Source organism: Myodes glareolus, chromosome 1, assembly GCF_982192425.1.
Source record: "Myodes glareolus chromosome 1, mMyoGla1.1, whole genome shotgun sequence".
Classification (NCBI taxonomy): Eukaryota; Metazoa; Chordata; class Mammalia; order Rodentia; family Cricetidae; genus Myodes; species Myodes glareolus.
In genome coordinates, this window is record NC_142026.1 from 111,255,347 (window position 1) to 111,327,435 (window position 72,089).

The following is a 72,089-nucleotide window of genomic DNA, read 5'->3' on the forward strand; positions in this document are numbered from 1 at the left end:
CTATTTAATCCTTGTCATGGAAATCAATCTAATACATTCTCTCTCTCTCTCTCTCTCTCTCTCTCTCTCTCTCTCTCTCTCTCCCTTATTACCCCCCCTCTCCATATATATATATATTCCTGTAAATCAATAAAAGTCATAGAAAGTTATTTCAAAAGACTTGTCTTTTAAAAATGCTTTCTAAAGAATTAGGGATGAAGAGACAGATTTGAACAGAGGTGTATCTCAAAGACCATCCGTGTCTTTGTTTTCATTATAGGTAAATGTGTCATGTGGCAGCCATTTAATCATTTTCTGTGGAATCTCTAAGATGGTTACTATCTTGTGCTCCTAAAAGGGAACACTGAAGTCTATAAAGTAAAATTCACTTTAGGGACGACTGTGACAGGTCTATCAGATAAAGAGACTGTACTCTTCCCTCACTTCATGGTCCTCCACAGCAGCCAAGAGTGATGGAAACCATGCTGACTACACCTTGGGAACAAAGGAACACCAGACTCTAAATCCTGGGGCCTTGCTGTGTGCCCACAGTAGAAGTTCTGGTATAGGCTGACTATGGGGAGCTCATCTTGATGACAATTCAAATTACAGAGATGACTTTCAAGTCTACTTTGTGACTAACATATATAGCCCTGATCATCAAGGTTATAATTTTAAGAAATAAAAACAGTATGAGAAGAAAGGTTGAGCCCAAGCTTGTCAGAGCAAGGGACACTGGTGACATGCTCCAAGAAGACAAGGAATTCACTAGATGGAAGCAACCTGAGATAGCAGAGTACCTGACAGTGACAGGTGGATTTGACCACTCTCACCACATAGTTGAATAACATTTTGCTCCACTGATGGCTGACCCTTGAAATTCAGTTCAATCATTGTTGGATGGAGGCTGCTAGTTATTCCCGGCCACTTAGCCCCAAAATAATCACACAGAAACTGTATTCATTAAATCACTGCTTGGCCCATTAGCTCTAGCTTCTAACTGGCTAACTCTTACATCTTAATTTAACCCATTTCCATTCATCTATGTATTGCCGTGTGGCTGTGGCTTACCTGGTAAAGTACCAGTATCCTTCTCCAGCAAGGCTACATGGTGTCTCTCTGACTCTGCCATTCTTTCTGCCAGTATTCTGCTTAGGTTTCCCTGTCTAGCTGTTTTCTGATGGCTCTGCTATAGGCCCAAAACAGTTCCTTTACTTATCAATCGTAATCACAGCACATAGACAGAAATCCCACATCAAACCATTGTTTTTGTCTGCCCTTTTATGTTCAAATTAGAAACTAGCAAGTGAGCGCTTCCCACGTCTTCCCACTACTGTTTTCTGTGGGTCCACAGGAGCTTGCATCTGCAGCTGTGCCACCAACTGCCTGGACCTCTGCCACCATCTTTACTAAGACCTGCCACATTCTCCTTTGCTTTCCATGTTCAAACTGCATTGTTTCATTCTGTGCAGACTCCAGCCAGACAGGGCAGCTCACTTATCCAAACTTGGACCATTTGCCCTTGAACTTTTATCTTTGAGTACTAAATGTAGCAAGGTCTTTGTAAGCTTCTATGTGGAATTGATAGTAAAGGCTAGAACTCTATACAGCCCCACTACCTGCTATACTGGACATTTCTAGATACTCCTGCGTCTAGTCTTTCCAAGCAGCCCAAACCTACTATGCATCGATGCTCTCTGGTGAGTACTTGGTCTTCTTGGAGCAAATTATGTGAGTGTTTCTTTTTTTGATAATGCCTAGGGTCATCTTTTCTCTTTTTGTTTGCTTATGTTATGTGAGTGCGGCGGGACTGTGGTAGTCCTGTTTCAAATATATATAATTGTTCCTTCTTGCGTCTTCTATCTCTGAGGCCTTGGCAGAAGAAGCAGCTTTCGTTGGGACCATCTGTTCTGATGGAGGAAGAGAGAAGTGTATCTCAACCATGTATTATTCTTTAAGTTCCTGTTTGAGGATGGCAAATGCAATGACCCATAAGGCTTTGATCATGGTAAATCAGACAGCCAAACCCAACATGAATGAATCTGAGGCATTTGCACAGAGAGCGCATGAAAGACCTGTGAGAAAGGAGAGTACAATAGAGGTCAAGAGTGTAGAAGAGATCACTCTAGAGTCTGTTCCGCCTATGAGATATACTGGGGTAAAAACGGCCTAGAGATTGAGGGAGTAACCAGCCAAGGACTGGTCTAGTCTAAGACCCATGCCACAAGAGTGAGCCCTCCCCTAATACTATCTGGAGCATCAGGACCAGACCTAGGATATAACCAAATGATATTCTGCCAAACTCATAGATCGGTGCCTAGCCCAATTGTCATCAGAGGGGCTTCTTCTAGCAACTGATGGAAGCAGAGACAGAGACTCTCAGCCAGAAATTAGTCTGAACTTGGGGAATCCTGTTGAAGAGGTATACCTTCAGGGTTTAGGAAGCAGAGGAGTCAAGGACATCACACACACACACACACACACACACACACACACACACACACAAACCCACAGAATCAGCTAACCTGGACTCACAAGGCCTCACAGAGACTGAACCGACAATCAGGGAGACTGCATGGGTCTGACCTAGGCCCTCTGCATATATGTGACAGTTGTGTAGTTTGATCTTCTTGTGGGCCTCTTAATAGTAAGAGCAGTGGCTATTTCTGAATCTTTTACTTTTGGAACCCTATTCCTCATACTGGGACACTTTGCCTGTTGACAACCAACCTCAACAAAAAACACTTCTTACCAGAGTAAAGGCATAGGAAAATAAAGACACAAGCTACAAGACAGTATCAGGATGGAGTTTTAGGGATTATTCAGATCCTGAAATCACCCACGTTTATTTTCCACAGCCTTTGTAGGAAACATAAATTGGGGGAGAAGGTAACAAAGGCTTCATTAATATGACAGTGCAAGACTTCCCATTATCAGCATTTTGTTGCCCGGGCAACAGGATGACTCAAGTCAGGCATACAAGTCACATAGGCAGAAAACACCTCCTCCCCAGGTGACCTCATAGCTACAATCAAACGAGCAAAAGTACATTGGTGTTTCCTGACCACCTGCCAGGATGGTTAGTTATCCGAGTTTTCTTAACTGCAATAAGGGACCAGACCGCCACCTTCTGAGCAAAAAGCTGTGATTAAACCTTGTTATTCCCCAAACTCTCTGACTGCCAGACAATGGTGAGAGAAATGGGCCTGCGTTTCTCAGCTCCCACACTTGCTCAGCCTAAGCACATGGTGCGTGCTTAGTTTTACTGCAACTTGCTATGCCACATTTGGGTGCTATCCATGGGAGGCCTATCCTTTTATGAACAAAAATGGTGGAGGAGTGAATGGTTGGGGCAGAGGGGAAGGATTGGGAGGAAATGAGGGAGGGGAAGCTGCAGTCAGCATGTAAAATAAGTTAATTAATTACTTTAAAAAGTGTGTAGAACAGGAGTCACTGAGGAGCAACATGTGGCATTGGGTTTGATTCAACTGAATAAAACAATATAAATAAATTGAAATGTGTATTGAGAATGAACTACTGGTTAGGGTCATATAAAACAATATTCACCTTATAATTTTATTACTATTTTTATCTAAATGTCATATGTATATGTGTATGTGTTTCTGTGTGTGTATTCCACATGTGTGCAGGTGCCCACGGAGGCCATAAAAAAACTTTGGATCCCGTGGAGCTGGAGTTACAGACCCTGATGTGGGTGTTGGGAATTGAACCTGGGTCTTCTGCAAAAGTAACAAGTGCTCTTAACCACTGGACCGTCTCTCCAGTCCCTAGACTATAGTGATATTTGGGGGGAACACACACACAAAAAAAAAAATATAGACAAGCATGTACACACACCACCACTATCACCACCACCATTATCAGACTTTTGACCTCTTTTCTAGTGGGATGCTCTTGCTGAAGAAAAGCAGCAGCGGAGATATTTCCCTGCTCTTGCCTTTTGCTTATATTTGAACCTAAAGCTATTGTGTTGGAAAGGGTGCCTGGAGTCCGTGTTTAAAGGGGATCATGTATGTCGAAGAAGTGCATCTTTCTATCGATGAATTATATCATATCTAAAGTTTTATCTGTCCCAGTTTTGATCTGGGCAGAGCCTGCAGTGATCATAGCAATTGCTCTCATAATTATCACAAATGGAAATTAATATTCTCATACCTCAGTATATCTATTGCTGATATTGTGTAAATTTATTAACTCATCACTACTCTGAATTTTAATTTCATTATACCTGTTGGTGGAGTTTGTTAGATGTTTTCACATATTGTTATATTACAGATGTGGCTATTTTCAAGATGTTTTAAAGATGTGTTCAACAGTATTTTCCTTTGGATTTCTGGAGGTGGGGTCCATGGTCTTTCCTATCTACTCAGAAGTTCATAGACCACAGAGGTCAGGGCTCTTGCCTGTGTGCGTGTGGCTGATTCCCTCCTAACAGTAGCACAGAGGGGATAGAGTGCTAACTCAGCAAAGTCTCACACCATACTGAGATCTCAGGAGAATTTTCTACTGCCCAAAAGGTCCAAAGATATTTGCCACTTAGAACTTGTAGTCATAGCATAAACACATATGGTTTTAAATCTGGGTCCCACATATAAGAGAAACTAAAAATATGTGATATATATTTACTTCCTTAAAGGCTGATATCTGAAAGCAAATGCTTATTTCGCTTATAACTGCTTAGTGGTTAATCTTTGTATTACCATGCAAGTTGTTTCAGAATCACATGCATTCATTCGTGGTCTGTTTATTGAGATTAGCAAAACGATAAACATTTATCCACATTTGTCAATATAAATGGACTAGAGAAACTTCAAATTAATTTACAAAGACATTTTACAAAGAAGCAATTATTCATTCACAGACAGAGCCAGTGCGAACCATAGAAGCAGGGTGAATAGAGACCTCTAGGAATTTTTTCAAAAGGAGACAGAAGCAGGACATACTCTTATTAGTAACAACTGCTAGTGGAAATTCATTCCAATTCCCTCTCCGCATGGGCCTTGGGTACTGGCTTTACCTCTGAAAATCACGTGCTGGGACTTGTGAGAGCATAGTGAGTTTAGTTTGTGTGATGCAAGCATACAAGACGACTATTCATTACAGGCCCAGGGGTGGCTAATTAACCCAGACCACATCGCACATTTCAGGTTTCTCTTATTTTTTCAAAAGAGGGAAATATTCCTTTAACAAGATGAAATGATTCGACACTGAAAGGGACAGAAATGTCTTCCAAAGTTCTAAATAGATGCAAGGATTCTAAAACGAGCATTTCAAGAAAGACACATTCCAAGTCTTGTACTCCAAGTGTTGACTATGGCATGAAATTATGACTCAGGCAGAGTTTCCCAAAGTTAGATTAGACCCTCATTTTCAGGTCACTTTAGAGTAAACTTTAATTTTTTGGTGAAAAAAAGCAATGGCAGAGGGAAGAGTCAAGGCTGTGGTTTTTCCCACTTGTCCAGTGCACATAGCAGACGCAGGAAGGAAACTGGGAAGGAAACCCCAGGTCTCTGCAACTTCAACTTCTGCTTCTTAGTGTCTAGGAATCAATGACTTAGAGGTGGGATATTTCCCAGAATTCTTCTTACCCACTGTGTATTCAGATGACTTCACTCAGCCCTTTTCCGACTTTCTTCTGTGAGAATGCTGGGTAAGAGTGGTGTTTTACTTCTTTGCTGACTAAGCAACACGCTTTTCTTCCCCCACTTAAGCCCAGGAAGGTGCCTAGAAACTAGGGAGACACCACAGCCTATGGCAATACTACCGTCCTCCTGCCTGCTTGAATCAGTCGTGGTACAAATCAATAGTGGGCGACCGCGGTGAGAGGATCTCCCTGCTCAGGAGGAGTTTCAGCGCCTTCCTAAACCACCGGTAGGAGAACACGTAAATGATGGGGTTGCAGGCTGAATTGAAATAAGCAAACCAGATAAAGATGTCAAAGACCAGGGGCGGGGTGATAAAGTTAAGGAGGCTGTCAACGAGTGTATCAACGGTGAAGGGAAGCCAGCACACAAGGTAGATGCCCACGGCAATGCCCAGCGTCTTGGCGGCTTTTCTTTCCCGCTTGACCGCCCCAGCCACGCTTTGGCTCAGGGCGCTGATCTGTTGAGCCTGCCTAGTAGCAACCACAAAGATCTTCACGTACAAACTGATCATGACGAGGCAGGGAACAAAGAACGCGGGGAAGTTTAACCAGCCCCAGAACTTATTAAACAGCAGCTGACAGCTGCCCACACAGGGCATCTCTTCCAGCCACTGGCTGAGCCCTCTCTCTACCACATCTGTGTAGAGAAAGAAGGCGGTGTAGGCTGCTGGTATCCCCCATCCTGCCACGATGTACCGCAGGGCTACCCTGACTGTGACCTTGGAGGGATAGAGCAGGGGATCACAGATGGCACAATGACGGTCAATGGAAATAAAACAGAGATGGAAGATGGAGGTGAGGCAGAACAGCGTGTCCAGGTAGGTATGCAGACGGCAGAGGAAGTCCCCAAAGAACCAGCAACTCTCCACAGAGCGTACTGTGCTGAGGGGAAGCACCAGCAGACCCAGCAACATGTCAGCCAGGGCCAGGGAGAGCAGCAGAAAGTTGGTGGGAGTGTGGAGTACCTTAAAGTAGGACACAGCAAAGACCACAAACAAATTCCCCAGGACGGTGATCAGCACACCTATTGTGCAGGCCAGGTAGATGGCTACCTGGATGGCCAGAGGGTGGACCGTCCTAGGACAAGACCCATTCACCTGGTAGCAGAACGCTGCAGGCTGCTCTCCAGCACCTGGGAGCAGGGCAGCTCTCATTGACAGGTTCTGTTCTTCGTTTTGCTCTGGGATCTGGTCACCTTTTCTACTAAAATAATAAAAATTATTTCACTTATTATTTTTTAAACATGCGCAGCATGAGATCAAGGAGAGAAAATCTAAAGGGTGATTGAATTGATTGATCCTGAGTACGGGATCAAAGACACCCTGAAAATCAAGTGTGGCCTGGACCTGGAGGTACGGGATTATGCTAGCCGGTCCATCAGACAAGGCTCTTCTGAAACGACTGTAGATGATATCCTTAAAAGAAAAAAAAAAAAGGATCTGGGCTAAACACTTTCTCAGAGGAAAGTGTATCATAGTGTTGTGTAAAAAAAAAAAAAAACCATAAAACATTCTCCTTTTCTGATAAGGCATTTGTCAAGTGAGATTTAAAGTTTTGAGTATGAACCAAGAGATAAATTAGCTATTGTGAACACATAGTTTCTTGGGAGAAAATGTCTGTCTTCCTCCTTCAGTAGCTAAGTAAGTTGACAGTAATTCAGTCAGTTCAGGTTTTTAATTATACCAACTCATCTCCAAATGAGAATTCAGGCAGACAAGTAATTAAAAGGACAAAAACATCCTAAATGCAGTTTTTTTGCATTGCACATTTTTTTAAAAATATAGCACATAGGGTGAAGCTATCTGAGATGAGCAAATATTTGATTGACCAAACACCAACCTGTAGAGTATGAAACATGTGCTAACACATTGAACTGAGGGCCTGGGGATGTAGCTCACTGTGCAGAGGGCTTTCTGAGTATCCACAGCGCTCTGGGTTTGCTCTCTCATTTAAGCCTAATGTAGTCACACACACTTATGGTCTCAGCACATGGAAGGCAGAGGCAGGAGAATCATGAGTCCAGGACCATCCTTAGTGCTACAGTAAGTTCAAAACTAGCATGGGATACATCAGACCTGTCTCAAAAAAAAAATACATGCAAAAAAATTTTAAAGTAAACTGAGAGTTTTCAAATTACTTACTCAGTCAGGAATTAGTCACCCCATAAAAGAAGTTCCCACGTGGGACAGACATGCACAGATCTCTTCTATCAGCAAAAGTGACAGGCAAGAGGTCAGGGGAGATTTTATATTCTCAGAAGAACCTGCTCCTCCGTGTGGGGTGATTCTAGCAAACAGTGAAAGGGTGCCAAGGGACCGGTTCTCACTGCTCACAGTCTCTATTGCTTCCTTTCCTTTGCAGTATGGCAATTAATTAGAGAGGCTTATAATATGACAATTAATTAGAGATACAATTTAAGCACATTGGGTTTTTAGAGTCTACTTTTCACCCCTATGTTTGGGGCTAGCCACAAAGTTATTCTTACTTAGCTTGGTTTGTTTCTAGCCAGCTCTTCTTAACTTAAATTATCCCATGTACCTTTTGACTCTGGGCTTTTACCTTTATTTCTGTATATCTTTTTCTCCCCTTCTTATTCTGTCTGTATGGCTATGTGGCTGGCCCTATCTTTTCTTGCTTCTAGATCTTTCTTTTTCTATATTTCTCCTCCTATTTATTCTCTTTGCCTTTTAGCCCTGCCTATCATTTCTCTTGTCTTGCTAATGGCCATTCAATTCTTTATTAGCTCAATCAGTTGTTTTAGACAGGCAAAGAAGCACAGCCTCACAGAGCAAAGCAAATGCAGCATAAAAGAGTGCAACACATCTTTGCATCATTAAACAAATGTTCCACAGCATAAACAAATGTAACACATCTTCAAATATTCCACAACAGATGGCAAAATATATTGTTGTAAGAATTACACTATAATTTATTTAATCCATCCTCTACTGAAGACACTCATGTTATTCCAAGCTTTTACTACTATTCATAGTTTCCCATAGAAATATCTTTAGTATACATGGTTCAAATTTGTGTGGTTATCTCTCTGGAATGTAGCCCTTGAATTGTTATGGCTAGTTCCAAGAATGCATTATCACTAACCACCACCACCCCTTATTCTAGAAAGGACTAAAGAAAGATTTTAATGAATCCATATAAGAATGAGACATGGTATATATTTTAAAAAGAAAACCAGGATGATGTAGGAGTTGATGCTGGCCATGGGAAGATGAAGGTCTGCCACCAAGAGTACTTCCATAGAGCACAGACAAGTGATGTTATAGTATAAATCCTAACCAAAGGCTGTGCTCTTCCCCTGTCTCACCATCATCTTCTCCATGCCTTTGAAACACCTTTTCAGAACCCACTGTGCCACCTCCAAGGACTGTAGATCCTTACAGGCAACATAGCCCTCACAGAGCAGCAGCAGGACTTCTAAGCTGGGTTGTGTATCCCGTCCTGACTCACTTGGTGCCTGTGTGGTAAGGTTAAGCACTAAACTGCAGAGTGTTATTTATTGTATCATTACTGTGCTAGCATGTCTGGGGCATATTCCATTATAGTGGATCCATGTTTCCTATGCAGCTGATGGGTGTCAGCTACTGGAAGAGACTTTAAGCTCAGCCCTTCCTCTCACGAAGATTGTATTAATGGGGTCCTGGAAAGAGACAGGAATCTAGAGTTAAGCATCTTACAGAATGCTATAAATGAAGTACAGAGAACTTTGCACAAGCATATAAGTAGGGCATGCAGTCTTTGGGAATCAAGGAATAACTATTTATTAAGGCATACAGTACAGAGGAGGTCAGGCAAAATGAAGAGGGGGCATCAGAAAGTGGGGACATTCGAAAGACATCAGAGAGTCCACATGCTGAAGACATTTGCCAGCATGCTACAATAAAACATAAATTCCTTAAGAACCACCTCAAAGGCAACATGAAGAAGAAACTTAAACAAGCACCTAATAGAGTATAAACTTCGAAAGCATGCAAAATAGCAAGAGAAATTAAGTTTGCTGATCACTTACTATGCTCCAGGCTAGTGGTATAATGTATTTCATTTAATTTTCTAACTATTTAATCCCAGCAGATGAGAAACACTTAGAAGAGTAGTAAAACACACCTGAGGGTATATCCAGAAGTGATTAGATCATAAAGACTCTGACTTTATAATAAATAAGTTGATCTCTTCATTGATTTGTACTTGATGGGCCCAATGGAAGGAAAGATGGGAGGCGATGAGGCTTGGTCAAAAAGAGCAGGTCATTGGGATGTGTCCTTGGCAGCTAAATCTTGCCCTGATCCCTTCTTTTATACCTCTTTGCCGGCTGTCTAGCGGCCATGATGTGAACAGTTCTTTTCTACCATGTACCTCATACACATACTCTACTGATGGTCTCCAGTTCATGGGCACACGAACTGATAGAACTCTTTTTGGACACGATCCCAAATTAAAGAGTTGCATACAAGATGCTCTCAAGACTCAAAAGGACAAAAGCAGCAGTGACCATCATTCTGCACCTCGCAGTACGTTGTTACTAAGCTGGAGAGAAGGAAGAGCCAATGGGTACTGTCTCTGGTCCGCATCCAGCTTGTCTTCCCGACAGCTGGCACTGCAAAGCACCTGGGTTTGCTGTAAAACTCATGAGCACAGACTGCAAAGCACCTGTTATCCAGAGGTGACTGCTCACCGCTGTCTTTACCAGCTCACTTGGCAGCCCTCGCTTCAGTGCTTGGAAGCTCCTGTACCAGCCTGCTTTCTCAAACAAGCGTCATGAGAGAGCTTAGTGGTTTTCCTATGATGGCCCGGCTACCTTCCTTGGCATTTATCTCTACTCTAGTGGAGGTGTTGCCCGACTTGCTTAACTTAATATGTCTCCTTGACTTAAAAGGCACACAGACTCCACTGTATCCACATGAAGCTAAGTTTTCTCCCTGTGTGCTCTCAAAGTGTCCCGTGTCTAAATTTTTCATAGCATCCATCACCCTTCGTCCTGGTATTCTTCCCCTACTGGTGCAGCGACCCCTTGATACATTCATCTCTGAACCACAGCACTCAGAGAAGCCACAGACACCTAATAGGGCTAAATAAGTGTTTATTAACCTTTATGTGCTTTGGTACAGAGCCATGTATCCATGGAAGTCACCAACTTCCTGAGATAATGGCCACTCTGTCCATCCCAGAGGGGTCTTCTAAAGTGAAGAATTGAAGGATATGTGGTATGATATTTCATGTCTGCTTAAACAGTCGTAGGAAGAGTATACCATAATGTTCTGGAAAACAGTTTAGTAATATTCATGGACACTTTTGTAAACTATAAAATTCCTTAACATAAGGAATGACTCTGACTCTGATAGAGGCTTCCACCAGCTCCTACATTTCCCCTTAGTTGGTCTTCTTATAGAAAATTCTGTTAGAAAGCCTCAGGCCCCCGCTCCTCATCTTACCACAGCTTGTGTGCTGTTTTCAGGATCAATAGAAAGAACGACCACATGATTAGTGAATGCCCTTCGCATTCAGTCACTAAGATTCAGCAATGCAAAGGACTTTGTTGAGTTACCAGACAGAAGGAGGCCCACCATAGAAGGGAGTCTCAAGCTGTCCCTGTAATTAATTATAAGAGGGCATCTTGTACCTTCAAGACCCGAATTGAGGTAAGGCCCAGAGTAACTCCCCTGTGCCTTTGGCTCTTTGAAAAGAAAGGATAATTCAGCCTCCGGTGCTGCCATCGGCTTTCAGGGTGAAGGATATCTAAAGGGTTAAATGACCCTAACCACAAGACAGTAAACTGCGGCCAAGCACTTAAAGCCTAATTTCACTTCAACTATTGTCCTGTGATAATAAGAGTAACTTGTTGAACCTTGTTGGTACCTTTGAAGGTGCTCTATTCAGATCAAATCCTGATCTCTGAAAGTTCAGATATTTAATAGTATGTGCAGGTCAAGAGATTCCCAGAGGATTCCAAGCTGGGAATAGAAATGTTCCTTTCGAGGTGTTTTTAACTGAGGAGTAGTTGGCCAGTGGAGATGCTGAGCCAAGTGTAGATCAAGGATGAAAACAGGCTCACAAAGGGGTCACTTAAGACTTACAGACATGAGCACCAGAACCTCCAATGTCATAGTGTCCTACAATTGACTGTGATGTCACTTGGCCAAGTGAGTAGATAAGGAGACTCTAGTTGACCAAGTGCTCTGATATTACTGCATGAATCACACAGAAGAAACTAAGATGGTGAGAGGCAGACGCTAGTGAAATACATGAGAGATAGGATGAAGGGAAAGATGAAGAGGACATGGAGAAATGACTTTCAGTAAGACAACAATGTCCCAAACATATGGGAAGAGGAAAATAGTTCAGTTTTGTAAACAATGTTCATACTTGGCTAACAGTCAGAGTATACACACACAACATACTATACACACATGCACACCACACCACACCAAACACACACATACTCTCAACCCATGATACTCCTGCCCCATACACACATATTCCTGTCCCCAAAACATGCTGCACATATGCATCCCCCCACACACAATCAGTACATATGCTCACAGAATATATACATATAATTAGACAGCAAAGATGTACATCAAATGAAAAAAGGCAAATTTTCCTAAGACTCTTTCTTCTTTTTCTCATTTCCTAAGACTTTGATGTTATCAGATATGATAAATCCCTCATCAATTCTTCCTGAAAAGAGGCTTAAACCTGAAAGTATTGATAGCTGCCTGCCTCGTTTTACCTGCTCTTGTGGCATTCTCCTTAATCTTGGCTTCTGCTATGTTCAAACTCTTTATCAATCCTCTCTACAAACAGCAAAGGTCTCAGTAAAGTGTGGGTCATTAGAGATGCACTGCATGGCTGTCAGGGATTGTTGAGGGTGTCTGTGTCTCGTTCCAAGTTTAAGTGAGGACACTGTCATTAAATCTAAGCCAAAGGAGTAAATCCTAAAGTTTCGCAATTCCGGAGTCACCAGCATCTGTTGGAAATTGGTCTTCTTGTTTGTTCAAATAAATGACTTATGTAGCAGCCCAAAAATGAACCACTCTGTGAGCTTTGGCACGGGTGCGCGTGCATGCGTGCACACACACTTACACACACACAGTAACAACAACAAAAAGCACACTAGATCTACTGATTTCTCAGGTGGCCATAATGTCTGCTGGAAATTTTTTCTCATCTAACCAGCCCACTCCTCCTTCCCTGGGAAGAAAGAGCATCCAAGAACATTTCTCTAAAAAGAAGTCTGGCTAAAGTCGGGCTAAGGATGTGCGGGATGCAGGTTTGAGGTAGAAGAGTCCGAGCGAAAGATCATTCCTGTGACTATCATCCTCAAGGCCTTGCGAAACCAAGGGTAGAACATGCCATAGATGATGGGATTGAAAGTGGAATTAAAATAACCTAGCCAGAGGAAAACATTATACAAATCTTCCGGGGTTGTAAAATCAATGAAAGGGTCTATGATTGTCAAGACAAAAAATGGCAGCCAGCACAACACAAACACTCCCATGACGATGCTTAAGGTCTTGGTGGCCTTGTTTTCCTTTTTGGAGGTGACCTTCACTTTGCTTTCTGAGATGGCCTGTTTTGTCCCAGGACCTGTGCCAATCTGCCTGGCATGCTTCCGGGCCACTGTGAAAATGTGTATGTAAATCCCCACCATGACCGTCCCAGGCAGGAAAAAGGCTATGAAGGAAGCTAGCACCCCCCAGAGCTTGTTAAATACCAACACACAGAGACCTGTACAGTCAGCAGCTGCAACAAAGTCCTCGACACCGATCAGATTTAATTCAGAGAATACCAAACCAAAGGCAAAAAGGATGGGAATTGACCAACTGACAAGTAGAAAGACCTCTATGACAGGGATGGTGATTTTGGTGACATAGTGCAGGGGGTCACACACGGCATAGTAGCGGTCAACTGAGATGAAGCAGAGGTGGAAAATGGAGGTGGTGCAGAACATGATGTCACAGCAGCTGTGAACTTTGCAAAAGAGGTCTCCAAAATACCAGCAGGACTGGATGGACCTGATCATGCTGAAAGGCATGACCACACAGCTCAACAGGAAGTCCGTGGTGGCCATAGAGAGAATAAGGAAGTTGGTTGGGGAGTGGAGCTGTTTGAAGTGGGCAACAGAAATGATCACGACCATGTTTCCAAGCATGGTTGTCACTATTGCTCCAATCATGACAAGGTACATGGCGCAGACAACGTATGTGGGCCTTGCCTTCATAGGGCAGGAATTGTTTGTCGCAGCAAAGCAAAACTGTGCTTCTGGGGGGCTCCAGAGGTCAGGCACACTCATTGCCTTTGTCTTGTGGGTAGTATGTGTCCTTTTCTTAAGAGCTGTGTTTCTTTCTGTGAAGAAAAAAAGAAAAAGAGCAATAAAACTCTTGGCAGGGCCATTGTCCATAGAATCTTAGCTAGCCTGCAAGTCTGAACCAACTTGGAAGTCACTAGGAACCAGGAATGTTTTCTTCAAACCTCATGTGTGTTATGAATCATTTTGGATCTTTCCAAAATGTGGACTATGATTCTGAAGTGGGAGGCCGCAAGTTTGCATTCTGACTAGCTCTCAGGAGATGACAACAATATTAGTTTGAGGCCACACCCGAGTAGGAAAGCAACTGAAAAATCTTGAATTGATACTGTTATCCAACACCCATACATCCCAGATAGAAGCATATGCCATCTTATTAATTTAATAGACCTAATTCCATACTCTGATCAAGAATTTTTCTTATGCAGTTCTATTAACCTATTTTCTATATTAAAGCCCACCTGAGAATGATCAAGCGTTGTAGAATTGTAAATCAGATTAAATGATGATTCTAACCCACAGTTGTGCTGTTTCTTTTGCACCTGCCACAAATGCTTCTGCCTCTGCCCATGAGAAGCATGTCTCTTTGTAATGTGAAAAATAGAGTCTGCAGAACTTAGAGGAAAAGTGTGGTCAACATTGCAAGATTGTACATCAGTAATAAGCAAAATGTAGAAAAATGACTAAAATAACAGACTCCATAAATCTCATGGGCTCTCGCTTCTTTTAGCATTTGCATTCAGGAAGTAGAGTTGTGGTTGAGGATCTGCAGGGAGACCAGTTCCAAGTTTCCAATTGTTAACAAATCTAACATATGGGTATATGTTGTTTAACCTGTCGTGTTATAACTTTAATAAGCTGAAAACAATGGGGCTGACTCACCCAGGCTTTAGCACGGGGTTGTTTTTCCATTGATCACACTGGACACGTCTTTTCAATAGCCAATAGCAAGCATTTGTGAGATCAAAAACCAAACTGAAGAAATGGACTTTGGCCTGAGAACAGACTAAAACTCACTGACCCCGTGGGAAAGTGAACACACAAATGCATCCTGAACCACGATTACATGAAGAAGGCGGTACTAAGAACACAGCAGGTTTGACATGGGGATTTTTATCATTGGCTGTGATGCTTCAGCAACCGTTTCCAGGGTCTGTGCATTGTTTGACATATTACTGCTATAGCACATTTTATTAGCTTTAGATATAGAAATTTTACTCTTAAGGTTAGCATTGATTTCTTTTTTAATTGTATCTACTAATATTGCAATTAAAGTGAAGTTGAGAAATTAAGCAGTAGCAAGTCAACTATAAGACAGGAAAACATTTATAAAGCTCCACACAACACAATCAGATCCACAGCACAGATTATTTGATTACATATCACTTTGGCTCCCAAACTGTGAGACTAAAAAAAATAATAAAATCTTAAACACCCAGTTACTTCATTGAATAAGTTAACTTTCCCAGGTGGTTGTGACAAACACGTTTAAACCCAACACTCAGGAGGCAGGGGCAGGTGGAGATCTGTGAGTTAAAGGCCAGCTTAGTCTACACAGTGAGTGTTCTAAGACAGCTTGGATTGTTACAGAGAGAAACCCTGTCTCAAAAGACCAAGCCAAAAAAAAAAAATTTTTTTTTTTTAAAGACTAACTTTAGAGATAACCAAGAATCACAAAACCCCTTGGGCATTTCCCACTCCTGCTTATTCACCAAAATTTCTTTTCCCAAATGTAATTGTACGATCTCCAACATGTCACTGTATGGTTATTAAAGTTTTAAGTTTCAGTTTTGTCAGGCTAATGCTGAATTCAGGGAGCAGGCAAAAGCACCTTGACCTGAGTACTGCTGTTTTGACTTCGGACTCCATTTTACCTGTAGGTGAAACAAAACTCAGGACCCAAAGCCCAAGGAGAGCTGGGAACCCGCCAATAACTGACCCACTTCCTCCTTAAGCCACAGAAATAGTAGTTACACATTTGGAAGGAGCCAGTGAATCTTACTGGTGGGAGGGAAAAGCTTGCATTGTATGTTGGTTGACAACAATGGAACGTTCAAGGAAGCCTCTAACCTCTAAATCCTGATTGATGCAAATTGTAACTGTAACTGGGCACCAAATGTTTATGATCTCTTTTAGGCTTAAATTCTCGATTCATCTGGCATTTGGAGTCGCAGTTCACCTGCTAAGTCTGTCCTGCAGCCCTGATCCATCAGCCCCCTGTGCTTTCCTCCCTCTTTTGTGCTGCCCTGCATTAAATCTTGTTTTGCAGTAACCTCTGGGTCTGCTTGGATTGATTTGGAGCCTTGGGCCATAACAAAACCACAGAAAACCGAACTTGCCCCGCGGTAGTAAAGTATATTTTTGAGAGGGGAGGGGTCCAAACCAAACCAAGATTGTAAGCATGTTTTGTGAGTACTCTAACAGTGAACTGCACCCCAGTTCCGGAGGGCGGGGGGCTCTTAAAAAGTGTAACGAAACACTTCTAGCAGCTACCAGTATCTGCTCTCATTGCTGTTGCGTAGTTAGCATGTACTAAGGAAATAGCTAAAGGTGCGACTGTGACAGAAGATAGACTAAAATATAATTGCATGTACTTGAGAGATAATTAAACAGATAAACATTAGCTGGAAATAGAAGAAAAAGTAAAACACACCCAGTATTTTAAAATGGTTACCTGAAAGAAGAGCTAAGATAATGTCACTAAATTCCTATCCTGAGCTCCTGGCCAGCAGCTGCAAACACCCATCTGACTGCTGGGTAGTGCTTTGTTATAGCCAAACTGTCAGGGAGGTGAGTAGAGATGAATTTTTGTGTGCAATTTTAAAGCTTGACATGCTAAAGATTCCCCTCCCTAAATTAGTTAAATTTTAACTCAATTTTCAAATTTAAAAAAAATACAAAAATTTTTTTTAAACAATAAAACCTGAAATCCTTCCTAGCCCCACTCTTTCACAATAGGAAGTTACTGCCTTGCTCTTCTTTTAACCCATAACATTTCCCCCTAACTTGAGCAGAAGAGGGGTAAATTATTTACTGTATTTTCTGTTGTCACTCAGGAAAGCATGGGAAATTGTTGGTCATTTTCAGAAGTGGGAAGAAAGATTGGCTAATAATTCTAGAGAGGAGAAAGAAATGTGACTTCTCCGTTCAACGTTGGCTCTGGAGCGAAAAGTCTGCAGACTAATGAAACAGACACAAAGACTGGAATACTGATTTTGAAAATTTAAGATGGACGTGTTGTGCACACTTTTATTCCAGCATTTTGGAGGCTGAGGCAGGAGGACTACAAACTGGAGGCCAGCCTAGAAGACATAGCAAGACTCCATCTCTAAAAACTAGAAAGAAAGCAACATATTGCCCCAAACTGGAAAAAAAAAAATGGGAAAAGACTTCATGTGATGATTTTCCCCAGATATTCAAAGCTTAAATTATATCAAAGTGTATGTATTTCCCACAGTTGAAAGATAGTACTCCACAACCCAATGATAAAAATACATGGGAAAAAAAAAAAAAAACTAGAAGACACATCACATCAGATTTACCAGATATCCTTTTTCTATTTTAACTGTTAGATATCTCAAACATCCTGCTTTGGGGACTATCTGCAAAAGGACTGATTTCTTCATCCCCAGTGCTTCTCACTCCTGCATAGTTTCTTATGTAAGGGAGCATGCAGGGTAACGAGAGATCGGCTCTCTCCATGGCTCTTTAGGGTTACAGTGAGATTTTTGGAATGTCCCAGATTTAGTTTTACAGATCAGTATTCGAAGTGTGGTTCCCCTCTATAGACCAATCATGCACACACACACACACACACACACACACACCACAACGCCACCCAAAACAATCTGAATTTTTTCCCTCTTCTCTCATAATGCAATCTCCATTACTTTACCAGTATTTAGTTCCCTAAGAGGTAATTCAGAGTGACAGCGATTGAACCAAGAGTAGCCAATGTGCCCGTGTCTTACCAAGCGAAGGAGCACCGTGCTCCCTCAGTCTGTCCCTCCTGGCTCATTTCCCACTCTGTAGCAAACACATAGGACACGGGCTCCCACTCCTGGGGCAGCTCCTGGCCGGCTGCTCTGGGCTCTGTATTTAAGCATGAGATGCGCCTCTCGAGGCTGCAACTCCTGTGTCCCCACGGTCTGCAGATGACCCTTTCACCTCCTTCACTCGGCTGCCGGTTGAGATCACAGGAAGCCACCAGAGAAAACACTAGATTTGTGACTGTGGCCTCAGGGGCAAGCCGATTCGATTCGTCTTGCACAAGGTCAAAGGTGGGGAAAGCGGGAAGCGGGAAAGAAGGAGCAGAGAAACATTGATGGAGACAGAGAAGGAGAAAATCATCCCAGAAATGTTCACCTTACCTCTTGTGCTAGATTGTTTGTTTTTAATCTAGATGCTAAATTATGGGTCTTTTTCAAACATGTGCTTTAATTATGTGTCTGGGGGGAGGGGTATGTGTGCAGGAGTGCAGTGCCCTGAGGTCAGAGACTTAACGTTTCCCTGGATCTGGAGTTGCAGGCAATAGTGAGCACACTGATGTTGGTTGCAGGGAAATACACTCGGCTCCTCTGCTTGAGCAGTGTGCACTCCTAATCTCTGGACCAGGCCATCTCTCCAGCCTCCATTGACTCTTTGAAACGAGGTGTAGCTGTGCAGTTCTGGCTGACCTGAAACTTGCTAGGTAGAGTGGGCAGGCCTCTAGCTTGTCAGCAACAGAAAATACATCGCCGTCAATTCTTCACAGAGGAATTTACTTTGTAAACATCATGTGGCTGGATGTTTTTAACACACCTATATTCCTAATATTACGGAAGCAAAACAGGAGGATTGCTACAAGCTGCCAGCCTGGGCAATATAAGGAAACACATGTCTTTTGAAAAATAAAAACAGAATGACAGAGGAAGAGGAGGGTCTAGTCACAGCTCAGTGGTAGAGGTCTGCCTTGCACACAGGAATCCTGACTCTGATGATCTCAGCATGCCCCGACAAGGACACATGAAATGGGACAAGTCCGTCACGATATGGATAACTTCATAATTGCTGGGGAACGTGACTCCATTAGAATTCTGTACATTGTTCCAAATCATTTCCATTATTCACTGAGACCTCAAAATTATTCAAACTCAGCTTAAACATTTCTTTTAAAAAATAGAATCAAATTTTTCATATCTAAACTAAATTGTTCAAAATTAACTTTATTGCTTTCTCTGAGAAATTCACTCATGAACACAAACATGAGAGATGATAGCATGGCTGGAAATGCTGAGATTTGATTGATGTGCTCAGCTGGGATGATTTATGTGCTCACTTGGGATGACAAGACTCATCTTACCACACTTTTCAAATGGAGAACACATAAATGTGTAATGTAGAGCTATTTTTTGAAATGTGCGTTAGTGTGTATTCGTGGGTGTGTGAAAGAGAGAGAGAAAGAGAGACGCGTGAGTGTGTATGTAAGTGTGTGGCGGTGCCAGGCTCGTGCCCCTGTATCCGGTGTGAAGGTCAGAGTGCAATCTCAGCTGTTGTCCTTCACCTTTCCGCTTGTTTAAGATGGGTCTCTCTGGGCTGGCTGACCCTTGAGCTCCTGTCTCTGTCTCCCACTTCCTGAAAGACCCCTGAGCTGTTCCATGTGGGTTTTGCTTGGGCCCTAGAGACCCAAGCTCAGATTGTCAGGCACTTACACTAAGCCATCTCCCAGGCCTGGTTTTACTAATTTTGATATTTTCAATAGTGTGCAGTCATAAAAACAGAAAGGAAAGTAATATTTTAAAAGCAGTTAAGCTCAGAACGAGTTTTAAGTTCTCTTAGAGAATCTAAACGGCAAAGACAGAGCAGAACAAAGGTTAGCAGTTGGAAACTTCTCCTGCCGGGGACTGTAAAACCAGCTGAGATGAGGCTGTTAGCTGGTTCCACAGGAGCTAGTTGGAGCCCCCTATAGAGGTGAATTCTTGCTATCCAATAGTTGCTCATATTGTTACTTTTGTATAAATTATTTTACCTAAATATTATTTTATCTAACAATATTATCTAATAATATTATTTTATCTAGCAATGATTTAAGTGTGCATGCCTCTACCCACCCCCCACACATATATATATATATATACCTACATAAATAAATAAATCAATTTTAAAAAGTTAAATGCAGGTTTATTGAAAAGATTCCCTAAAATTACCTTTAGGCTATCTGCATAATGTATATGAAAGACAAGTTTATTTTGTAGCTATATTTATTGCTCCTTTCAAGATGTCTTACTATGTACATATAAATATTCTAAAAACTAAAAAAAAAGGAACCTCTGACCTAAACATTTGTGATAAGGTATATTTAATATATATCTACACTGATATCTAAAAATGTATTGTCTTTTCTTTGCATTTCTGTACCAACTCTTCTCAGTTGTTGATCTTCTCTCTAAAATCAGAAACACAAAATGAATGGTAAAGCATAAAAATATTACTTAAAATAAAGAAACAATAAATAGAGAGATATGGAATAAAATTAAGTTAAGAGACAAAATCAAGATGAAAGTATAGTTTTGCGCTTTACTGAGTGAGGTAAGCCAGACCCAAAAAGAGGAATATGGTATGTATTCACTCATAAGTGGATTCTAGCCATAATTAAAGGTCTTTGAGCCTATTATTCGAGATCCTAGAGAAGCTAAATAAGAAGGTGAACCTGAAGAAAATCATGTACTTATCCTCCTGGAGAATGGAAATAGACAAGAGTCCCAGGTAACCTCGGGTGCATGGGGGGGTGGGAGGGTTGTTGGAAGGGGAGAGGGTTAGAGAGAAGGGAGTAGGGGAGGAATGGGGAAAACTCGGGGGACTGGGATGGGGGGAGGGAGGAAGGATGGATATGGGATCAGGGAAGAATATATCTCAACTAAGGGAGTCATTTTAGGGTTTACATGAGACTTGATTATAAATGGGATCCCAGGTCCAAGGAGAGATCCCTAGATTGTTCTCTGGACAGAGGAGAGGGTGCCTGAACCAGCCTTGGCCTATAACCATACTGATGAATATTTTGCTTATCACCATAGAACCTTCATCTGGCGATGGATGGAGATAGAGACAGAGACCCACATTGGAACACTGGACTTAACTCCCTAGGTCCAAATGAGAAGCAGAAGGAAAGAGAACGTGAGCAAAGAAGGCAAGACCAGAGGGAACCTTCATCCGACGATGGATGGCGATACAGACTGAGACTCACATTGGAGCACCGGACTGAGCCCCCCATGGTCCAAATGAGGAGCAGAAGGAGGAAGAACATGAAAAAGGAAATCAGGACCGCGAGGGATGCGATCACCCACTGATACAAGGGGACTGATCTAATGAGAGTTCACCAAGGCCAGTTGACTGGGACTGAGCGAGCACGTGATCCAGCCAGATTCTCTGAATGAGGCCGGATTCTCTGAATGTGGCTGGCCCGGAGTCTTTCTGAAAAGCCATTGACAATGACACTGGGACTTGTTTCCTCTGCATATACTGGCTTTTTGGGATCCAGTCTGTTTGGATACTCACCTTCCTGGACCTGGAGGGAGGGAGGAGGAACTTGAACTTCCCACAGGGCAGGAAGCCCTGACTGCTCTTAGGGATGGAGAGGGAGGAGGAGGGGGTGTGGGGGGAGTGGGAGGGTGTTAGGAGGAGGGGCAGAAATGGAAACTTTTATAATTTAATAAACTTTGAATTTAAAAAAAAAAGAAAGTATAGTTTTGGAAAGCAAACAAAAAGCTCAGATATCATCAGGAACCAGAAACTGAATGCTTCAACAATTTTAGTAAGATTTTTCTCTTACACTTAACAAGCAGCTATAAATTGCATACACATTTTAAAGGGATCAGGTCAATCTTATTATAAAGAAAGAGCAACCATGCAGTATCGTCAACGAATTGGAGTAAAATAAGTTTCAAAAATCAAATTACCAGCAGGGTGTGATGTCACATACCTTTAATCCCAGTACTCATGAGATCCAGACCAGCCTGGTCTATAGAGTGAGTTCCAGGACGTCCAGGGCTACACAGTTGGTGTGGGACAATTCTGTATTCTGTCAATTATGTTTCAAATAAGCACTGATTAGTCAGTAACCAGGAAGGAAGTATAAGTGGGACAACCAGATAGGAAGTAGAGGTGGGGCAATAAGAACAGGAGAATTCTGGGAAGCAGGAAGCTCCCTCTGCAGTCCTGCCCAGATCACAGAAGAAGCAGGATGTGACCTGCCTCACTGAAAAAGGTATTGAGCTATATGGCTAACATAGACAAGAATAATAGGTTAACATAAGTTGTAAGAGTTAATAAGAAGCCTGAGCTAATGGGTCAATCAGTTTATAGCTTATGTAGACCTCTGTGTGATTTTCTTTGGGACCTTACTGGCTGTGAAAACTGGGCAGGACAAAAACCCCAACAAGCAGGCCCTCTTGCTACACACAGTGAGACTCTGTCTGAAGAAACTAAAGCAAAACAAAACAAAAAATCAAAGTACAAAGCACTGACTGACAGATTCCTTAAGGATTCCTCATGTAAGAATTCTATATACAAGAATGTCTGCTGCAGAAAGAGATCAGAAGCAACAAGCAGTTAAATAGAATATGAGACATTCAAAAACAAAACATTACACAATCTTAAAAACACAGTTTGCTGGGTGGTGGTGACACAAGCCTTTAATCCCCACACTTGGGAGGCAAAGGCAAGAGGATCTCAGTGAGTTCAAAAATCAGTCTTGTCTACCAAGTGAGTTCCAGGACAGCCAGGAATGTTGCACAGGGAAACCCTGTCTCAAAAAAACAAAACACAAAAACAAAAACAAACTCCACACAGATTTCTGTTTACTTATATATAATAAATCTCTGAGATATAATACTGTATGAAGCAACCAAGATAAAGAACAAAATAAATGTTATTTAACCATTTTTAAAGTATAGGAACAATGTTTTCACTCATGATGGCTTATGATTATTCCTATGTTTATTACATATCTGTAAGGTGTGTCTGTCTCTAACTATTCCTGTATTTAATACATATCTGTAAGGTGTGAGTGCATCTGACTATTCTTGTGTTTATTACATATCTGTAAGGTGTGTCTTCCCTGACTGTTCCTGTGTTTATTACACATCTGTAAGGCCTGTCTGCCCTGAGGAAGTAATCTGGAGGACCAGGACAGTGGATAATGGACAGATTTTCTCTTTAGCACACAGGCTTCAGTCATTTTGAACTTATGATGCACATGTATTAGATTTCAAAAAAAATCACATTTTTGAAAAATCTCCATTTTGACATTTTTATTCACTTAAACCAGACTTAGTTTAATTTAAAATTTTATGGTTATGAAATGTATCTAAAGAACCCTTTTATTCACATTTGCAAAGACTCCAAAGTACAAGAAAAAAAGCACACAACATTTTGAAGTCCTGAAACCTATAGGACAATATAATTATTAAGACTCTCAAAGTAGCATATTTCTAAGTCATCAGTTCAAAAGTATCATCTAAGCTTGAGCATGGATTTATAATGCACTAGTTTTCCAATTAAATGATCAAAAACAGAACATAAACATTTTAATCTGAAAAATACAAATAAAATGTTAAGTCAGTAACTAGGCTATGATTACATTTAAAGTGGTTTTCAAAAAAAATCACAAATGTATAACTAGACATTCCATTTATAAGCTAAAGATGTATTAAATGAAACTTTATGGAAAAGCTACATTTTCTAATATTGTTTTATAAGTGAAGTCTTAATTTTAAAAGCCAAAATTACCTTGAGGAATCTTTATTTACACTTATACAACAGGAATATTGGAAGTTTCTATGTGTAAATGGATCTCACATGGAAGAGGGTTGTAGCAAACAGAAAAGAAGGGTGAGGGTTTCACAGATGGGAAGTGAGCAGGTCGCTTTAGAGAAAGAGGACACAAGGAAGTCCGCCTTGCACAGAACTGTAGGTACACAGGTCTTTCCCCCTTTTGCTTGAGGTGCTATGCAGGGCCGTTCTTCCTCTGCTTCCTGGTTTCTCTGCTCAGCTGCACCAGCCTGAGGGTGTAGCTTAGAGAGAACTCGCCCTCTCCTGTTATGATAATTTCACCTACAGCCCAATGGTATAGCTTAGAGAGAACTCTCCCTCTTCTGTTATGGTAATTCCACCTGCAAGCAAGGTTCTCACCACAAGCTAGGTTCCTGCCCGCAGCTGCTCTCTGACCCTGGGCATGGCCACCTGACTTCCTCTTTCCCTGATCAGCTGTTCTCTGACCTTGGGCGCGGCCGCCTGATTTTTTTTCTTTGCCTGTTCCTGATGGGGGGGCTGGTGTCCTTCTGCCCCACAGTATATATACCCGACTTATGCTTAATAATGTTGCCATTTGCTCTTTTGGTGAATGAGCCGGTCTCCTGTGTCTGTGGGTTTCAACCCTTAGGATATTAATCCATTCTCGTGGGCTCGGTTCGGGAAAGCGTGCTCACAGAAAAGTGCAGGCAACACAGAACGGGCTCCCTGTGGGAGGACTTTCAAAACTTGCCCTTGGCACAGCGAGAAGCCCAGTTCCTGAGATGTTCCACAGGGAACAAATAGTGCCACCACCCTGCAGCTTGAGGAACATTTAACTATTTACAAAGCCAAACGTAGCCACTGGTTTAAGGGAAACAGCAAGAAACAGTCTGGTACCAAAAGCCAATGGCTGTTTGGCATTCATGCTGGACCAGAGTGGCAATGGAAGGGCCCAGTAGCGGAATTTCCACAGGTGGCTGTGTGGACACCGGATGGCCTGTCCTGAGGACTACGGCCAGCCCTGGGGCAGATTTGCAGGAAGATACCTATGTGGAAAGCTTGGCTCCTTTCACTCATCCTCTACCCACTGACCCCCTCCTCCTGTTTCCCACTGGTAAATGTTATGGAAACCCTGGGCAAAGGGGATCCTTAATGCAATCTGTCTAGGATGGGTGGAGAAGGTCAGAGAGGAAACCAGCACCTATATCGGAGCTAAGGTATTTAAGAGAATTGTGTCAAATAAAGCAGTTCGCTAAGAGCTCTGAAGAATCTTACCAATCTTCCCTTGAATTTCTAAGCACAATTAGACAGAATCCAAAACTGATAGCACTTTAAATTCTTAATTTTGAAGTCAGTCTTCGTCTTGTGGGTATATGACACTTCATATTTCTTCTGTATGGTTTTTTATTGTTGTTTTTTAGCAGTCAGAGATAACTGCACTCTGGATGCAGACTTAATTAGCCAATGAATGTCTCGATTAACCAGTTAAAATCATGGGAAGGAGCTTTGGTAGCTCACAGAGCTGCAGTTGCTGAAACGTCATGGATAGACCAGTGTTTGCCGTGACCTGGTACCTTAGTCACTATTCTACTGCTGTGAAGAGACACCATGACCAAGGCAACTTATAGAAGAAACGGTTTATTGGGGGCTCACAGTTTCAAAGGGCGAGCATGGCAGTAGGCAGCCAGGCATGCCCCTAGAACAGTAGCTGAGAGTTCACATCTTGGTGCACAAGCTCTAGACACAGAGAGAGACCTAACTGGGAATGGCTGGGCTATTGGAAACCCAAAGCCCACCCCCAGTGACACTCCTCCAGCCAGGCCACGCCTCTTAATCCTCTCAAAACAGTTTCACTAACTGTATTAGTTATTAGTTTACTAATACTAATTACTTGGGACCAAGTATTCAAACATGTGGTTTAACAGGGGCATTCTCATTCAAACCACCATACCTGGATTTGTAAGGATCAAAATAGTGTTACTTCCTGTATTTGATTCAGATTCATAGTGGTTTATTTTTTTTCTTAGTGTGCTTCAGGAAAGAGGTTTGCAGTTTCTGAATTGGAAAGAAATATTTTTCCTGACAGGATATGCTCAAGAGCTTTGCGGAACCACGGGTAGAAAAAGCCATGGATGAGGGGGTTGCAAGTAGAGTTGAAATACCCAAGCCAGACCAGAAGATCGAGCACTATGATGGGTGTGGAGTAGTCTAAATACGGGTCAATCAAAACAGCCAGAAAGCAAGGCAACCAACACACTAGAAATACCCCCATGACGATGCCCAGGGTCTTAGCTGCTTTCCTATCCTTTTTCTTAGACAGGTTTTTCCTTGCTTCTCCTTTTGTGTTCTCGGGCATACTGCTGAGGGCTCGAGCATGTCGTTTGGAAACAATAAAAATTTTCCCATAAATACCAACCATGATGGAGCCAGGCGTGAAGAAGCAGGTAGTGAATAGTATCGTCCCCCAAAATTTGTTGAACGTAAGTGCACAGAAATTGAAGCAGGCGACAAGAATCTGGTAGCTCTGCATACCAGAAACATTGGCCTCTGAGAGAACTAAGCCAAAAGAAAAAAGAGCTGGGGCCGCCCAGCAAAAGGCCAGCAGTCTCTTGATCATGGACACCGTCATGGTGGTGGTGTAGTGCAGAGGATAACACACCGCATAAAACCGGTCGATGGCAATGGAGCACAGGTGGAAGATGGAGGTCAGGCTGAGCATCATGTCGAAGCTGGCGTGGAATTTGCAAAAGCTGTCCCCGAAGTACCAACAGCTCTCCACTGATCTCACCATGCTGTAAGGCATGATGACGAAACCCAGCAGGAAGTCCGTGGTTGCCATGGAGAGGATGAGGAAGTTGGTGGGAGAGTGGAGCTGTTTGAAATGTGAGATGGAAATCATTATCACCAAGTTCCCGAAGATGGTGATAACCATGGCTCCCGTCATAAAGGAGTACATTATCACACGGACACGGAAAGAGCGATTGGTGGGAGGGCAGGTTTTGTTCCCAAGCTTTGGACAGCTGGATAAGTCTTCGGGAATGTACACTAGATCCATGGTGTTTTATCCTTCAATTCCTGTCCAGGAGGATGTCGGGATTTCTTCTTCTTTTTTTTTACAAATGATCACAGAGAACTTCACCTGCCACGAGTACTGCAATGTTCGAAGTCTTCTGCATTAATTCACTCTAAATATCAGTAATTCAAAAATTCAAAATTATACCTACTGTGTTTATTTTCCGAGTTAGTTGCCACAAAAGAAAAATGAAAAGCTTCAACTGTTTATACTTCCCTGTGTTGATGTTTTTATTTTTGTCTATCCATTATCCCCTTTACTCATCATGTGTTTCCCTAAATACTGTTTTATTCCTGTAATGAACTGGAAGATTTCCAATAATTTTTTGGTTGACATTTAACATAAGCAACCTCATTCCCAGAACTTGAACTATAGTAACCTTACATATCTCTCACCATAAAAACACTTAATATGCAAGATCTTAAGTCAAACTGCAAAGTTTTTTCCTGTGTATTTGTTCATTAGCTTGAATTCTTCACATGCAAAAATTCTATAGCTATTTTAGGCACCAGAAATAACATATTGTCAAGGAAAACTGTTTATAAGTAATCAGTTTACCACTGGGATATTTTATTTCTCTATTCAAGCTGATAAAGTTAGCAAGTCTGCAGACACATTCATGTGTCCAAAGTCAAATATGTAATGCAAGATGTTTTTCTGCAATTAAAATCTATTGAAAATTTGCTGAACACCTTCATTTCGGCAAAAGACATAGTGACATAGCACTGAACTCCAACTGCATAAGCTAATTTCCTTAGTCTTAAAAATGAAAGTATTGTAAACTATGCTCAAAATAAAAATTGTGAGCCAGAATGCTAACACAGAAAGCAAATGTTTGTGCATCTCACTGAGTAATACAGACACTGCCATTCTCCTAGCCAATTCTCTAATTTCAGGAGCTAGAACTAGCACTAACTATGATTCTCTGTTTATTTCTAGTTCCACAGGCCAGAAAATAATGCTGAGTTCTATAGAACCCATTTAAAAAAGTCTCAAAATACAGAGTGGTGGCTCAGTCCACCACTCCACAGCCTGAGGCAGGAAGGTTGCCAGAATCTCAAACCTGACTGGGCTACATGCTGAGTTCCAGAGAAAAACAGTTCAGAAACAAATACACAGACGAATGAGTCAGTATCTTTAGGCACAACTTCTCAGTTTTAAATTCTGTTTTTACATACAGACTCCAAAACATTCTGAATCTTAAAGGCAATTTTGTCCCAAGAGATTTGTGTTGATTTCTGTTAAATATGCTAAGTTAAAAGCAACAGGGTGATAGGATAAGTTTATGAGTAATTTCATAAACTATATTAATACTTCGTCATAAAGCATGAATGGTGTGAAATGTACTAGGAAAGATAAAGTACATTTATTAAGATTTGTGGCTCGATATTTTCTGTTTCATTCTCTATTGTCAACACTGAAGAAGGCTAGAACAAGAAACACCACGTGAAGATTGCTGCCGAGCTGGCGGTCAGTTGACCATATTCAAGTGTCACACTGACAGCTAAGGTAGAGACAAGGGAAGCATTTCTCCCATAAGTTTACTTTATAACTATGTGTGGGGCTTATACTCATAACATCAAAAATAAAAAGCAGCAACAACTCCCAGTTCATACACTAGCCGTGTTTGTTGACAATGGGCGGGAGTGTATTTTCTGAACAAGTTTTGAAAAGCTGGTAGGTGTAGGCCAATTTTTAGATGCCAGGTGCTTACAAAGAATGGGCTGAGCAGCTTCTGTTCCACAGAGCACGGCAGGAAGGAAGAGAGATTTATAGTGAGCTTTTCTTATAATTTACATGAAATGTTGCTTTGTTTGGAAACTAATAGAGCAGAAATGATATACTAAAACTAAGAGTGGGAGAATGTGTTAGACATGGAGTGAGAAGCAAAGAAGCTATTGAAACATATCTTTCATAAGGATCAGACTTACCTTTTTCGGGGGATGAAGGGGAGAGTCTAGGAAACACGCCTTGACTGACAGGCAGGTCAGTCTGCGGCCCTGCGGGTATATCAAGTGTATATTTCAACATCTGTTTCCATGGAAATTCTGATGTAGGCTCCCCTCCCTTCAGCCCCTCACACTGCACCTTTAATAGTGGTCTCCACACGGTCTCATAGATATCTACTCTAGCCTGGTTGTGGTGATGCATGTCTTTAATTCTAGCGCTCAAGAGGCAGAGAAAGGCAGATCTCTGTGAGTTCAAGACCAGCCTAGTCTACAAAGCTAGTTCCAGGACAGCCTGAACTGCTACACAGACAAACTCTGTTTCAAAGAAAAAAAGGAGAAGAGAAGAAGAAGAAGAAGAAGAAGAAGAAGAAGAAGAAGAAGAAGAAGAAGAAGAAGAAGAAGAAGAAGAAGAAGAAGTCCGAACGATATTATCTTCCAGAAGCCTGTGTGTGTGTCTACGAGTCTGTGTGTCTGTGTGTCTGTGTTTCTGTGTGTGTGTTTGCTTGTTTTCAAGTCAAAGTTTCTCTGTGTAGTCCTGACTCTCCTGAAGCCCTCTATATAGATCAGGCTGCCCTTGAACTCAAAATTCCTCCTGCCACCCAAGTGCTGTAATTAAAGGCAGAGGTTAGATGTTATTTTTTTAAAAAAAAAGTAAACAACAACAACAACAAAACTTCCCCTCTTGGAATTAATCTCACAAAATTATTGATGTAACCAATGAAATTAGAGAGCAGTGAGTCTAGTTCTGACTGTGCCTTGTCTTAAAGTAGATTTCTAAGGAAAAGAGATAGCATTCCATTTACTTGCTAACCCTAATAACACAAAACAAAGCCATCTTTAAGGCAGGAATCACTTGCTAAATTAAATAGTAAAAAGCTAGCTCCAACACATCATTGTAACCTAATTAGTAAAGCACTCTGACTCATGGCATTCAGCAATCTGTCTTAGAAAATATTAAGATAATTGAACAACAGAAAACACTGTTTAAAACATAGCAAACGAACCCTTTCTTCCTGCCTCTCCCTCAAATACAAACAAATCCCAGACAACAGCAAAAATTTTGGTCATCTGAAAGTTTTCAAACTACTTGCCCCAAATCCTTCTTTTATATTGTTCTATTTTGCTTTGGGGACAGGGTCTTACTCTGTAATGAGAGCTGGTTTGATACCCAGGGCAGCCTCCTTCTTCAGCCTCCTTAATGCTGGGATCACAGACAAAAATTACTACAGCCAGCATACCAAGCATCTGTTTGGTTCATTGCATGGCCCCAGCTATTCCACACGTATGAAATACCTCAGATCTTGAAGTAGCCACTGCAGCTGCACAGGAGGAACAGTATTAAAATCTAGCTCTCCTGGTCCCTTTTCCAGTGAACCTCCTTCATCACTTTCTGTCTGATTTATTACTGTTTTATCTGGGCAGCAAAAGTATTTATGGCCTCAGTCTGTCAAAATAAAAGTAATCTGTAAGCCAGTCCTGTTCTCACTTCCTGGAAACGAACTTGAAACGAAAAATCAGGCCATTCCCCGAAAGAAGCATTGTTGGGAGCCACCTGGAGGCACAGGTGGTCCTGCAGTTTGGAGGTAGCCACGTGGGGCTGAGCAACCCTGCCTGCACCCTTGCCTGCACATGCTCAGACCAGCAGAATGGCATTAACCAATCAGGACAGCGTTCAAGCTGCTCCACCGTTTAAAAGCAGATGCCTCGGGACCCTACTTCCTCTCTCTAAGCTTTCTCTCGTCCCTGCTCTATCGTCCCTTCCCCCAATTTTCCTCAAGGGAATGCTCCAAATAAAGATGTGACCAGAGAAGGAATTCTCGTTTTTGGTGGGGTTCATTCCTGCTGGACAGGATGGCGCCCCGCAACTGGTGCTCGAAACTCCGGGACGCTGAGGGACCCTGACAACTACGCCGGGGGACCCTGAGAAAGCCCGGGAGAAAAAGCCAAGATCAGACACCAGCACAGAGAGCCTTGAATTTCAGAACTCTGAGAACATGGAGCGGTGAGTGACGTCGGTTGAAATCCCCAGAAAGGGGAGGAAAAGAAATGTAAAAAGGAATTTCAAAGGATAGGCCTAAATAGAAAAGAAAAAAAAAAAAATCAAAGTTAAGGTATCTGAAAGAAGGTACAGAAAGCAACGGGGAAGAAAAATCCCTTAAGTTCAGTGCAGGAGGAATGTAAACAGCAGCAAAAAAGGCGAGGTAACTAAGGCGGGACTTTGAGGACGATGGGGTACGGGAGACCGCGGCTTCCGCTCCCTCTCTGTCCACCTGCGTACTCGCTGTTAGAGACTGGAGGCAACAGTCTCGTAGGGAGGCGAGTTTGATCACTGCCTTCCCTATTCTTAAAGAGCCACAGAGCTTTTGGAGGTGATTTTCGCCTAATTTTGTTAGAGAGCTCAGTCTCTGGCTCTCACGTACAAAAAACTTTAATTTTTTGACTGAGAAAGACAAGCTGCTTGATCGTGCTGAGAGTGCTGGCGGCAGCCGGCCCGCCTTTGAGCGGTAATGCCTGATTAAAAACACGGAAGTGGGCCAGGCACGGTGGTGCACACCTGTAATCCCAGCTACTCAGGAGGGAGACGCAAAATTGCACTCTCCAGTGCTAGCTCGTTCGGGAGGCATGGCCATGCTAACCAGTTGCTGGCGGGAAATTTGCTGGAGTCCGCAGAGGCCTGCGAATAGCCAGGTCGCGGGCGGGCTAAAGTCCGTGTGACATCAGAGGCCTTCTGGCGGGGCTATGGTTTTTGGAGGACTTTTTCAACACCTGAGCGGACTCGCCTGACTGAGGCGGAAGCTGCGTGGTGAGCAGCGGCGCCATAGAAAGCAGAGAGGAGCTGAATCGGCTCTGCGGAAAAACTGTGTTTCCATAGCAACATGGGCGAGCGGGGAGGTGAGTTCCCAGAGAACGGGGCTCTGCGCGCGGGCGGACCGGGCAGGAGAAGCCCCTCCACGGGTGGGCGGATGCCCCCCCTCGCCGGAGCTTGAAAAAGACTCACAGCCGGTGGTGCGAATTCAATGCCTGAGGTGAGGCTGAGGTACAGTTCGCAGTTACGGGATAACCGGCGAGCCCGCCCACGGCCCGGGGCGGAGCCATGCCTTCGGGCCATGCGGAGCGCGCCATAATGGGCTTCAGAGGCGGAGCTGTGGCAGCCGCCGCCTCCGCTGCTGCCGCCCTCAGTCAAGGTCGCCAAGAATTTAGTCAGATAAAAACATTTGTCGCCAAGAATTTAGTCAGATAAAAACATTTATCCCCCAAACATCGCCCCTTTGTCAGCAGGAAGTAGTAAGATGATCGATGCTACGCCCATTCTCCCTTAAAGAACTGGTCGTGATTATCATAATAAAGGCATGTTTACCTGGTTACCGTATCCTAGGTAACAAAGAAAGACGGACCTTTTGCCTGAGGCACCTGGTGAGATAAACAATGCTACCTAGAGGTTTTTCCATCTGAATAGGGGAGCTGGAGAGATGGCTCAGAGGTTAAGAGCACTGACTGCTCTTCCAAAGGTCCTGAGTTCAATTCCCAGTGACAACTGCTTTGGTTTTTAAACAATAGAGGGGGACTACATTACCAGTGACAGCTTCCCCCAGAGAAAGGATTTCTCTTGCATTCTTTACACTTAATTTTTAATTCAAAATTTTGCTGGTACAGGCAAACAAGATTTGCTTTTTAAAGCAGAGACCTACAGGTCTCTAAGTTCAAAACCAGCCTACTTCCAGTACTGATTGTGCTGAATTTTTACACTGAGAGTTTTTAGTACTCTTAAATGTTTATTTGGGAGGAGAGTTTTGTTTATGTTTTTCTAGGAATGCTGACATACATCTGGATGCCAGCGAGACCGACCAGAGAGATAAAGAAGACGACCCAGTGGATGCTGAGTGTCCTGCTGTGGAAGATTCGTGCGGAGACAGCAGAGATGACCTTCTGGGCGGTGCCAAGAGCAGCTGTTTCACACCATCGACTTGAGCAACACCCTGTGCAACCTCTTATCTCTGACTCTATTTTGCCTTTTCCCTCCTTGGGGATGGGTGGGAGCAGATATCCTTGGCATGCTGCGTCTAGGTGGGGACCAGATTGGAAAATAGTTTTGCCTTATTGCTCTTAAAGACAATAATTAGGGGGAGATGTTGGGAGCCACCTGGAGGCACAGGTGGTCCTGCAGTTTGGAGGTAGCCACGTGGGGCTGAGCAACCCTGCCTGCACCCTTGCCTGCACATGCTCAGACCAGCAGAATGGCATTAACCAATCAGGACAGCGTTCAAGCTGCTCCACCGTTTAAAAGCAGATGCCTCGGGACCCTACTTCCTCTCTCTAAGCTTTCTCTCGTCCCTGCTCTATCGTCCCTTCCCCCAATTTTCCTCAAGGGAATGCTCCAAATAAAGATGTGACCAGAGAAGGAATTCTCGTTTTTGGTGGGGTTCATTCCTGCTGGACAGGATGGCGCCCCGCAAAGCATCTTCACAATGTTTCCATGCTGTGTGTACACTCATTGAATTGACAAGAACTCTTTAAGATCATAGAGATCTGACATTTCCTGAGTGGGCATTCTGTGTGTTTGGAATAAGGGAGCAGTTTTGGTAAGCAAGGAGTGACAGAAAATCTTTAGTAGATGCTGCTTACATGGGAAGATATGAAAATAATACACAACATCTGGAGTGATTTCAATAGTACATGTTATTTTTGTTAAGATAAGATGCCAAAGAAGAAAATGTGTCTTAGCGTTACCGAAATACCTTACAATTATTGAATCATGCCTTATATAATTTTTGAACAAAGTAAAAGCATTTTATATGTCACACAGAAGCTTGTAAATGCTACCGAACAAATTTTAATGGAAATATTAAAGCCTTTCACAGGAATACTGTAATAATTATTTTCAAGTTACGGAAACGGAACTCTACCTTTTTCTGTTATAACCTATGCATAACACATTCTAATCCCCAAACATTTGTATTAGGGAAAAAAATGGTCAGTATGTTTCCAATTCTTTTTATGATGTGGTACCTTTTGTTTCTTAGAATGCTCGTTTCACTTCATTGATCCTCTTCTGGTGGCTTGGTAGGTGTGATGCAGGAAGTTCTGGAAAGTCCAGTGCAGAGGATTAACAAACCTGCTTATGTAGGTTTGCTTCTGCTCTCAAGAGGGCTGCAGTGAAGAGGGCAGGTCCAGGAGGCTAGAAGTCTTCACTGCAGTTACCCGGCGTAATTACCATTTAACTTTCTTCCCGTGAGGATATCAGAATGGCCTGTGTATTTCAGTGTCCCAGCGAACGTCAATTTCTTTTTTCCAAATGAAGGACAGTAATTTCAGGTCTGATGTCTTGGCTACACTAAAAAATATATTGACACGTGAAACTAAACTAAATATTGACTGATGATATCCAAGGAAAGAATAATTGTCTTTTTTATTATTTATTTATTTTGCCCAGCCCAATCACAGTTTCTCCTCCCAGTCCCTACCCCAAACCTCCTCTCTCCCACTCCCCATCCACTCCTCCTCCTTTCTCCCCAGAAAAGAGCAGGCTTCCCATGTATATCACTGGACCATGCATATCAAGTTGAAGTAAGACTAGCATCTCCTCTCCTAAGGAGGCTGGATGAGGCAACCCAGTAGGAGGAAAGATTCCCAAAGCAGGTAACAAGAGTCAGAGATAGGCCCTGCTCACACTGTTAGGAGACTCACAAGAAGACCAAGCTATAGAAATGTAACATATGTGCAGAGGGCCTAGGTCAGTCCCGCAAGATCTCTGGTTGGTGCTTGAGTCTCTGTGAGTCCCTAGAAGCCCACATTAGTTAATTCTGTGAGATTTCTTGTGTTGTTCTTGGTTCCTCTGGTTCCCATAATCCTTCCCCTTTCTTTTCTAATGTTCGACTTTGAATCTCTACACCTGTTTCCGTCAGTTGCTGGGTGAAGCCTCTCCAGCAAAAATTTATGACTATCCTTAGGATTTTGTTTTGGTCACTTTGAAAATCAATATGGCGGGAAACTGAGAATCGACCTACCTCAAGACCCACCTCTATCACTCCTGGGTATATTCCCAAAGGACGGTCTACCAGACCACAAAGACACTTGCTCAACAATGCTCACAGCATGTTTATTCATAATAGCCAGAAACTGGAAGCAGCCTAGATGTCCATCAACCAAAGCATGGATAAAGAAAATGTGATATGTTTATACAATGGAGTATTTATTTATTACTCGTCTGTTAAAAACAATGACGTCATGAAGTTTGTCAGTAAATGGACAGAACTAGAAAATAACATCCTGAGTGAGGACACCCAGACCCAGAAAGATCAACATGGTATACAGTCACTTATAAATGGATATTAGTTATAATAAAGAAAGGAAAATTATACTTTAATCCACAAATCCAAAGAAGCTAAGTAACAAGGAAGGCTCAAGGGGAGGCACATGGATCTCACTGGGAAGGAGAAATGGAATAAATATCACAGGTGGACAGGGGAGGTGGAGCTGGATGGGGCGGGAGTGGAAACAGGAGGGATCAGGTTGAGGGAGGATAGAGGGAGAGAATACTGGGAAAGACAACTGGAATCTTGGGGCATCTCTGGGATGAGATAGAAACCTAGTGCAAATGGAAACTCCCAGGCATCTCTGAGAGTGACCTGACCTAAGACTCCCAGCCATGGGAGATACAGAGCCTTAACCAGTCATCCTCTGTGACCAGTCACTATGTCCAGGGAAGAGAGTGGGACCCCAAACGAGCCACATAACCTTTGACCTACAATTTACTCTGCCTAGAAGATAATCTGGGTAAAGGTGGCACAGAAATTATGGAAGTGGCCAATGACTGGACCAGCTTGAAACCCACATCCTGAGAGGGAGCACATCTTTGACACTGCCTAGAGAGGCAGGACCCAGAGGCTGGACAGCCCAGGGACCTAGGATAAAACCAAAGAATAATTGTCTTAATCCTGAAAGGTTTTCATTTCCACTCTGAATGAGAAGAGGTTGATATGGGAAGGACGTATTTGTTTTTACTTCAATGATTTGTATAGTTTGACGAAAGTGTTTGGTTGAGGTGCAGGGGATAAAGGGAAAGAGAGGAGGAGAATGTATCAAATCATTTCATCTTAGAAAATGATCAAGAGATGGGAGAAGTGTTCATGAGGTCACTCACTCATCTTTGAGGAGATAGAGACAGTTGGAGGTTCCTGGGGGAGGTGGGAACCATTTTCTTCAGTGTTGTAGAAACTACTTAGTTATTCGGGCTCCAGTACTTAAACCCACAGCCATGCATTTACAGGTGACTCAGATTAAACCCAGTAGGTAGGTACACACCACACACCACACATATCACACACACACACACCACACACACACACCATACACATACACTACACCACACACACACACACACACACCAAACACATACACCACACACGACACACACACATACCATACACACCACACACACCACACATATCACACACACACTACACCATACACCACACACACAGCACACACACAGCACACACACACACACACCAAACACATACACCACACCATACACCACACACACCATACACACCACACACCACACACACACACACACACCATACACATATACCACACCACACACACACACCAAACACATACATCACACACGGCACACACATACCATACACACCGTGCACACACCACACACATACCACACACATACTCCACACACCACATACACACCAAATACATATACCACACACAACACACACACAACACACAACACCACACATATACCACACACCACACACACACACACACACCCCACATATATACACCACAAACCACATATATATGCCACACACACCGCACACCACACACACACCACAAATACACCACACATATACCACACACACACACCACACATCACACACAAACCATATACACACACCACACATATACCACACACCACACACACACACACACACACACACACAGAGAAAATTAACAAATAAAAAGACAGTAAAATAGAAGAATACTTGCTGAGAAAAAGAGAGCTTCTTGGGGAGTGGGAAGGATTAGATGTAATAGGGGATGAAATGACCAAAATTATATTTGTATATGAAGTGGTCAAAGAATAATAAAAATGAAAACAAAATGACTAAAACTCTTAGGCTCTAATACACTAGATTAGTTCCCATCTCTCTACCTGGCTTATACAGTTTCTTTTTTTGCAATTTTTTAATCTTTTTTATTTTATGCTTCTAGTCTTTTTGACCATCTCACTTCTTCGGCTGTGAGGAGCCAACTTAGCAGAAGGGCAGTGGGACGGGGAGGCCGCTTCGGGTCTATAGAGAAGTGACAGGGCATCTTCCAGCTGCGTTTGAGCAGGACTAGTATTTAATCTGGTTACTTTTCATCTCTGCTACGAGCTAAGGTCAAAGAAAATGTGGACTATTATTTATAATGTTAATTTTTATTGCTATGGTAAAAATAAAAAATTAAAATTAAAATATTTAATATTACAGACTTAGACTTCACATACATATATTAAAACCCATGTGAACACAGATGTGTCTGAAATTAAAATATTGTAAGACAATATTTTAAAAACTCAGTCAGGGATCATAGTATCTATTTTCCTCTAATTGGTTTTTCTTTTTTTTAAAAAAAAATATCTATTTATTTATTTATTATGTATACAATATTCTGTCTGTGTGTATGCCTGCAGGCCAGAAGAGGGCACCAGACCCCATTACAGATGGTTGTGAGCCACCATGTGGTTGCTGGGAATTGAACTCAGGACCTTTGGAAGAGCAGGCAACGCTCTTAACCTCTGAGCCATCTCTCCAGCCCCTCTAATTGGTTTTTCATTGAGAATGTTGCTCACAGCTTACACTAAGATCACTGGTGCTCACTTTAAAGAATAGATGGATTAATTTTTCAGGAATATTGGCATTACATTCATATCTTAAAATCAGACAGAAGGCTATTAGGGGGCTATTGTTGGTATGACACAGAAAGTGTCTGTGTGTTGTGCCAGCCAGATGTGCGGGCAAGTGTTTCCCCTCCTCCGGAGAAAAAAATGTAGTGTAAAATTTGACACTTTATGTGTCATACAAACATGAAGTCATCAAAAGGCAGTCAACACCAAATATAAAGTCACTAATAGTGGATCTTCCCTTTAAATACTGAGATTTTCTCTTTTTTATTTTTATTTTTTGCCTTCTCTCTTTCCACTCTAATAATAAATATAGATATTGACCAAACAATGATAGATTCCAAACACAACATATTTAGTATTGCATTTATTGATCATCACATCCAATACAGTACAAGCTATTCAAAAGCCTAAAAAGAACGGAAGACACTGAAGAGAGCTCTGCTCTAGGTGGAGAACGGGCCATTGCCATGACCAAATGATGCACTGATGAGGACTTTCAGGGGATCTGTGCCCCCGTTGTGGTTTTTCTGCTCTTTCTTTCCTCTTTGTTTTATTTATTTATTTGTGTGTGTGTGTGTGTGTGTGTGTGTGTGTGTGTGTGTGTGTGTATGTGTGTGTGAACATGTATGCACACATCCAATGACTGGTGTGTGGAGGTCAAAGAAAAATTTTATGCAAGAACTTGTTCTCTCCTTTCCCCATGTGGATTCCTGGGATTGAACTCAGACTTTGAAAGGAGCACCTTCATATACTGAGCCATCTCAGCAGCCCTCCAGTTCTTTATTTAAAAGATATATTTACTGTCACCACAGTATATAGCAAAAGTCTAACCTTCAGCTAATTGATGCTTTCTGCCAGAATGTGAGATTTTGATATTATTTAGTTGCCAATAATCGTTACTTGTCCATATTCCAAAACTCTGAGAGCTTAGACGCTGAGAAAGAAATGTTAAATGAAGATGCTGCACAAAATATATAGTGATGTCGGGCAAGAGTGTTTCTCAAGTTCAGCTGCATTCTGATCCTCCTGAATAGAAAAAAGGAGGTGAGGCTAGAGATGGCTCAGAGGTCAAGAATAGTAACTGCTCTTCCGGAGGACCTGAGTTTGGTTCCCAGCACCCACATGGATCTCATAACCATCTGTAACTCCAGTCTCAGAGGATCTATCATCCCTTTCTGGGCTCCATAGGTACTGCATACACATGATACACAGACATACACGTAGACATAGTAGCACCTGTACACATAAAATAAAATCCTTGTTTCAAAAAGTGTTTACATATTCTTTTTACTCTTGAATTTTTACTCATCTTCTACTTCCTTTGCTATTTTTTTCTCTTTTCTCTCTACTAGTGCCTTACAAAGGGTTAGACAGAATTTGGGTACACAGAGAATTTCTCTTTTTTCTCCTTAAATACTTGAAGCCAAAAGCCTTTATGCTAGCCAATATCTCTTCCACACCTCCTTTCCCTCATACACACACACACTTTGGGCAACTTCATTCCTTCTGTATTTTTCTTTTCTCAATTTGTCCTTCTTATGGAACTCAGGAATTCAGGATGTGAACACAGTATTCTAAAATCAGAGTGATAATCAGCTCCATCACTTCAGCCATGGATCATTTACAAGTATTGGTAATTTCATTCTTTTTTGGATCATTCTTAAATTTATCATGTATGTTTCAATCAATAGTCACCCTGCTGCGCTAAGAATTAGAAATAATTACTGTACCCTATATTATTAATTTTAAAGTCAGCATAAACTCCTACAGAGTCTTAATGTTCCTACATACAATTTGTTATGCCATTGTTATTCAGTATTTGTTATACACTATACATTTTCATACATATGTATTCACATATATATGTATACGTGTATATATACTTTTTTTTTACTTTGTTCTTACTCATTCCCCTCTCGCAGTGCCCTAGCCATTTTCTTGAGCCCTCTTGCTGGTCTTCTGCCCCTTGTCAAGCTCCTTGAAGCAGCCTCATTCTCTCTGAGTCCCAGTCTGTGATCCTAGTCCAGATCAAGTCTATTCTGTTTCTTTTTGAGTAAACAGATTAGTAGTATGGAAATGTGAGCTGAAAATTTTACCCAGCAAAATGTACTTTAGTGCTCTGCGAAACCAGGGATAGAAGAAACCATAAATTAAGGGATTACAAGTGGAATTAAAATACCCAAACCATGTTAGGGCGTCAAATAGAATTGCAGGTGTAGAGAAATTCAGAAAGGGATCTATCAGAATGGTGATAAAGCAAGGAAACCAACACAGTAAGAAAACGCCCATCACTATTCCTAAAGTTTTGGCGGCCTTTTTGTCTTTCCTCATTTGACTGTTTTGATTTTCTGGCAAGTTATCAATCGCACGAGCATGTTTCTTGGACACCGCGAAAATTTTGCCGTAAAGCCCCACCATCATAGAGCTAGGAGTAAAAAAGCCTGCCACAAACAAAGTAGTCCCCCACAGCTTGTTGAACATGACTGGACAGGAGCTGGAACATGCCACCAAGATGTCATAGCCTTCGATACCGTCAGCATAGGCCTCCGAAAAGACTACCCCAAAGGCGAAGGCTCCAGGAAGTGACCAGCATACAAGCAGCAGTCGCTTCACGACCGGAATGGTCATTTTGGAGCAGTAATGCAGAGGGTGACAGATGGCATAAAACCTATCGACGGCCACGGAGCAAAGATGGAAGATGGAGGTTATGCTAAGCATCAGGTCAAAGCTGTAATGGATCTTGCAAAACGTGAGTCCAAAATACCAGCAATTCTCCACCGACCTGACCATGCTATACGGCATGATGGTGAATCCCAACAGGAAGTCGGTGACTGCCATGGAGAGGATGAGGAAGTTAGTCGGCGTGTGAAGCTGCTTGAAGTAAGAAATTGAAACGATCATGGCCAGATTACCGAAGACTGTGATGAATATGGCTCCTGTCATAAATGAATACATGGCAACTCGGACCCCTAGAGACCTTTCATTTTCTGGGCACGATCCATTTCCATATTCTGAACAATCAAGGGCTTCCTACATAAAAGAGGGAGCACATGGGATTTTATCAGAGACTAAACAAGCACTTTATTCTTAGGTCTGCTTTCACAGACCAATTAAAAAAAAAATACAGCAGACTCAAGGAAGACAATTATACCGAAATATAGGGCATGTCTTTCTCATTAACTTTATGATTTATAGAATTCTAATAGAATAGATTAAAGTGATTTACTTTACACTTTTGATGACTCAACTTTAAGCATCCATTCCTACTTTGTTCTAATAGGATCTGTAATCAAGAAGTTGAAGAAGATGGGGAGAAAGGATGAAGAGGAAAGGAGACAGAAAAGAGATGGGGAGATAATGTAATAAATTTATTAGTGACCTAACTCTAACTGAGCTTCCTTATGTGTACAGAAAGAACAGATAATTGCTAGAAAACTCACACACTCCTCCTCGGATGAACCTGGAATCCACAATCACACTTGATTTGCTTTGTGTGTGTTACCTCATACATCTAGGCTATCATGTAAATACGGTTTCATTCACATGTTCTATTATTTCCTCTATGCTTTGATTTTTTTTTCTTATTAAAGTTGTTTTTAAAGTGGAAACGTTATCAAAGTACCCTGAATTATCTGGGAGAGCCATCCTCTTTAGCAAATCTCCAAGTATTACAAGCATCACACCGCTCGAATCAAAGGGTGGAGGTCAGAGGACACATTTCAGGAGCTGGTTCTCTCCTTCCGCTGGGAGGGTCCTGGCGCTGGAACTGCAAGCCTCAGACTTAGCAGTGATCGCTCTTAACTGTAGTAACTAAAGCCAGCTGTAGGGGACGGAGCAGCTGCCACCAAGGAGTGGATCCAAGGTAGGTTTACTCCTCTTTTCCTCCCTACTCTCGGACACCAGGTCCCTCTGCAGAGAAGAAATGGAGTGTGTGCCTCCGTGTCTGGAAAACACTGTTTCACTGAAGCCGTTCACTGCCTTTGACTCTTAAGGTCTTTCTGCATCTTCTTCTTCCATGATGAGCCCTGAGCCTTGGAATAGTTTCACTAAAATCCTTTCCCCACACTTTGCTAATGTGTATATTCTCAAACTATAACTATTTTTATCATCTAAAGAAATCCGTGTTTATAGTATATTTCTTAATCCAGTAATTAAAGTAAAACACAACATATGAAGGGATTGAGATATAGATGGGATAGACAGATAACAGACAGACAGACAACAGACGCAGATAACTTTTTACTTTCAAAGTGAAGTGGTTTTAAAATAATAATAAAAAAAATTTCTTTCGCTACCCTATGCTCCCCCCCCTCTTTTTAATTCAAAGTGGGGATTCAACCCTGTGCCTTGTTTGCAGTGAGCACACATTCTACTCCTGAGCTACCTCTGCTTCATTTAGGGAAACACTTGTACTAAACAAATCAATTGATCCTTACAAAGAATGCCCGTTCTTTTTCAAGGTCCTAAATATTCTTCTCGGGAGACAAGATAGATTGCCAAAAGGCAGCACATTGTCTTGTTTCCAAGCTGATCTGCCTTTCAGTGCAAATCCACAGCAAGCCCTGCATCTTCAGTAATCTAGACTCTCACATCTCATATCTGCATGGAAACAGATGGGAAAGGGAACAATGACGCAAAGGGAAGAAATGCATGAACAATGCTATTGCATTATAGTGTAGACATTTCACTTCTTAACAAGCACTCAAAGAAGAGAAAACACAGATCTACTCCTTCACATCCCTTCTCCACATACCTGTTGTGCTTCAAAAGATGCCATTGTAGCTGCTCTGTGGGAGAAATGCTGTCCCTTCTCTCCTGACTCCAAATGCTGCTGTTGAACTACAAGACAGGAACTATGTGAATTGTGCTTCTTTATAATTTAACAATCCGTCTCGAGGGCATTGGATATGTGTTAGGTGGGGGAACTCATGTTATTCTGAAACTTTAGCAACTTAAGTGACCCTGACCTGTGTCTGCATCCTCTTAGGAGGCTCTGCTTTCCTAAGTTTTCATCACCCACAGCACTATTTATATTTAAAGGCAGCTATCACATGAAAGCCGCAAGAGTCAAGTTGAACTACTTTAGTTATTAGCTATTCTTAGTTCCAACTAGAAATGGATGAGACGGGTGTTTTAAGGAGAAAAAATAAGTGTCCCCTCTCACTTTAGGATGACCAGAATGGTCAGAGTTCATATTTCATATCACATTTTATACCCACAGAGCTTTCCCCATCCATTGTTTTCCTCTCTTAGTCTGGGGATGCAGCTCAGTGCTCTTAAGGCCAGACAATCTTGACTCCATTATCATTTCTTTTAGTAATGCCACATGACTGCACTCATATCTTCTCAGACACCCTTTCTTTAAATCTCCTCACTTAGTCACAGTTGCCCATATTTTTGTATGTCTTCTTTTCACTTAAGATAGCTCATTCCCACTTTCCCACTGTTTGGATAACTTTGGAAAGAAATATACTTCAAATGCAGGAGGCAGCACGGGGGAGGGGGACATCAGGTACCTGCTTGAGATGAAACAATACCGGTTCTCAGTGACCTCAGCTGTTTTGGCAGCTGCTATGGGTGTAGGAAACTTGGACAGATATGTGGAAAAATGGAGCTTTGAATGGTTTTAAATGCTCACTGATCTTCTGTCTCCTGGAGGTTCCTACTGACATTTTAGAAATAAACTCCGCATTTTCATTCTGTTTGATTCCTATGAAATACATAAATTATTTTTGATTTGACCTCTCTTAACAGCTTTTCATAAGGAAGAAAGAACAACACCAAAAACCACCCATTTCATAATTCACAACAATTCAATTATATTGCAACATAAAATGAACTTTTCTATTTTTAAAGAAACATTTATAAATATCAACTGAAATGTTGACAAAAAAGTTAGATTCCTAAGAATGTATCTTTAATTATTTGCATAAGATATTACTACTCAAGACTTTCCAGTATCTTTCCTGGCTCTGTAAAGAATTATGGAAGTATCATTAGAGGCCAGGATATAGTTCAGTGGCAGAATACCTGGAGGCCCTATACTCAACCTAGAGTGAGCAGAGCCATCCAACACCGTTGATTAGTCAAGGCAGTTCTCTACAGACATGCTCACCGACCAACCTGGCCTGTGCAATCACTAAGACTACCTTATATGACTCTGGACCATATCAAGTTGAGAGCTAAAGCTAAATTAAGACTATATCCCAAATGGCTATGCTAATTTATATTCTAACAACCAGTACATAAAATTGTACTTTGTACATGTGAAATTAAGTGTAATATCTGTAAAGTAAAGCAGAAATTCAATTTTTCTTCTTATAAACATCTTTATCCATTTCCATCTATTGAATAGACCTGTCTTTCCTGCACAGATCTGACATGCAGATATGCAGTCTATCAAAACTCATATATATTTCTGAGCTCTCTAACTTTATGTGTCATCTTGTTTAATAATGGGCAAATCCCATGTTGCCTGGCTATTGCACCTTCACACTGTCATCATACAGAGTAAGGCCCCTTCTTCTTCTTCTTCTTCTTCTTCTTCTTCTTCTTCTTCTTCTTCTTCTTCTTCTTCTTCTTCATCTTCTTCTTTTCTTCTTCTCCTTCTCCTTCTCCTTCTCCCTCCCCTTCCCCTTTCCCTTCCCCTTCCCCTTTCTCTTCCCCTTCCCCTTCTCCTCCTTCTCCTTCCCTTTCCTCTTTCTCCTCCTCCTAAAATGACCTGGATATTTCTGGTCTTTTAATCATTCACCAGTTCTTCAAGTTCTGCAAAAGCTATGTTGGATTTTGAGTGAATAACAACAATAACTGTATAACATTAAATCTCCCCCTTCAGTAACACAGCTGAGTTCCTTATTTCTTCCATAATTCTCCTCCCATAAGCTTTGCAACATATATGTCTTATATATATTGTAGCAAATATGTCTTATACATAATTTTTCAAAAACCAAGCCTTGACTTTTATTACCTTAGAAACTACATATTTAGTTCATTTTTTGACTCTGAACTTCTGCCTTCAATACTTTCACAACAATTTTCAGCTCCTCACTAAGGAAAGCTGATTTGACCCCAACACAGACACACTTGGAACACGTGGAACTACTGTAGGCCCAGCTGACATGGTTCTTTGTCTTAGATAATCTCATAAGGACTTTAGGTCTCACAGCACGAACCACTCAATCTTCTTGGGTACACACCATATGCAGATTTAGGTGTTTTCCCAACCCTCTTGGTGTAAAGGTAAACAATCCTGTTGCCAAGGGTTCAAGAAGCCTAGTTTTCTTAGCGAATGCATTGTAGGGAAGCCTACAGTGTTAAACACTGGACCATTCTGAGCGCCTCTAAGCACCATCCCAGGAAGAGGAAAAGGAAAATGTCTCATACATATTTTATATTTTATTTATTCAGTTTTAGAAGTTTATCTTCATTACTTGTTCATTTTTGTCTATGTTTGTGTGTGCGCATGGTATGTATGTGCATGTGTGCAGCTACATGTATGTGTGCATGTGTATGTGCTCATGGAGGCCAGAAGTTGATGTTGGCTGTCTTCTACTATTGCTGTCCACCTTATCTTTTGAAATAGGGTCTCCCACTAACTCAGGACTCACCAGCTGACTAGACTGACTGACAAGCAAACTGGAAATCAACTTGCCTCTGCCTCCAACACTGGAATTGCAGACATGCATGATGATGTTCATATGTACATCCAGCGTTCCAAACTCATGTTTACATGGCAGAAACTTTACTAACTGAGTCATCTCCTTCCTGTACAACTTTTAACAGCTTTATTCTTATGTTTCTTGTCATCATTATTTGTATCTTTTTATTTTCCTTTTTATTTTTACTAGCTTACAAAAAGTTTTCATGTAATAAAAACTCCAGGACATTTATAGAGGATATAAATGGCAGTTTCTACTGAATTTACAAAGACAAACTATTCAAAAGACAGAAAATTGTTCATTTTCCAATAAACCTTATGAAGCTAACATAAATTCCTCAATACAAAGCCTGAAAAAAATCAATAGAATAGGAAAATTAAAGTTCAATTTTACTCATAAACATAAATGCAAAAGTGTCTAAATTCATGAATCATTTGTAGGAAAATAAAAAATATGTCTGTTTATTTATCCCAAAGATAAAAACATGATGTTGCAGTTTGATATTAGGATATAATTTAACATCACAATATCAGATTAAGGAAGAACAATCATTTGATTTTTTTCAATAGAACATTGTAAAATGAAAATAGATTTATATTGCTAAATAAAACCTCTCAGCAAACTAAAGGAAGAGGCAGTTTATGTAACAAGATTAAAAACATTTATAAAAGTAAATAAGAAAGTACAATGAGGAAGGCTTATGACTTTAAAATGGGCAATTTTTTAACATGACCTCAAGACCACATGCAAAAACAAAAACATACAAGTGAGATTATACCAAGGTAAAAATACATATGTCAAGAGAGGCAACCAATAGAGTGGAGAGCAGTCAACAGAAGTGAGAAAAATCTATCCATTCAATAAGTGAAATATGTTCAAAATATATAAGAAACAGAATAACTAGGAAGCAAATATTCCAATCAAAAACAAAAGCAAAAAATTAAAGTAGGAAAAAACTACTTCTTCTATAAAGACAAATTATTACAATGTCACTTATAATGTTCAATCATATGTCTAGACTGAAATTAGCCTGCGAGGTGAATAAAACTGATCTGAGCAGAGAAGCTTCAAGCAAGTGCAAGAAAGAGTTTTGCTTAAGACTCCAAATATTCTACCAAAAAACTTCTACAACTCATAAACACTTTCAGTAATGTTACAGAATACCAGATCAATAGTCCTCCTTTACACAGATAATAAATGGGCTGGAAAAAAATCAGAGAAACATCTCCCTTCAGATAGCCACAAATAGCATTAAATATCTCTGAGTAACTCTAACCAAACAAGGGGAAGACTTGTATGTCAAGAACTTTAAATCTTGGAAGAAAAAAATTGAAGAAGATACCAGAAAGAGGAAAGATCTCCCATGTTCTTGGATAGGTAGATGTAACATAATAAAAATAGAAATCTTACCAGAAGCAATTTACAAGTTCAATGCAATGTCCATCAAATTCCTAGCAAAATCCTTCATAGACCTTGAAAGAACAGTAGTCAACTTCATATGAAAAAGCAAAAAAACCCAGGATAGTAAAAACAATCCTGTACAATAAAAGAACTTCTGGAGGCATCACAATCCCTGACTCCAAAATCTATTACTGTAGCACTGTTCAGCTACAGTACTGAAAAGAGCCCGGTATTGGCATAAAAACAAACAGGAGGACCAATGGAACCAAATTGAGGATACGGATATTAATCCACATACCTTCCAACACCTGAGTTTTGACAAAGAAGCAAAAAAAATCAAATGGAGAAAAAAAGAAAGCATATTTAACAAATGGTGCTGGCATAACTGGATATCAACATGTAGAAGAATGAAAATAGATCCATATCTATCACTATGCACAATACTCAAGTACAAATGGATCAAAGACCTCAACATAAAGCCAGCCACACTGAACCTCATAGAAGAGAAAATGGGAAGTACACTTGAACGCATTGGCACAGGAGATCACTTCCTAAATATAACCCCAGTAGCATAGACACTGAGAGAAGCAATTAATAAATGGGACCTCCTGTAACGTAAAAGCTTCTGTAAAGCAAAAGACATGGTCAACAAGAAGAAACAACAACCTACAGAATGGGAAAATATCTTCACTACATTAGTCAGAGGTCTGATCTCCAAAATATACAAATAACTCAAGAAATTTGTCATAAAAAGAACAAATAATCCAATTTTAAAAATGAAGTACAGACCTAAACAGAGAACTCTCAACAGAAGAATCTAAAATGGCTGACGACACTTAAGGAAATTCTCAACATCCTTAGCCATCAGAAAAATATAAATCAAAACAACTCTGAGATTCCATCTTATACCTATAAGAATGGCCAGGATAAAAAACACTGGTGGCAACTTATGCTGGAGAGGTTTGCGGTAAAAGGAACACTCCTGCATTGTTGGTGGGAATACAAACTGGTACAACCCCTTTGGATGTCAGTGTGGAGATTTCTCAGAAAATTAGGAAACAACCTTCCTTAAGACCCAGTAATACCACTTGTGGGTATATATCCAAAGGATGCTCAATCATGCCACAAGGACATGTGTTCAACTATGTTCATAGTAGCTTTGTTTGTCATAGCCAGAACCTGGAAACAACCAAAATGCCCCTCGACCAAAGAATGGATAAGGAAAATATGGTACATTTACACAATGGAGTACTACACAGCAGAAAAAAATAACAACATCTTGAATTTTGCAGGAAAATGGATGGAGCTAAAAAACATTATATTGAGTGAGGTAACCCAGACCCAGAAAGACAATTATCACATGTACTCACTCATAATTGGTTTTTAAACATAACGCAAAGAAAAAACAGCCTATAAATGACAATCCCAGAGAATCTAGACAACAATGAGGATCCTAAGAGAAACATGCATGAATCTAATGTACATGGGAAGTAGAAAAGACAAGATCTCCTGAGTAAATTGGGAGCATGGGGACCATGAAAGGAGATTTAAGGGGAGGGGAGATTCAGGGAATGGAGTAGAGAAAAATGTATAACTCAATAAAATCTATAATTAAAAACTAAAATAAAGAAAAATATATGAATTAAGCTCTTAGCTAAAAAAAGAGTTATGCTTAAGGCAAAGCTTCTAGAATAAACAAATGAATTTGTTGAAAAGCTTGCTAAAGATTAGGAGTAGCTTGTTCACAGTCTGGGAGTCCTGAAAAAAATCAGACAATTTAGCCTGGTATGTCTGAAATGGGATATGAAGAAGAACAGGGTGTTCAGACAGAAAGTGGGCAGGGTAACTGAAGGACTTTCATGTTAGCCACGGAATGTGGCGATTATGCCATAAAACAAAGAGAAAAGTACAGCCAGAGAAGGATCAACAGCAAACAGCCACATTGTATTCCAGATAAATCTATGACTTCATGATGGAGAATGGACCAGAGTGACCAAGAGCTACAACACAAGCCAGTTGTGGAATTGATGCAGAGTCTGTAGGAGGGTACACTTGGACTCTCACACATGGCCTGACTGTGATAGAATGTGTGGTAGGGGAACGAGTAACAACTCCAAATTTCTAGGTGGAACAATTGCAGGAGAGTGGAAGTGGTCAACAAAGTACCTAAGCGGGGCAACCTGTTTAACTTCATTGTTAAGCACACCAAAAACTTAAAGATCTATCAATGGGCTAAACCCAATAGGCATAACCAAACAAAAATACTGGTTTATTTTGTATCTATTTTATACTTATAAATATTTACTTTTATATTGGACACACACAAATGAAGAGAAATTTAAGCAGAAAATGGAGATTTGCATCACAATGACCTCTAAGGTCAGCCATTCCGAGAGAAAGAGCAATGTGGATGCTGTGATCTTAGCTTAAACACGATAGATAGAAATACATTTTAAAATTTTGTCTCTGAAACTATGACCCAGATTGACGATGGCAAAGTGAATTTGCTCTGAGAACAATCAGAATGGTAAATCTGAACTGTTGACCATACGCTATGAACCATGTGCTCCTGTACATTGTTCAAACATCGGATTAATCTGGTCTCATTTCACATCCAGAACAGTCCACTTTATTTCCACAAAGGTTTCAGAGAAGGCAGCCATGCATGTATATTTCTTTTTTAAAATATTTGTTTATTATGTATACAGTGTTCTGCCTGCATGACAGAAGAGGACACCAGGCCTCATTACAGATGGTTGCGAGCCACCATGTGGTTGCTGGGAATTGAACTCAGGACTCTGGAAGAACAGTCAATGCTCTTAACCTCTGAGCCATCTCTCCAGCTCTATATTTCTAGTACACAGCTAACACAATGGCTGGCATAAATGTCCAATGAATACATGCCTTGTGAATGAATAGATGATGAATAAATCTCTATGAGAAACCTGAAAACAATGCAGTATCCACTCAACGAATGATAAAAAGAACTGGAATATATTACATAAGTTGGGGAGTTGGAGAAATGGTCAGATAGGAAAGAACTGTGGCACACATGCCTACAATTCCAGGGTTGGCTCTAGCAACTACTCTAGACATAAATAGATAGATAGATAGATAGATAGATAGATAGATAGATAGATAGATAGATAGATAGATAGATAGATAGATAGATAGATAAAGTCAGTTCTGGGTTCAGTGAGAGACCCTGTCTGAAAAATAAGCTTGGAAGCAATAGAAAAATAGAAAAATGTACTGGGGGCCAGGTGGTGTTGGTGGTGCACACCTTTAATTCCAGCACTTTGTAGGCAGAGGCAGATGGATCTTTGTGAGTTCAAGGCCAGACTGATCAATAGAGAACGTTCCAGGACAGGCTACAAGGCTACAGAGAAACCCTGTATAGAAAAACCAAAAGAGGAGAGAGAGGGGTACCTGATGTTAACACCTGTCTTTCAGGCATGTACACACACATGAGTACCTAAGCACACATGTGAATGCACACACACACACACACACACACACCACAAAGAGATACAAAAGTACTAGTGGGGTGTTTTCTTCACTTTTGCTTTGTTGTGTTTATTTTAGTATTCCTAGTCATATAACCATGGAAGAAAACCCAATTTACAATCTACATGCTTTTCCTTACCCACCAAACTTTCCATGAGTCCCTGTACTCAGGAGAATCAACAGACTAATAAACTTTTACAATTTGAAAATGAGACAGTTCTCACTTTTCAAGCATATGATGTCATTATCTGCAAAACCGCCTGCTTATTTAAAGTCGCCTAGAGAATTCCTAATAGGAGTAATTAAATGTGTTGATTGGCTATTTACCAATGCCCTGTGCTCTCTATCTACAGGTTCGCACTCTAAAGTTGCAGTTTAATCCAAAGAGACAAGTCTAAGTGGCACTTCCTTCCCATTTGACAAACTTCTGAGTAAATAGAGACCAGAGGGTGTCATTAACAGTTCTGTTTGGTGTCATCTTGGCAGAAAACATTTTCATCTTCTACATCCCTGGGGAAGTAATTGTCTCTTAATGGGGATGGGGAGACATTTCTCACAGAACTTCATTTGAGGAACTTAATGCTTAGGGGAGTTCTCAAACTATTAAGTGAAGTTCAAGGAAGAAAATGAGAAAGAAAACTTCAGCTGATGCAAAAACTGCAAAGCCATGACTGCCCTTCACCTGCCTTTTCTGATGCAAAGGTTCTCAGGGAGCTGGCATTGTGAGCAAAGCTATGGCCACCCATGCAGGCAGTTTGAGAAGTCTGAAAACCACTCAGTTGGCATCAAGCACACCTCAGTCTTAATTGACTGGCATAAGACAACTCTCAACTAAATATTTGCTTTTTTTGCTCATAAATAATTTCCATTTTAAAAAATGTGTAACTAAATTGCATGCACTAAATTAAGCACGGTTTTCTTTCAGAAAGAGCATTGGTATAATACAGGCAAGTTTTAGGAACTGTTTTGATTGTGATCTGCCGTTGTCTTGGTAGCAGTCTTCCTAGGGATGTCACGAAGAGTTTTTACTGTTCTCTGTGACTTCAGTTACCTGCAGACCACATTGCTCCCAGGTTTATGGCATACTCATTTTTTATTCCAGTGTAATTAACGGGCTACAGTAGTGCCTGAGAGAGGTCATAAAGTTTTTAATTGAAAGACAAACAGGTCTGTCCAATAAAATCATTTCAAAAACTCTTCCTGCTGGGGCTGGGAAGATGGGTTATTGGTTAAGAATACATACTGCCCTTCCAGAGGACCTAAATTTGAGCCCAGCATCCAGGTCAAGGAGCTCACCACCATCTCTATGTCCACCTCCAGGGAGAGTTGACCCTCTGGCTTCTGCAGGCAACTTTACTCAGGGACACACACACACACATACACATAATTAAAAATAATGAAAATAAAAATTAAAATTGAAAAGTTTTTGCTTATTATTAACATGTTTTCATAAAAGAGAAGAACATTGTAATTTTGAAACTCAGTGGGAACATAATCTTAGACAAAAGTTTATTCCACTGACTAATTTTTACAATATGGAAAAGTCACTACATTATTTTGTGTTATTCTACATTGAACGACAAGATGGCTTTCACAGTCAACACAATCCTCAGCCTGGGCAGAACTGGGAGTCCTCAGCTAGACTGCAAAGGGACCATTGAGCTTAGAAATTTTTGGTATTTCAGAAAATAACTTCAGAAATGTTTTTTTTTTCTCATGCTGATTTAGAGATATTGCATCCTGTTAAACTATCGTGGAAAACTACCCTTTTCCACAGCTCAAGCAAATGCTCATGAGAAGCTGCACGGCAGGCTTTGCAAGAAGCACCTACCCACAGAGGGTCACAACCGGGTCGCCCAAGTTCATGTTCAAGCATGCTGCAGGCGCTATTACCCACCGGCATTTCACCTTGCTGCACACACTGAATGTTTTAGAATTTCTTCTCTTTCTCTTTCACTTTCACTTTCTCCCTCCTTTTCCTTCATTCTGCCCACCACTCCCAAATCTCACTAGGTAGCTCATACAATGGCTCAGAACTGGCCTTGTAATTGAGGCTAACCTTTAAGTCACAAACCTCTGTTTTTACCTGCTAAGTACTAAAGTAGAATTCCTTCTCCTCAAATAAGCTTGCCTGATATGTATGATTCCTAGACGAGCTGTGTGCACATGCCCAAGAACTTACGTCACTGTTTAAAACTGTAGATTCTGGAGTGTGTCAACCCCGTTATTCTAAATATTGTCATTGCAGGCACAGCTTCAAACACAGACCTAGGCAGCAGGCTACAAGCGAAACCTAGTTAAGCTTCAGAATGCTTGTGGGCTTTTGTGGTGCTGTGTATTAAATCCAGTGAGTCATACAGGTTAATTAATGAATGCTCTGCCACTGAGTTGCATCCATAACCCCAGAACATGTTTTAATAATTTAGCTTTTAAAGTTTTTCTGATAATAAAAAAATTCACATTAATACCAAAATCAAGCTCACGTGGATCCACCTTGATAGGAATAAAGCTACATATACCCTTTGGTGGTCCCACAGTTTACCCCATTTCTGAAACACTAAAGAGAGTGGAGTTGGTAACCTGGCACACTTGGCCTCCTTTCTGTTTCTAACTTCTATTAGTTATGGCCCCTCCTGCACCCTGCTACTCTCCTCTTGCTTGTTCACCTGAACAATGTGCATCTAGTGACTTCTCTCAAGGCGAGGAAGGAAGGTAGAGCAGTCAGTGAAGTCCAGAAGGCCAGGTGCAAATCTTACAAAACGTAAGGAAAAATAAGTTGGCAGAGAGGAAAGCTGGGCTGTACCCTACACTCCCAACACCTCTTCCTGAGATGGACAAAAACTGGCTTCCATCAATGGAACAGATTCAGTGATGCCCTGAGTTTCTCAGAAGAGCCTTCTCTCTACATCCCTGTGTAGAGCCTCCAGGTGCTAATGAGACCCACAATGCATGAAATTACATGCAAAGCTACATGTAACAGGCAGTATGCTCAGAAAAGCCAGCTATGCAAACAAACCATGAAGCCCACCCACAAGGCCATGGGAAAGCCCTTACCTTGGAGCCACTGTGCCATAGAGCTACTAAACTTCCTTTGCTCTTGTTCCCTCTCTCTCCTCCCTTCAAAGGGTATCTTTTCTTGATAAACTCTTATTTCCGTTGCAGCTATGTGTTCTTGGTTGTGGTAGTTTCAAAACAATGCCCCCTACTTGTTTGTATATTGAATGCTTAGTCATTAGGGAGTGGTACTATTTGAATGGATTATAAGGATTAGGAGTTGTGGCCTTGTTGAAAGAAGTTTCACTGGAGATAGATTTGGAGATTTCAAAAGCCCTTTCTCTCTCTCTCTCTCTCTCTCTCTCTCTCTCTCTCTCTCTCTCTTTCTCTTTCTCTCTCTTTTTGGATTAAGATATAGCTCTCAACTGCTGCCCCAGTGCCTGCCTGCGTGCTCTCATCCTCCCCACCATGATGATAATAGATTGAACCTCTGAAACGGTCAGTGAAAACCCAATTAAACGCTTTCTTTTGTAAGAGTTGCTTTGGTCATGGTGTCTCTTCACAGCAATAGAACAGTGACTAAGAGACTGATCAATTCTTTCTTATAAAATAAAAGTCCTTTAACACCTCTGGAAATGTCCTCTGAGTCTTGACAACCAAGATCACAAGAATGTAAAGAAGAATAAAACTGTGATGTCTATGGGGGCAAAGGGCATCATAGCATAACCAGCGAGTCCACCAACAAGTACTGTGTGGAGTGTGTTGGTATTTCAGAGAAAGAGGCTTACTGATTTGGGGGATCTACATATAGGTAACTTCCACGGCAAGTGTTTAGATGTTACCCCCGTTACAAAGTGAGTATGGGGAAGAGAGGTTTCAGACAACTATACCTGCTGAAGCAAAGGCACAAGGGGAGAAAAACAGGACCCTTAAGGAAAGGATTTGAATCCTCAGTTGTCTGTTTTCAAAGTCTACAGATGTTTATGTCATGCACTTCTGTGTTTTGCTTTATGTTAGTGTGCTCAAGAATTCACCCAATTTCCAGTCCAGGGTTTTACAGAAGTCGATAACTAAGAGCTGTCCTTGCTGTGTCACAGCTCCAAGGAAGGAAGGGAAGTCATTTGGTAGATCATCTTCTTGATGAGACTGAGTACCCACACTATTGTAAAGAGCTCCTATGGTAGCCAGGATTAAAAAGCAATACTTGTCTATACCTAACTGTGAAACCACTGACCAATAAGCAAAATGTAGAAAGGATTGTCCCAGTTGCTATTGAAAAGAGGCCTCTTGTTTTTCCGGCTGCCCAGAACCAAAATAATTACACAAAAACTGTATTATTTAAACCACTGCTTGGACCATTAGCTCTAGTTTCTTATTGGCTAACTCTTACATATTAATTTAACCCATTTCTATTCATCTGTGTATCGTCACATGGCAGTGGCTTACCGGCAAAGTTTCGGCATGTCTTACTCTGGTGGCAGCTCAACGACATCTCTCTAACTCCACCCTTCTCCTCCCACGCTATTGGTCAAACCAGTTCTTTATTTATTTTAACCAATAAAAGCAACACATAGACAGAATGACCTCCCACACCAAGTTGCTGTACACCTGACTTACACATTTATTGAGAGGACTTCCCAATATTAGTGCATCATTGTAAGTGAACTAACTTGACATCACTATATCACTCTTCTTTTCACATATCACCAGAACTGCATCATTTTCATGAGTCAGTGATGTTTTCCTCTTAGGAAAAACCAAAGACAGATACAAATCAGACGTAGAGGCTGATATGACTCACCATAGAGCCAGACTCAATAGAATGATACAGGATGGGAGAGAATCATAAATTCGCTGGCAACTTGCAGTCTTGTGAAAGAAATTTTAAGGAAAGAAGAGATGAGACCAAAGAATAACAAGGATCTGTCAAGAGTGGATTTTGCAGTCCTTGCCTATTTTTAGGACTGTGCACATATCCAGCAAGCCATGGTGAAATGTTCTGAAAATTGCATGTGCACTTTGGATTCTTTAAAAGGCAAGAATGGCTGTGGTGTTGCTCAGTGCTACAGTATTTGTTCAGGATGTGCAGACCCTGAGGAGAAATCCCCCAGTGCCACAAAAAAAATAATAAAAAAATAAAAAAATTAAGAATTAAGAATAAAAAATAACAAATAAAAATATAAACACACTCTGATTCCTAGTTGTTTCAGTGCCCGTTTTAACCATAAAGAGTTGTTTTCCTCTATGTTGTGGCTTATGAAGTTTTCAAAATCATACATGACTCAGAGAAGCACACATCCATGCTCTGAGGTGTGCCTTTCTTTCTGAGTGCCTTTCTCTTGACTCTTGTGCTTAAAGTCTATGTTAAAACATACTAATGGTGGGTGTGGTAGTGGATACCTTTCCAGCACTTGGGAACCAGAGGCAGGCAATTCCTTTGAGTGCAAGGTCAACCTGATCTACAAAGCAAGTTCCAGGTCATTCAGGGTTACACAGTGACACCCTGTCTCAAAACAAACATATAAAATGGGGCCTGGAAGGATGGCTTTGGGTAAAAGTGCTTGCTGAACAACCTTGATGACCTAAGTTTGAATCACCAGAACCCAGGGCATACACCAGATGTAGCCACTTGGGTGCCTGAACCCCAGAGTGATAAAAGGCAGAAACAGGACCTTCGGGGTTTTCTAGTCACCAGTCTAGTTCCGAATTCGGTGAGAAACCCTGTCTCGAGAAAATAGGGTGAAGAATGATAAGGCAGGACACCTGATGTCCTCCTCTGCCCTCCACCAGTGCATCTGTGTGCCTCACCCATGAACTCAGACACCACACACCATGACATACACACACAAATATTTTCAAAATATTTCTGTGGACCCAACTGTTTGTGATGGAGAGAGAGTTCAATGTTTAAGAAAATGCGAGGCCCTTGCAGAGCGCCAGATTCAGTTCCTAAAATGTTGGGCAACTCAAGTTTGCCTTTAATTTTAGCTGCAGGATATCGAAATCCCTCTTCTGACACCTGTACTTATGTGCACACACAAACACACACACACACACACACACACACAGAGAGAGAGAGAGAGAGAGAGAGAGAGAGAGAGAGATACATAATTTTAAAATAACTAAAATAAATAATAAAAGCAACTGCTTTAGAAAAAACAAATCATTCTTCATGCATCTTTTATATTTAATATTCAAGCTCCTGGTTGGTGAAGCTGGCACTATTAAACAGTAAGTGTGGCTTGTCAAAATCCTCAGTGGATTAGTTCGCCCAGTTTGTTCTATGTTCTAGCAAATATGTATGACTTTGCAAAGGCTATATTGTTGATTTCCAGACATAGTTTAAAATCATGATGAAACCTCCTAGCTCACTTACCTCCTAAAACAGAACCATTCATTTCCAACAAATGTCCTTGCTAACAAAACCTGATCTGGAATGAAAATTTATACGAAGATTTTAGTGAAACATGGAAATAAAATTATTTCTTATAATAAATTGGCTTAGAAAGAAATATTCATGTTGTTGTAACTGTTTTCTTGGAACAATTATATTCTTCTACAGTGAGAGTTCTCCCATAGATATAACTAAAAACTTTTCATGGAAGCTGCTCTGGGACTTGTGGGTCATGAAAGGCCACATAACTCACTTTGGAAAGGGGCAGATGGGGAGAAGTCTGACCATGACCTTACTGCTTGTACAAACTGGAACTTCACATTCTTTGGCTCTTTCCTGTCAAGGGTCACTGCCTACTCACAAAATCTGAAATTTTTAACTTAGGTCATGTACTCATATATTTAGTTAAGAGGAGAGGTCAGAGGCTAGGAGTCCTAGAGCAGCATGGCAGTCAGAGAAGATTCTGTTTGGTTGAAATGGAACATGTTGGGTTGGGCAGTGGCAGCACAGGCCTTTAATCCCAGCAGTCAGGAGCCAGAGGCAGGTGGATCTCTGTGAGTTCAAGGCCAGTCTGGTCTACAAGAGCTAGTTCCAGGACAGGCTCCAAAACTACAGAGAAACCCTGTTTCAAAAAAAATAGAAAATATCCTGTAGCTAACTGGTTTATGGCTGGGTACTGGGCCACTAAGACACAAAAATACCTTCTACAACAAAGGATGCAGGTTATATGAAGCTGGGAATGTGGAAACCCACAGCTGTCCTTTCCCCCTGCTTGGCTATCTCTTATGACTATCAAACCAGCACCAACAAAGAGATGTGCTAACAGATTTGGTACTAAGTAAAACTGTAGAATTATGTGAGTCATAAACTTGTTTGAAGAAAAATAAAGGTTGGTACACGTTTAATAAAAACCTGAGTAGTAATGATTCATTGCCATCAACATTGTTCTAGAAATTCTGACTACTAGAGCACAATAAGAAATATGTACATAAAAATCCTTAATAGCAGGATGTAGTGTATACAAAAACCTTAATGCTTGGATATAATGTATATAAAAACATTAATGGCTGGGTATAATATAAAGTCTTAATGCCTGGATGCAGTGACGTATACTTTAAATCCCAGTTCTTAGGAGGCAGAGGCAGGCAGATCACTGTGAGGTTGAGGTCAGCCTGATCTACATAGCAAGTTCTAGGCTAGTCAAACTACTTAGTGAGACCCTGTTTCAACAACAATAAAAAGAATAGTAATTCTCTAAAAGAGATTAAAGCAAATTTAAGGCTGGTGTGCTTATCTATTATGAAAATACAAACAAATCAAATGAGAATATATATATATATATATAAACTTTATTGTATACTGACAATGATGGTTACAGTAAAATACGTCTTTTCAGTTTCACCCAGTTTATTATTATCAGATTCTATCTTTTTGTCTTCTAATCGCACATCTACGTGACTGCCCATAAATCCAGACAGCTATTTCTGGATCCTTGGGCCTTCGTTTCTAGACCCTTTCTCTTCATGTAAATCAATATAACAATTTTTTAAATATTTATTCAATATCTAGAAATAATCTTTGAGGGACATCTCAGGATAAATAAGAAAAACAACAGAAACCTCACTGTAAAGTACAGAAAACTTTTAATATGTTTCCCTTTTGAAATTTAACAAACTGGTCTCATAGGGGAAGTGATGTAGAATGTCTTTCTGTATACATGCTGCTTTTCTTGGTCAATGAATGAAGCTGTTTTGGCCTATAGCAGGGCAGAATATAGCCAGACTGAAAGAGATAGAGAGAGAACATAGGTGGAGTCCAAGAGACCCTGTGTAGCTACTGAAGAAGACAGACGCTGGAGAACCTTATTGGTATACCACGAGCCTCGTGGTGATACATAGATTAATAGAAATGGATTAATTCAAGATGTAAGAGTTAGTTAGAAACATGCAAGCGAAATAATTGGCCAAGCAGTGTTGTAATTAGTACAGTTTCTGTGTGATTATTTTGGGCTTGGGCAGCTGGGAAATGAACAAGCAGCCTCTATCTACAGGTAAGGAATTCAAAGTAGTGTTTTAGACTGAAGAGAGGCAACTTGTATTGTAATATACTATACATACATATGTAATATAATATACATATATTCCTTCTAATTTGTACCCTAAATTCAACTGTGTGATTCAGTTGCTGAATGAATAAATTACTGCTGTCAATTCACAGAAGGTCATCTAAGAGCAAGGACAATTCTTTAACATGTAAGTCTTTAATACTGCATAACAATAATGTCAGAGATCACATCTATTTGGTGTCAAATATCAGATTATATACAAGCATTAAAGTTTAACTCACCATATTCATATTTAACTCAAATAACTAATTTTAAAAGCCCATGTGCCTAATGTTGGTTCACTATTATCATAAATGTAATCACTAACTGTTTTTACAAAACAGTAAAGCATAATGGTTTCATGATTGCATTATAAAAATAACTTAAACCTAGATGAATCTTTTTGGAAAATTTTGCCAAAGAGAATCATCTTTTGTGCTCTTCTGAACCAGGGATAGAAAAAGGCATAAACCATTGGGTTGAAGGCAGAATTCAGGTATCCAAACCAACCCAGTCCATCATTCAAAGTGGGTGGAATAGCATAGCCCAGGAAAGGGTCCAGGACCACGCAGAAAAAGAAAGGACACCAGCATATGAGAAAAGCACTCATCACAATCCCTAAGGTCTTTGCAGCTTTAGTTTCTTTGTTTTGTGGTGCTCTGTTTTTCTCTTCCGATCCAATTTGAAGATTTATGCCATTAATTGACTTTGCTTGTCCTTTAGCTATGGAATATATTCTAGAGTAAACAAATAACATTACAGATCCAGGTATATAGAAAGACATCATGAAGACCAGTACCCCAGATACTTTGCTAAGGAAGATAGAACACCCGCCTAGGAAGCAAACCTGTCTGTCATACATTTCTTCAACTCCTTTGAAGTTCAACTCCAGGAAGATCATCCCAAATGCAAACGCAGCAGGAATGCTCCAACTAATGAGGATCATCACAAAAATAGTCAAGATATTCATCTTGGCTTTGTATCTCAACGGGTGGCACACAGCATAGTAGCGGTCGATGGAAATGAAGGATAAATGGAAAATGGATGCCGTGCTGAGCATAATATCGGTGCCGGTATGAACTTTACAGAAAGTTTCTCCAAAATACCAACGGTGCTCCACTGTTCTCACCATGCTGTAAGGCATCACCAGGCAGCCCAGCAGAAAGTCCACTGTGGCCATGGATTGAAGGAGCCAATTTGTGGGCATATGAAGTTGCTTGAAATGGGATATAGAAATTATTACCATTAAATTGCTAATTAGAGTGGCCAGAATTATGAGTGACATTAAGCTATACAGGGAAGCACGAACACCATTTGACCAGTTGCTGTTCGTGTGGGAAACATTAATACCGTGGCAAAGATGCATCACTACAGACATGGCTGTCCCCATAAGCTGTTGAGCAATCTTTCTCAAGAATCCATAGTCAGGTTAGAGATCCTTCTTCTTTTGCTTTTATACGGGCTCATAGCTGTCCTGGAAACCTGGGTGAAGCAAAAAGAAGAAGAAAAATGATTATCTGATCAATAATTAACTCATTCCTTTTATATCACATTTACACGTTCTTGCTGAAGAATATCTGCTTTGGAAGTTTTATTTACAAGGTTACTTTAATACTTCAATTCAAACATATTTAATATCCAGTTGGAGCTGGATATTGTGCTAAAATATAAAACTTGGAATGAAAGAAAATCAGCACATTAAACCTCTACATTTAAAAGTCAGAGGAAATCAAATGATAATTATTTTGTTTCAATCAATGCAAATAGTCCTTGTCTGAAGAAAGTCAGAGTTGGAAGGCTTACACTCTACAGTTGGCAGAGGATAGATTTAAAATAACATTTGAGTATGCCCCCAATAGACACTTTTCATTAATATGCTCTTAAAGTCTTCTTAGCCAATCTACTATTAGATTACCACACTCCAGTAAGGCTTTGGACCACATTCTGCCCGCTATATTCTTCTGTCACTTCTTCAAGTAGATTCTCCCTGAGGCTTCTGAGTCACCATCCCTTACAAGTTCTGCAACCAGATAGGCTGGTTCTTTCTTTCACAGTTGCTTACCCTTCTCCTTTCACATGCCTCTGTTTCCTTCTACAAAGTCTCTCCAGACAGTTTCTCATGGCCTTGTGATTTTAATCTATAAGCCAACAAGTCTCAATGCATGCATCTGCCCCAATCTTCCCTCCTGACTCTGGCTTAGTATTTTCTGCTAGCTAGAAGATATCATCCTTTAGCGCATCTAGGTCAAACTCTCTGTTTCTTTTATATCATGTACCTAAGTCTTACTCATTCTGTGTTCTGTACATCTTGGAAATATGAGGTCCACCTTGAGAGTACTTGATCCCAGGTAAATGGGTAAAAGTGTTTGCCATACCACCCTGATGATTGGAATTTGATGCTAGGAGCAATGTGGTAAAAGGAGAGAAAGACTCCCAAAGATATGTTTTTAACTGTACATACTTGCTATCACACACACACACACGCACACACACACACACAATAATGACAATAATAATAATGACAATAACATTTCTCAATCCAACACTTTGATATAATTCTTTTTTTCTCATGCCAAACAGTTACCTGTACAGAAAAGTTAGCTTGACTCTCCATGAAAAATGTCAAGAATTAGACTACTTTTTCATTTCTATAGGCCCAAGTACCTGTAGGTACCAATATCTACCTCATAAAAATTTTATCTTGGCTCTCCATGGAAAATGCAACTAGACCTAGACCATGTTTTATTTCCACTGATAGCTATTCTGGTCCAAGCCATCATCTGCCAGACTATGCTAATGACAATTTCCCAAATGGTTTCCATGCTATTTTTCTGATGCCCTTACAAGGTTCTGATTCTACTGCATGGATTGGCTTTGTGGAAGCCTAGTCTGTTTGGATGCTCACCTTCCCAGACCTGGTTGGAGGGGAGAGGACCTTGGACTACCCACAGGGCAGGGAACCCTGACTGCTCTTAGGACTAGAGAGGGAGGAGGAGATGGAAGGGGGCAGGGGGAGGAAAATGGGAGGAGGTGAGGAGGTGGAAATTTTTTAATAAATAAAAAAATACAGTCAATATTTTAAAAAAAGATGTGTGCTGCTCTGCTTTATGTGAATGTGACACAAGCTAAAGTCATTTGAAAGGAAGGAACCTCAGTCAAGAAAATACCTCCATAAGAGGGCTGTAGGCAAGCCTGTGGAGTATTTTTTTAAATTATTGAATGATGGGGCAAGGCCCAGACCATTGTGGGTGCGGCCATCTCTGGGCTGGTGGTCCTGGGTTTTATAAGAAAGCAGGCTGAGCAAGCCATGAGGAACAAAACAGTAAGCAGCACGCCTTCATGGTCTCTGCATCAGCTCCTGCCTCTAGACTCCTGCCCCATTTGAATTTCTGTTTTTCAGTGATGGGCTATAATATAGATGCATAAGACAAATATACCCCTTTCTCCACAAGTTTTTTTTTAGCCGTGGTGTTTCATCACAGCAATGGAAGCCCTAACTAGGACAGAGGACTTGTAGGGGCTCACATCAGCAGCTCATGCAATCTTGAACTGGATTTTCTAATAGAGTAGATGCTGTTTGACATTTCCTCACAAATTTGCAGTCCCTAATTAATGTGCTTTCCCCAAATCACATAACCTTACATTTCTCAGACGTACGGAAGCCTTTCATTTAATGAGAAGCAACATAGCGAGAAACAAGAAAATGATTTAAAACAAAAAAATGATTTAAATGCAGGACTATGACTTTGTATAAATATGAAAAATGTTTTCTCAGATTCAAGGATTTATAAGATACAGTACTTGTATATCATCTATTGCTTGAAGAAGTCATGAAAATTAAGAAGCCAAGAACTTGGTCCATGACAGGCATGGTGGCACACACCTTTAACCTTAGCATTCAGGAGGCAGAAATGGGCGGATCACTGTGAGCTGGAGACCAGCCTGGTCTACAAGGTCAGTTCCAAGACAGTTAGGACTGATATGACTCAAAAAAAAAACAAACAAAGATCAAAAAATGAAACAAAAAAAAGGTAGGTGCTTAAAAGACTAATACTTAGCTCTTTGCAAAACAATCAGAATTGTGTTTCAATAATTTCAACAAATTCTGCTTTTAAATATAAATGTAATTAAAAGAGAGGTGCACATTTTAAAATTCAAGTGTGAAGAGTCACAGCATTCAAGTACTGATAATGAAAGAAAATCTGCTGACAAGATGCTGAAAGCAGAGTCTCAGAGATGCTCTGAATTCTGTGCACCTAAGATACACACCCAGAAACACTAGAACATCAAAAATGTGGAATGGTGGCAGACAAAAGCCAAGCCATCAAGAAGGGTAGCTGTTGTGGGAGCAGAGAAATAAAAGTCTGAAATAAAAATGAGTTTTAAAACCTGATTGCTTTCAGTGTCTGTACTACTGGTGTTATATTTAGGAAGAAGTCTCCTGTGCTCATACATTGAAGGCTACTTCCCACTTTCTCTTCTATCAGGTTCAGTATGGGTCAAATTTATATTGAAGTCTTTAATCCATTTGAACTTGAGTTTTGTGCATGATGATAGATAAGGATCTATTTGCATTCTTCTATATGCTGGCATTCAGTTATTCCAGCACTATTTATTGAAGATTCTTTCTTTTTTCCATTGTATAATTTTAGCTTTTATGTCAAAAATCAGTGTTCATAGGTGTGTTGACTAATATCTGGGTCTTCAATTCAATTCCATTAGTTAACCTCTGTGTTTTTATGCCAATAACAAGCTGTGTTCATCACTGTAGCTCTGTAATAGAGCTTGATGTCAGGGATGGTGATGCCTCTGGAAGTTCCTTTATTATAGAGGACTGTTTGGGCTATCCTGGGTTTTGTGTTTTTCATATCAAGTTGAGCACAGGACCAAACTAGGCCCTCTGAATGTGGGTAACAGCTGCATGGCTGGGGCAAACTGTGGGGACTACTGGCAGTAAGACCAGGATTTATTTCTACTGCTTGTACTGGTTTTTGGGAATCCATTCTCTTTGAAGGGATGCCTTGTTCAGCCTAGATATAGAAGGCAGACCCTTGGGTCCTGTATCAAAACAATGTGCTAGACTTTCTTGATTCCCCATGGGAAGCCTTACCTTCTCTGAGAAAGTGAATGGATGGTGGGATGGGAGGGAAGTAGAGGGAGCGGGAGGAGGGGAAGGATTTGGCACGTAAAATAAAAAAGATAGTTTATTTTTAAATAAAATTAAAAAACAAGATGATAAATATGAATGGCATAAGAAATGATGGGTGGCATTTTAAATTCCCCAGTAAAACACAAAAGAGAATAATGAAACCATAACTAACTACCAAACTGATCTAGTGGGTAGAGTGGAAAAAAATCTCACAAGCATTGTTAGTACAATAATAGAAATGGCAACTTCAATAGATCGTTTATACACCGGTCCACAAACCCACAACAGTGAAGACTGCTGAATGCCTGTTAGGGACAGCAACTCAAAGAACAGCGTGCTGATGTGAACATCTGGCATGGATCAAAATAGCTAATGCTAGATGTGAGGTGGGAGCAGCTGTGCGTCAGCCCAAAATGACTGACACCAGATATCTCGGGAACCCACAAGTAAACAGTGATGTATCTGCTGTGGAACCATCTCTTATAGAATGCCGCCTTTGTGTAGGTTTTATCTAAATATGGCCTTGTAGCATGTCCCCAGATCTTAAGAGGCCTCCAGACCTAGCACCACTGACTTCATGATAGAAGAACCATCCAGAATGCAAAACTCCTCATGTAGACAGAACCACCTGTCAAAATGAAAACAAAGACCTAATCCATTAAAACCTGAGAAAGTCTCAAAAATGTGCTAACCTTGCTCCTTGGCTTCTATAGTTCTGTTTCTAGCTAACTATTCTTGTTAACTGAATGTCCACCCTGAACAAGGTTTTTGTGCTTTATAAAAATCTCAACGAAAGTTTGGGGCTATGTTGGGATCCTGAATATCCAGTGTAGTCACTGGTCCACTAATAAAGACTTTCCATTGGCTTAAACCCTTGTCTGAACAGTCTTCTCTGGTAGATACCCCATATCAGAGATCTTTAGTTTTATCTGCACCTTCTCCTGCCTGCCTGGCAGCCTGCGTGCCTGTAAATGAAGTGTCTTATCTCCCTCCAACTATGTGCATTCTTTTCAACCGCCCAGCCTCCTGTGTCCTTCTCCTTTCCTAACACTAGAGCTTAGACCTCACCTGAGTGACCCGGCCATGCCTAGCATCTGTAAGGCCCTGGGAGGGAGGGGACAGGAGAAGGCAGGCAGAAAGGAAACGTGGGGGATGCAGGAAATGAGAGTAAGAATATCAAGCTGTGGCTGACAGATCTACTCTTTTATCGCCAGGAAGCCAAAGGGCTGGGAATAATTTTAAAGCCAAAGAAACTGAAATGACAATTTAACAGACTCATATTCAGCCATAACAATGTCTGTATGGCTAGGGAAAAAGAAAACAGCCACCTTCTAAAAGACTCTAGGAGACTAAATATATAAAAGAAAACCAATTTTATAGAAGCATTTAAATGTCAAATCATGAAGAATAAGTTCAGTGGTAAGAGTAATATTTTCTTGTTTGATTTTAAATAAAAATTGCTGTGTGTGGTCAGGAATGCTTTTAATCTGGAGTCAGAAGCAGGTGGATCTCTGTGAGTTCAAGGCCAGCCTGGTCTGCATAGCAACCTCCAGGCCAGCCAAGGCTATATCCTAAGACTCTGTCTCAACAACAACAACAACAATAATAATATTGATAATAATAATAATTAAAAGAATCACGAAGCTGAAGTGATGGTTCAGTGAGTAAAGCTTTCCTCATGCCGACCTGAGTTCAACCCCTAGGACTCACTTGAATGTGGAAGGAGAAAAGAGAGACCTCAAAACTGTCCTCTGACCACCAAGTCAGCACCACACATAGCAAGTGCATACAAAGACTACATGGTTGTTTAATTCAAAAGGAATTATATTTGCATAGCATAAGACTTTTAACTGAAAAAAAATTAACTTTGGAGCTATTGATGAAGTTTAGTGTTAGAGCACTTCCCTAGCACACGTGAACTTCTGATTTCAGTCTCAGCACTGACAACTTAAAATTTAGCTATTTCTTTCAGTTTAGTGATGCCTATGATTGAAGTGCTTAGGGAGTAAAGGCCAAAGGCTGGAGGTCAGCCTACACTGGGTAAGGTTGAAGCCAACCTGGGCTACATGATACTCTTTCTCAATAAATGAAAGAACGAGTGAGTCGCTTAATTAATACCAGGAAACCTTCAATTAATCGTTTTTGAACTATCTCCCAGAAAGAAAGAGGGACAAATGGGAGTGAAGAAATTAAAATCGGGGTGCCACAAAGAAGGGGCGATTCACACATCGCTGGATTCAAGAAATTGCAATTCAGTTTTACCACATTGGTCTATGAGATGTTGCTTGTGACAGGTTTCACAGTGTCCAGTCTGGTCTTGAATTTGCCATTCTCCTGCTTTGACCTTGCGGGAATGCACCCAAACACCCAGTTTCATTAGCATTATGTTAAAGTTTAAAATGTTCATATTGTAGACTCAGTAAATTTTCAGTGGAATTTCTATTACAACAAAAACAACTGCACTAGGCTGACTTTATTTCAGTTATGTATTATTAGATATATAATGTACATACAATAAAATGTTAAATATAATAGACTGATTTTTTATATAAAAGCATATAAAGATGAAATGATATCTTTTAAGATAAACAAAGGCATGTCAACATTTTTTTCTCAGTGTTAGGTATTACAGTTTTTTAAAAAACCATATGCCAAGTTAATTTATACATTTTATATTTATACTTAATATTAAATATAGATCTATGTTTATATTAAACATATACTTAATATATGTTTATATATAGACATATTTAATATAAATTTACATAAGCATGAAAATAGTCATTGAGTTCTCCATACTGTCTTCTTACAGATGGTGAAACTGAAACTGAGCAAATAAATACATAACAAAAACAGAGAATAACATCAAATTTAACAATCAATTTCCCTAGACGATCAGTTGCTCTTTCTTCTTTATCTATTCTGTGGTTATTTCTATAAATGCTTTACTACCACAGCAAATAAGATATGTTTAGTAATCTTAAATGTGTTATCTATAACTTGGTGAATAATTATTAACAGATTTAAATCGTTTGTTTATCTTGCATGTATATGTCTCTTCGTGAAATATTTTTCCTTTTACCTTTATATTTAAATCACATTTTCCTAAGTTTCTAAAAAAACTCATGTCTTGTTTTCTACCATGCAAATTTGGAAATAAAATTAGATATGAATTTAATAATAATTCTATTCTAAATTATTTTTATTTTGCAACTCTGTGTCTCATCTTGTATCCTTTATTTATATTGAAAGTATTTTTGACAAATTCTTATTTTTAAAGGAGGAAAGAAGCAAGGGGCAGGCATGCAGCCTTTCCAAGTGCTGAAATCATCATGGTTGAAAAGGAACATCACCAGAAGCAAACCATTCCCCTAACGCAGAGCAGGACAGATGGCAAAACCCACTAGCTCTTTGACACATCAACACAGACCAACAAAAAAAAGATAAAAGTGATGCTCCATAGTTTGTGGTGAACGGGTTTCTTCTGCTTAGCATACGTGAGATTCGTGAATGGGGTTTAACTGATATTTCAATGGGGAAAAGATTCAAGAGTTAGTTGACCTAATGATGAGCATGTATGCACACAGACATACACACACAGGCACATTATACACACGTTATGCACACTTGAAGTAATATGGAAATACGCAAACATTTCCTCACAAAATAATATTAATACTATAAACACCTTAATTAACTTTTTAATAATTTAGTTCTGTAGTTTAGTATAGGGTGGCAGTAAGATATACTTTAACTTCAAAACTTCTAAAACAATCTGTGATGTTATCCTAATCGATTTAAACTAGCAAAGCCTGTAACATGGACTGTATTGATATACAGGAGCTGTACAACAAAGTGTTTCAATCCTCAGGTTTCCGTAGAGGAAAAGTCATGTGTGAGGCACATTGTTGAAAAATACTTTTAAAGCATATTTCTTTTACTAAAGCAGCAATTATACAACTAAACTATAGAAATTTAGTTTATCATTGTAGACGATAATTCTAAACTCTAGTTTCTGAGTAAACACCAAGCAATTGATAGATCTCATTACCTTTGGCTTTCTCTCCAAATAAAAGACCGCTCCACACCTCAGAAGGGTAGGGCTCTAGGGTCTGCTCCAGATGTTGAGTGTCCACAGATCTATCTTCTCTGGGAAAATAAAGGAACAGAGCCCATGCCTGAGCCAACAGCAGAAATCCTGTCTTTGGAGCCAGGTCGCCTTTGTCTGCCTCTTGGCCATCTGCTCCTGGAGAGAGCCCACTACTGGTTTATGATGATGGATAGCTAGCACACACCGGATGGTACGCATACTAAAATACGAAGCAGATAAGTTGATAATAAATCTTTCTAAAACAAGCTACCTGTGAGCTATCAATACAGCCCGAAGGTGCTAGAATTCTAAGCCGGTACCCGGAAGCTTGCAGGGTAAATATTACCATGACTTTAAAAATAAACCCAAGGATGGGCCACCCATAATCACAGCCATCAGCATTAACAGAATATAAATGAAATCACATAACCATTTTGCCTGCCTCAATTGTTGATTGATCTGAAAGCAAAGGGCTCCTCTATTAGACACACGTACAAAGGAAATAACTAGTCCTTAGCAACGTATTCATTACAGAAGCAGATGCTAGATACCCACCAGGTGGATTTTTTTTAAGTTTGCATGTACTGAAACCTAAAATATTTTACAGTTAGAAAATCTTTTACTACAAAAGTACAATTCTCATGAATCAATTACAAATTAATGATGATAGTAATAATAATAGCAATAACAATTCTTTGAAAGCATTGGCTTTAACGTTTAAAAGGGAAATATTTTATATCCTGATCCAGCACAGATGAAGGTGGAAAACAAAAAGCAAGGGGCAAGGACTTCCACTAGAAAAATGTTCCTACTTCATTTAATCATCTCTGGTGTTTGCTAGGTTACTCTTTTTTTTTAAGTAGTATTATAAGCCATATTTAGAAATCTTTTTCTTAAGAATATGTAGTCACAATTATTTACCTATCACTTTATTTCAATTCCTACATATAAAATTTCTAAACTGGTCCTTTTCTCACACAAAGCTCCTTAACTATAGCTAAATGAACAGCTGGAAGTGGGTTTCTTACCCATTTGAGCCTGTTACCTTACAATGGATGCTAGGATAGACTGATTACTCACAGCTCCATGGGTTCTTTACTGTCTCTACTTTATTGTGAGTGAAAAGTTCATCCCTGCCCTCTGATTTTATATCATGTGTTTATGTGCTACATGCTTGCAGTGCCTGAGGAAGCCAGAAGAGGGCACTGGATCCTGAGACTGGAGTTACAAACAGTTGTGAACCATGATATGGGTGCTGGCAATCAAATCCAGCTTCTCTGAAAGAGCACAGATCTCTTACCTTCTGATCCCAGTGCTCTTAACCACTGAGCCATCTCTCCATTCCCTACTCTACCCTTCAATTTTAAACTTTGCTGCTTTACTTGTTCTGACCAAATAAATTTATTTTTTTTCCATTTGAAACCTAGTCTATGGTAATGCTTTTGTGTTTCTGAATGCCTTCTGTGCCATCACCCAGAAGCCCACTGTCCAAAGAGGGTTAGAGACATGTGGAGGAGATGGAGACATGAAGTGATACAGTACACAGATACTCCCTAGCAACCTCCAGAGATACGTGCCTGTGAGTCACTGCTTGTGGTTGCTTGAATGAGAATGGTTCCCATAGACCCAAATGTTTGAATGCTTGGTCCCCAGTTGATGGAACTCTTTGGAAAGGATTAGGTGGTGTGGCCTTGAAGGAGGCGGTGCGTCCCTGGGAGGTGCTTTGAAGTTTCCAAACCGATGGCATTTCCAGTTAGCTTTCTCTCTGCCTCCTACTTCCAAATAAGTCTGCAAACTCTCAGCTACTCTTCCAGAATCAGGCCCATCTACCTGCTGCCATGCTCCCCTGTCATGACTATCGTGGAATACAATTTTCTGGAACTGTGAGCCCCAAATTAAATGTTTTCTGTTGGGGGAACTCCTTCAGCTAATAGCCTTTAAGATTTCAGCCCACTTTGGGTGTGATCTCATGTACTGTAAGTGTAGATAAAAAGTGTGTGTGGCCCTCTATTTTGCTGGATTTGGTTCCAGTTCCCAGCACACGCAGAGGACTGTAGACCACTACCCTTACTGTAAGTTTATCCCCAAATAAATAAGTTTGTTATACTCCATTCCAGGCTATTATGGAACTCTTTGGTACTACTACAATTTTCTTTTACAAGTTGCCTTGATTATGGTGTTTTATCACAACAATAGAAAAATAGTTAAATCACTATTATTTTGAGTTACTGGTTTTTGTATAATCCATTCATAAGTATCATGTCAATAACTAACTGGATTAATTATATTTATGAAAGAATATAATTTAAATATACTTTTAATACATCTGAGGAGGTAAAGAATGATGGAATAAGAACAAAATGTTAAGACACTATTCCTACTTATCATGGATTTTAATTGATCAGTATAAATTTTGTTGATTATGTAGGAAGTTTTGAATGTATTTCTTTGTCATTACTCCTTCTATACAAATTACAAGACATATGTGGGAACCTGAATGGCTTTTCTACTGTCATATAGCCATCCAGTTCTGAGTTTAATCAAGTTACTGTTTGTCCAGTGTCCAAACTTAAACTGTTAAAGATTATTCTCTATTTTCATGATACTTAGTAGCAGATAATTAGACACTGTGGTGTTTGCAGATGTAATTCCGTGACAGTGCCAGCCTAAAATGCAAGAAACTCAGAGCTTTAGAACCACATAAAACTCATGTCTATAATCTATCACTTGGGAGGCAGAAGCAAGAAGATCAGAAATTCAAGTTTATTCTTGGCTACATAGAGAATTTGAGGTCAGTCTAAGGCTCCATGAATCCTCTGACTCCCAGACAAGTGGGAGAAAAGTTATTTTTAAAAAAAGAAAAGAAAAGAAAGGTTATTATGGTCTCATATACCCTCTTAATTAGTAGAAAATGTTAATAAAATTGGCTGTATCTCAATATCTTTATTTCATAAAGATATCTCAGTATCTTTATTTCATTTCATTCATATTTTGTTCTATAAATGATCTTTAAGAAAAGAAAGAATAAGGATCTCTATTACATAAAGTTAGATTAAAATCCCTGATTTGTCAGAGGAATATGGAGATGCTGATAGAGACTGTACCTTCATTTCTTGGCCTCCCTGACCCGAATAATCACACAGAAACTATATTAATTACAGCACTATTCAACCAAAAGCTTAGGAGTCTTTCTACCTAGCTCTTTTATCTTAAATTAACTCATTTCTATTGGTCTATGTATCACCATGAGGCTGTGGCCTACTGGCAAGGTTCTGGTATCTATCTCCTTTGGCAGCTACATGGGGTCTCCCTGACTCCACCTATACTCTCTATTTCCTGCCTGACTTTACTCTGTTAAGCCATTGACTTTAACAGATTTATTCATCAACCAATAAAAGCAACACATATTCAGAAGGACATCCCACATCATGGAGAACATTTAGTAATGGCAGGAGGCATGTATGGCTGTCCCCAAGATGAAGTGTAATGGCTGTATAAGGGCCATGGCTGAAGGTTACAGCTTCTCATACCCTCCGTCCAGTGAGATTGAAGAGGGGGAAAAGTAATCAGGATGAATAAACATTTTTAGACATGTGGCAGAGAAAGGAAAAATGAGAAATAAAGTAATGCTTTGATAGGACGGGGAGTTCAGAATATAGAAAGGGCAAAAACAAGTCAAGAATGAGATGTTCTTCAGGGAATTGCAAATTAAAACCACCTTGTCATTCTATCTTATAACCAGAATGGTGAAGAGTAATAAAGCAAATGATAGCACTGTTTTATGTCATCAAACAGGGATACATTGAGATGATACTCAACTAAAAGCTTCAACCCTACTAACTGGTGTTCATGGTGCTAGAAGGGTCTTAGTTTCAGAGGAGAAAGGTAATAATCAATATAACCTGCTTTAAGCCCTAAGATAAACAACAGCAACCTACCTGAAGGATATACTGTGAAATAGTGGTACGAAGGTTATGGGAGTAACCAACCACTTTTAAATTGGATTTAAGGCCCTCTCCATGGCATGGAACCCATAACTGACACTGCAAAAGTGACCAAGAACCTGAAATTAGACATTAGAGCCTGATGCACTGTATGTGAAAATGCTAACTCCACACAAGAATATGCAA

General features: G+C 40.5%; 5 protein-coding genes and 1 pseudogene across 7 annotated transcripts; 1 reads left to right on the plus strand and 5 right to left on the minus strand.

Moving 5' to 3' along the window:
- Nucleotides 1-5,784: 5,784 nt before the first annotated feature.
- Taar5 (trace amine associated receptor 5) lies at nt 5,785-6,798 on the minus strand. Its single transcript, XM_048425578.3, has one exon. The coding sequence runs from the start codon at nt 6,796-6,798 to the stop codon at nt 5,785-5,787; it is 1,014 nt and encodes a 337-aa protein (XP_048281535.3).
- Nucleotides 6,799-12,908: 6,110 nt separating this feature from the next.
- On the minus strand, nt 12,909-30,107 carry LOC125394525 (trace amine-associated receptor 4). 2 transcript variants are annotated; one of them, XM_085689320.2, is made up of 3 exons: nt 30,051-30,107; nt 28,740-28,808; nt 12,909-14,005 (listed from the first exon to the last, which is right to left on the minus strand). In XM_085689320.2, exon 3 carries the CDS (start codon nt 13,950-13,952, stop codon nt 12,909-12,911), a length of 1,044 nt encoding a protein of 347 aa, XP_085545446.2. In that variant the 5' UTR covers nt 13,953-14,005; nt 28,740-28,808; nt 30,051-30,107. The 2 variants fall into 2 exon arrangements, with proteins under 2 accessions (XP_085545446.2, XP_085545448.2); XM_085689322.2 differs by lacking the exon at nt 30,051-30,107 and adding an exon at nt 29,901-29,961.
- Nucleotides 23,240-30,119, minus strand: LOC125394526 (trace amine-associated receptor 3). 2 transcript variants are annotated; one of them, XM_087911424.1, is made up of 4 exons: nt 30,051-30,119; nt 28,740-28,808; nt 25,627-26,874; nt 23,240-25,592 (listed from the first exon to the last, which is right to left on the minus strand). In XM_087911424.1, the coding sequence occupies exon 3, from the start codon at nt 26,788-26,790 to the stop codon at nt 25,759-25,761; it is 1,032 nt and encodes a 343-aa protein (XP_087767550.1). In that variant the 5' UTR covers nt 26,791-26,874; nt 28,740-28,808; nt 30,051-30,119; the 3' UTR covers nt 23,240-25,592; nt 25,627-25,758. The 2 variants fall into 2 exon arrangements, with proteins under 2 accessions (XP_087767550.1, XP_087767549.1); XM_087911423.1 differs by having other exon boundaries at nt 25,627-26,920.
- Nucleotides 30,120-31,600: 1,481 nt separating this feature from the next.
- LOC148123553 (Nuclear RNase P) lies at nt 31,601-31,820 on the plus strand (annotated as a pseudogene).
- Nucleotides 31,821-39,696: 7,876 nt separating this feature from the next.
- On the minus strand, nt 39,697-42,439 carry Taar2 (trace amine associated receptor 2). The gene is made up of 2 exons (XM_048425459.3): nt 42,416-42,439; nt 39,697-40,692 (listed from the first exon to the last, which is right to left on the minus strand). Exons 1-2 carry the CDS (start codon nt 42,437-42,439, stop codon nt 39,697-39,699), a joined length of 1,020 nt encoding a protein of 339 aa, XP_048281416.3.
- Nucleotides 42,440-57,993: 15,554 nt separating this feature from the next.
- Nucleotides 57,994-60,367, minus strand: Taar1 (trace amine associated receptor 1). The gene has a single exon (XM_048425475.3). The coding sequence runs from the start codon at nt 60,108-60,110 to the stop codon at nt 59,091-59,093; it is 1,020 nt and encodes a 339-aa protein (XP_048281432.3). The 5' UTR covers nt 60,111-60,367; the 3' UTR covers nt 57,994-59,090.
- Between the last annotated feature and the right edge of the window lie 11,722 nt (nt 60,368-72,089).

Excerpts from the sequence above, each read along its gene's own strand:
- Taar5 (XM_048425578.3), bottom strand. The coding sequence starts at position 6,798 with ATGAGAGCTGCCCTGCTCCCAGGTGCTGGAGAGCAGCCTGCAGCGTTC.
- LOC125394525 (XM_085689320.2), bottom strand. The coding sequence starts at position 13,952 with ATGAGTGTGCCTGACCTCTGGAGCCCCCCAGAAGCACAGTTTTGCTTT.
- LOC125394526 (XM_087911424.1), bottom strand. The coding sequence starts at position 26,790 with ATGGATCTAGTGTACATTCCCGAAGACTTATCCAGCTGTCCAAAGCTT.
- Taar2 (XM_048425459.3), bottom strand. The coding sequence starts at position 42,439 with ATGGCATCTTTTGAAGCACAACAG. Across the intron at positions 40,693-42,415 it reads CATCTTTTGAAGCACAACAG|GAAGCCCTTGATTGTTCAGA; the intron begins GTATGTGGAGAA and ends TCTTTTATGTAG.
- Taar1 (XM_048425475.3), bottom strand. The coding sequence starts at position 60,110 with ATGGGGACAGCCATGTCTGTAGTGATGCATCTTTGCCACGGTATTAAT.